Source organism: Amblyomma maculatum, chromosome 1 (assembly GCF_055883805.1).
Source record: "Amblyomma maculatum isolate TAMU_Amacu chromosome 1, ASM5588380v1, whole genome shotgun sequence".
In the NCBI taxonomy this organism is placed as follows: domain Eukaryota; kingdom Metazoa; phylum Arthropoda; class Arachnida; order Ixodida; family Ixodidae; genus Amblyomma; species Amblyomma maculatum.
Genome location: NC_139344.1, coordinates 462571708 through 462643796, shown reverse-complemented (window position 1 = coordinate 462643796; position 72089 = coordinate 462571708). Strand labels below are relative to the sequence as shown.

General features: G+C 47.3%; 2 pseudogenes; one reads left to right on the top strand and one right to left on the bottom strand.

Moving 5' to 3' along the window:
- Window positions 1–32943: 32943 nt before the first annotated feature.
- Window positions 32944–41791, bottom strand: LOC146209803 (uncharacterized; annotated as a pseudogene).
- A 6420-nt stretch (window positions 41792–48211) lies between these two features.
- On the top strand, window positions 48212–55821 carry LOC146209802 (uncharacterized; annotated as a pseudogene).
- Window positions 55822–72089: the final 16268 nt, after the last annotated feature.

The following is a 72089-nucleotide window of genomic DNA, read 5'->3' as shown; positions in this document are numbered from 1 at the left end:
GGGGAAGGGATTGGTGGTCGGGACCTCATAAAATTAACAGCATTCCCCTTCAAAATTTTCCGAAGATATTCCTATTTTTTCCTAATTTAATGTATTCGGTCGCAAGATAATGCAGAGGTAATTAAAATAAATTAGCAACCATGATTTTTTTAATTAAGAAAAAGAGCATATCGTCATTGTTGTCATCCTCACTAGGGTCAGCAGTATTTGTCATTTCAGTATACAGTAAGAAGTGGATTGATATATTCCTAATACGAATCTTATTCACGTAGGTCGGATAGGATAAACTCTTTGTATTGAATTATGGGCCTATGCGTAGTAATGTGGCGCCCATGTAGGCATTAGAATGAAACAGCCCAAAAAAGGGGTAGGCGAAGAGGGGGAGAGGATTGCCACTCTAGTGCAGAGTTGAACATGCATTCTCAGGAGTTTTTCTGCTTTTATCCGGGATATTATTTGTTTTATCAAATTAAGAGTTAAACACAGCCTTCATACGACAAATTTCTTGCTTGCCTAATATCCTAGGATTATCGAGAAATGTACCTTTGCTTTAAGTTGCGGTTTAATGTAATGATTCATTTTTGTACTTAATTCTATTTTTTTTAGGTCGGGCGCCCGACCTCAACCTCACATTTTGAGTTTGAGGTGAGGTTGAGTAAGGTCACCAATGGTAACCATAAAAGTGAGGTGAGGTCGTCTGGGGGACCTCAACCTCAATTGCTGCGGTTGAGGTTGAGTGAGGTCGCCAAATATTTTTGAAGTCTGAGGTGAGGTCGAGGTTTTTGAGGTCAAATGCCCACCTTTGCATATCGTATATCGAAAAACGAGTTGGAAGACAACTGCACTATTTGAGATGAACGATGACATTATCACCGTAGTAAAGCCTTTAGCTTTTAAAATATATTATTGCCAATATTGGAGTATGGTGCAGCAGTGTAGGATCCCTGCACCGAAATGAACAAACTTAAAATATAATGTGTCCAACGCAAAACAGTCTGTTTATCTGGAATTGGCACGGTGGGAAAATATATCCCCGGCACCCTTATTGCCCACCGCCGGACTTAAATACCTGGCCAAGCTTCGTCGGCACGAAAGATCAAATTTATTGCACGGATTTCATCGCAATGAGATAAAAATGGAGGAAGGCATTTTAATTGAGCTCATATATTGCTGCCCTATACATTCCTACCATTCTAAAGAGGTTGGCACGATGTCATGTAAAATTAAAGATTTTAAATATTGGTTTTTCGGCATACAACGCTTAGTAGAGGACTACACCTGCAGATAGTGTCTTTTGGGAAACAGTGAATGCATTTCTGCAAGCGCTGAATGAAGAAATGGGCATATTTGTATTCTTGCTTTAGGGCAAGTTAGTTGCCTTGGTTGGCTGCCAATTTTTTCCCGTTGTAATTCAAGGCCTTCGTAATCAACTTTTTCTATTGTGCTGGGGTTTTAACTGTGTATGCTTGTTACTTCTGTTACAATGTACATACTGCTCGTTTTTTTTCTTACAGGCCGGCTATGCACACTAATTCAATAAATAAAATAAATACTCCGACGTGCAAATACACGGGAATCAATTTTTAGTCAGATCTAACTTGTAATCATACGATAAAAGTCATTCTTGCATCTGCATACCGCACTTTCAGAATAATGAAACGTAGAATAAAGCAAGAGCCTTAATTGCACCTAAAAAACCTCGCTTACACCACATTAAGCAGACCTAATATAGAATACGCATGTGTCCTTTCGGACCGGCGTCTAGACTACGTCATAACTTTGAATCCTTTCTAGAGCCGTTCTGCTCGTTTCATTTTTTTTTCCTTCAGATTATTCTTGGTACTCGGTGCTATAAATTATAGAATATCATATCGAATTTTACCCCCTATCCCTGCGACGAAAATACGTTCCCCGATCCCTCTTTCATAAAGTTTATCATCACGATCCTACGCCATCTTTCAATAATCCTCAGTAATCTTTCGTCTTCCAACCTCCACTTCATATCTTCTTCATGCTGTCTATGTAATTGCATGCAAAACATATATTGTAGCAATCCTGAAGAAGAGGAAAACACATAGATGAAGAAAGGAAAAAGGAAGTTGAGAAAGACGAGGAGACTCGTGCCCGTGCCGTACTCGCAGCCGTTCACCAGCTGAGTTCTCTGCCTCCTATACCTGTGCAGCGCTCCGACGTCAAAGTCCCGTCGTAACAACTTGGTGGAGGTGCTAGGTGAAATGGCCTCAAGACGCAACCTCAACCGCTGGAGCCTCGACGGAACCGTCGCCTCGCTGGTCTTCCTCCTATTCCTCCGAGAATGCAACAGACAACTGAGCAGTCTCGAACATCAACGCGAAGCATTCTGTCCCCGTCTGGTGATGTAACACCCACTGCCTCAAATGCGACGCTACCTCTTCGAAAGCCTCGCTTTTTTGGCGGTCAAGGAGGGAAGGATGTTGATGAGTGGCTCACTCACTTTGAATGTGTGAGCCCCTTCAACCGCTGGGATTCGGTAGCGAAACTAGCGAATGTGGTATTCTTTTTAACGCAGACCGCCTTGATGTGGAACGAGAACCACAAAGACTCTCTGACCATGTGGGAGGGCTTTGTTTAAGCTATCGAAGACTGTTTTGGCGATCTGTCTGCAAGGAGGAGGCAGGCTGAGCAGACACTTTCTCAGAGAGCTCAGACAGCAGGCGAGACTTGCACCACGTACATCGAGGCAGTACTGAATTTATGCAAGACCGTCGACAGTTGGATGAGTGAGGAAGACAAAGTAGGCCATCTGCTCAAGGGCATTGCGGAAGACGTGTACCACTTCCTCATTGCCAAAGAGAACTTGAGTTCAGTCACCGACGTTGTTCACAACTGCCGGACATTCGAGGCCCTCAAGACACGCCGCATTACACCGAAGTTTGGGCGACTGACAAATGTCACTACCATGGCCAGCGTCAAAAAATCTCCATCCCCAAGTCTTCTGAGCGCCATTCGTGAAATCATAGGGTATGAAATTTCACGACGTGAGCTGCTTGCCCGGCTGCCCTCTGGCTTCGCGGATGAAGCATACGCTTTTCCAGCCCATGCACGTACGTGCCCACCAACGTCTAGCTATACACCAGCCAACGATACCGACTTCGCCTTCCGGGAAGACCTGGACACCCCGCGACCAAGGCCCAACCAGATTTACCGGCGATTCTCTCATCTACGCAGAGACACTCGGTCCTACTCAAACCGTGCACCGCGCCTACCGCGGGAAAGCTACGTCGACCCAGAACCTACATTTAAAATTCCGTCGCGTCCTACCTCGCAAGAGTCCACTGAAGCGCAGCTGTTTGATCGGCCCATGCCCGTGTGCTACCGGTGTGGTGTCGTGAGTCACATTTCCCGTTACTGCAATCAACGCGCACAGTTCAGGAATCCTCCGACGGCATCGCACAGACGAGCCGTCCAGCCCTACATTGACAGCTATCGGCCCGAACATCCATCCCGAAGGGGCCGTTTTCAAAACGAAGGACTCCGCAGCCATTCTCCAGCTTCTGACCTCAGTGTGACACCGCCTCCGGCTTCTCGCGTGCGCCGTTCCTCGTCACCACGGCGCCGATCTCCACCACCGACGCTGGAAAGCTAGCCAGCGCGGCCAATGGAGGTGAGGTCGCTGGACAATGTGCGCTGCTACCTTATATTCCTCCGTCTGTGTGCATGTTAAAGAACAAGGTTAATGTGCTTGTTGATGTTTACCTACGATGGCGTTGGTAGACACTGGTCCTACTGTCTCGGTAATGAGTTTAGATTTTAAGAACCTTTTGAAGAACAAAGTTATGTTTGGTTGGGACAAAACTGCTAATTTTTATAGAGTAAGTGGAGAGTTATTGTGTCCAGTTGGGGTATGCAGCGTTAAAGTTTCGTTGGGGGTTACAGTATTTCCCTCGGAATTTGCAGTACTCCCCGATAAACACACGATGTAATCTTGGGAACTGACTTCCTGCGTATGTGCGGCCCTACAGTTGATTTTCGAACGGGAGAGCTAAGTGTTAGTGGTTCTCTTCCTCGTGAACGTTAGGAAGAGACTTCAAAATATGAAGACGTTTTGTATGTCTATGATGAAGTCGTCGTACCGCCCCATTCTGCAGTGTGCGTTCAGGTGTCCTGCTCCCGTCCTATTGATGACTATTTTGAGGTTACTGTTGCGCCTTTTAATTTACAGTGCGTAAAAAAATGTTTTAGTGCCGCATTATTTGGTTGCGTGAAAGAGGGCTGTACCAGACTGTTGACTATAAATTGCTCGCCGGAACTGGTTCTTTTTCCAGCGGGCTCTAAAATAGCTTCATGGAGCTCAGCTCTGCCGAATTATGTGACTCTCCTTACTTCTCCCCTTGATAACCCCGCCACTAACTCACCTGCTGACGAGAAGCTCCTTGCAATGATAAGCACATCGTTGAACACCTCACAACGACAGATGTTGAAGAACCTCTTGTCCCAGCACATGTCCGTCTTTGATTTCGCGCAATCCGACGGCTCTCGACGTTTTCCGCTGTCGCGCGCACGCCACAGGATTAACAAGGGATCTGCCCATCCGATCCGCCGAAAGCCGTACCGCGTGTCGCCATCAGAGCGCAAGGTGATCACCGAGCAAGTTAAAGACATGTTGACAGGGGCGTAATTCAGGAGTCCTCCAGTCCTTGGGCTGCTCCCGTGACATCAGTGAAAAAAAAAAAAAAAAAAGGACGGAACATGGAGGTCCTGCATCGGCTACTGTCGCCTCAACGCCATCACTAAAAAGGATGTGTATCCTCTCCCGCGCATCGATGATGCCTTATAGATTGCCTTTTCTCTGCATATTATTTCTCTTCGGTTGATTAACGATCGGGGTATTGGCAGATTCCGATGGACCCCACTGACAAAGAAAAAACTGCATTTGTTACTCCGGACGGCCTATTTGAATTCAATGTGATGCCCTTCGGCCTTTGTAATGCGCCGGCCACTTTTGAGAGATTTATGGACACAGTACTGCGTGGCCTCAAGTGGGAAATCTGCATGTGCTATTTAGACGACGTTGTTATTTTTGGCCGGACTTTTATTGAACATAACATGCGACTTGCTATTGTTTTAGATTGCCTGCAGAAGGCTGGCCTTGTCCTGAATTCTAAAAAGTGCCTTTTTGGCGAGCGTCAAGAGCTGGTACTCGGACATCTCGTCGACCGCGATGGATTTCGGTCAGATCCACAAAAGACTGCAGCAGTTTCAGCATTTGAAAGACCCCAGAACCAAAAGGAGCTCCGCAGTTTTCTTGGGCTGTGCTACAACTTTCGACGATTAATCCCAAGATTTGCCGACGTCGCTACCCTTTGACGTCCCTTCTACAAAAGGACGTCCCTTTCGACTGCACCTCAGATTGTGACGCGTCTTTCCACCAGCTAAAGTTTCTGCTTACGTCACATCCCATACTACGGCACTTCAACCCCTCCGCTCCGACGGAAGTGCACACTGATGCAAGTGGAATTGGTGTTGGTGCTGTGCTTGTGCAACGTTCGGCAACTGGAGATCATGTAGTTGCGTATGCAAGCCGTTCCCTCAGCAAACCTGAGCGTAACTACACTGTTACGGAGCAAGAGTGCCTTGCTGTAGTTTTCGCTGTTCAGCAGTTTCGAACGCCAGTTCACGGTCGTGACGGACCATCATGTCCTGCGTTGGCTCGTCAACCTTCTATACCTGCGCATCGCTCCGACGTCAAACCCCCGTCGTAACAATATTATGTGAGAAGTAATACTGAAAGTTTCACCAGAGTTTCACGGGCTGTATTGCAATAGAGCCCGTGAAACAGTAAATACTGGAAAAGCGGAGTAGGCGGATTAAACGGATATTCTGACTATGAAATTAGGATGATGAAGGCAATGACAAGACCACAGACAGAGGGACAAGTGCATTGAACGCACGAGCACATGACCTCACGACACAGTTTCCTCGCCTATACTATCATGCGCGCTTAAGTCGGTAGAACATGAAGTCATGAAGATATTTGGTGCTTCCTCTGGTCGAGGACAATGCTCCGGACACTATTGCGCTTTAATTATGATGTCGTTAATTACAATTGCGTTTCTTTCTGTTTTGATAAATGATAGGCCTGTGGGTCATTTTGATACACAAAAATGAACGCCACAAAACCGTTGTCTATGTGCTCTTAAGCATTGCACTATTCCGAACAATTGGCACTGAAACGTCCCATTCCGTAAGAACTGGCCCTTAACCAAACACACAGTGGGCACGGTGGACCCGGCGCTGCAACGATGCTGACCAGGCAACTGTTCTTCGTTGTGCAGGCTTTGCTGAGAACCGCCGCAGTATCAACGGCTTCGAACTTCAACTGCACAGATCACCATATCAGCATCGACAAGAGCGAACTCGTGCGAACCATCGAACACTTTGCAGTATCAGCTCCTCGTGGCCCTGATCTTCTGGCGACACCTTTTGGTCAGCGCCGCTTGACGTCATGGATGGCCATACCTATAAAAACGACCCTCTGTTGCTTCAGCTTCAGTGGGCACGGTGGACCCTGCGCTGCAACGATGCTGACCAGGCAACTGTTCTTCGTTGTGCAGGCTTTGCTGGGAACCGCCGCAGTATCAACGGCTTCGAACTTCAACTGCGCAGATCACCATATCAGCATCGACAAGAGCGAACTCGTGCGAACCATCGAACACTTTGCAGTATCAGCTCCTCGTGGCCCTGATCTTCTGGCGACACCTTTTGGTCAGCGCCGCTTGACGTCATGGATGGCCATACCTATAAAAACGACCCTCTGTTGCTTCAGCTTCAGTGGGCACGGTGGACCCTGCGCTGCAACGATGCTGACCAGGCAACTGTTCTTCGTTGTGCAGGCTTTGCTGGGAACCGCCGCAGTATCAACGGCTTCGAACTTCAACTGCGCAGATCACCATATCAGCATCGACAAGAGCGAACTCGTGCGAACCATTGAACACTTTGCAGTATCAGCTCCTCGTGGCCCTGATCTTCTGGCGACACCTTTTGGTCAGCGCCGCTTGACGTCATGGATGGCCATACCTATAAAAACGACCCTCTGTTGCTTCAGCTTCAGTGGGCACGGTGGACCCGGCGCTGCAACGATGCTGACCAGGCAACTGTTCTTCGTTGTGCAGGCTTTGCTGGGAACCGCCGCAGTATCAACGGCTTCGAACTTCAACTGCGCAGATCACCATATCAGCATCGACAAGAGCGAACTCGTGGGAACCATCGAACACTTTGCAGTATCAGCTCCTCGTGGCCCTGATCTTCTGGCGACACCTTTTGGTCAGCGCCGCTTGACGTCACGGATGGCCATACCTATAAAAACGACCCTCTGTTGCTTCAGCTTCAGTGGGCACGGTGGACCCGGCGCTGCAACGATGCTGACCAGGCAACTGTTCTTCGTTGTGCAGGCTTTGCTGGGAACCGCCGCAGTATCAACGGCTTCGAACTTCAACTGCGCAGATCACCATATCAGCATCGACAAGAGCGAACTCGTGCGAACCATTGAACACTTTGCAGTATCAGCTCCTCGTGGCCCTGATCTTCTGGCGACACCTTTTGGTCAGCGCCGCTTGACGTCATGGATGGCCATACCTATAAAAACGACCCTCTGTTGCTTCAGCTTCAGTGGGCACGGTGGACCCGGCGCTGCAACGATGCTGACCAGGCAACTGTTCTTCGTTGTGCAGGCTTTGCTGGGAACCGCCGCAGTATCAACGGCTTCGAACTTCAACTGCGCAGATCACCATATCAGCATCGACAAGAGCGAACTCGTGCGAACCATCGAACACTTTGCAGTATCAGCTTCTCGTGGCCCTGATCTTCTGGCGACACCTTTTGGTCAGCGCCGCTTGACGTCACGGATGGCCATACCTATAAAAACGACCCTCTGTTGCTTCAGCTTCAGTGGGCACGGTGGACCCGGCGCTGCAACGATGCTGACCAGGCAACTGTTCTTCGTTGTGCAGGCTTTGCTGGGAACCGCCGCAGTATCAACGGCTTCGAACTTCAACTGCGCAGATCACCATATCAGCATCGACAAGAGCGAACTCGTGCGAACCATCGAACACTTTGCAGTATCAGCTCCTCGTGGCCCTGATCTTCTGGCGACACCTTTTGGTCAGCGCCGCTTGACGTCATGGATGGCCATACCTATAAAAACGACCCTCTGTTGCTTCAGCTTCAGTGGGCACGGTGGACCCTGCGCTGCAACGATGCTGACCAGGCAACTGTTCTTCGTTGTGCAGGCTTTGCTGGGAACCGCCGCAGTATCAACGGCTTCGAACTTCAACTGCGCAGATCACCATATCAGCATCGACAAGAGCGAACTCGTGGGAACCATCGAACACTTTGCAGTATCAGCTCCTCGTGGCCCTGATCTTCTGGCCACACCTTTTGGTCAGCGCCGCTTGACGTCATGGATGGCCATACCTATAAAAACGACCCTCTGTTGCTTCAGCTTCAGTGGGCACGGTGGACCCGGCGCTGCAACGATGCTGACCAGGCAACTGTTCTTCGTTGTGCAGGCTTTGCTGGGAACCGCCGCAGTATCAACGGCTTCGAACTTCAACTGCGCAGATCACCATATCAGCATCGACAAGAGCGAACTCGTGCGAACCATCGAACACTTTGCAGTATCAGCTCCTCGTGGCCCTGATCTTCTGGCGACACCTTTTGGTCAGCGCCGCTTGACGTCATGGATGGCCATACCTATAAAAACGACCCTCTGTTGCTTCAGCTTCAGTGGGCACGGTGGACCCGGCGCTGCAACGATGCTGACCAGGCAACTGTTCTTCGTTGTGCAGGCTTTGCTGGGAACCGCCGCAGTATCAACGGCTTCGAACTTCAACTGCGCAGATCACCATATCAGCATCGACAAGAGCGAACTCGTGCGAACCATCGAACACTTTGCAGTATCAGCTCCTCGTGGCCCTGATCTTCTGGCGACACCTTTTGGTCAGCGCCGCTTGACGCCATGGATGGCCATACCTATAAAAACGACCCTCTGTTGCTTCAGCTTCAGTGGGCACGGTGGACCCTGCGCTGCAACGATGCTGACCAGGCAACTGTTCTTCGTTGTGCAGGCTTTGCTGGGAACCGCCGCAGTATCAACGGCTTCGAACTTCAACTGCGCAGATCACCATATCAGCATCGACAAGAGCGAACTCGTTCGAACCATCGAACACTTTGCAGTATCAGCTCCTCGTGGCCCTGATCTTCTGGCGACACCTTTTGGCCAGCGCCGCTTGACGTCATGGATGGCCATACCTATAAAAACGACCCTCTGTTGCTTCAGCTTCAGTGGGCACGGTGGACCCTGCGCTGCAACGATGCTGACCAGGCAACTGTTCTTCGTTGTGCAGGCTTTGCTGGGAACCGCCGCAGTATCAACGGCTTCGAACTTCAACTGCGCAGATCACCATATCAGCATCGACCAGAGCGAACTCGTGCGAACCATCGAACACTTTGCAGTATCAGCTTCTCGTGGCCCTGATCTTCTGGCGACACCTTTTGGTCAGCGCCGCGTGACGCCATGGATGACCATACCTATAAAAACGACCCTCTGTTGCTCCAGCTTCAGTGGGCACGGTGGACCCTGCGCTACAACGATGCTGACCAGGCAACAGTTCTTCGTTGTGCAGGTTGGTCCTTTTGTGACATTTAGCAGCGTTCGTAGTGACAACCGTTGCGTTGTGGTCCTGACGTGCCCACAGCAGTGTGCCAGTCATGCTTACGAGTGTTTTTTGGTGTGGAAATTAGTTCTATGCGGAGATGTAGAAACAAATTCAGGACCAACGCAAAAGGAATTGTACGAACAAATATTTGAGGGCCAAAAAACTATTCTTGATGAAGTAAATGAAATTAAAATACAGCTATGCAGCCTTAACAATGTACTTGCCACCCTGCAAAGTGCAGTAAAAGAAATACACACTAAATTACATCAGTCTCCTACAACCGAGTTCCAAGCTGGTCAAGTAGAAACGACGCTGAAATCTTTAGAACAAGTGATGTCCTTTCGGACAAAGAAGCTAACCAATTTGGAGGACTATAGCAGACGTTCCAATCTGATTATATATGGAATTAAGGAGTCGGATGATGAAACAGAATCTACGATAAAAGAAAAAGTAGTCAATGAGGTATTTCAGGACAAGCTGGGCGTGAAGTGTGAGTTAATTGGCCGAATACAGACTAGGAAAAAACAAGGAAAACCGACCAATAATTATCCACCTTCAAGATTGCAACGAAAAGAAGGTGATTTTTGCAAACTGCAAGAAACTAAGAGGGTCTAATATATATGTTCAGAATGATTATTCTTCATCCACATTAAAAAAACGAAAACTTCTCTGGGAGAGTTGTAAGCGGGAAAGAGATCTTAAAATAAAAGCTTCACTAATCCATGATAAGCTTAAAGTTGGTAAAAACGCATTTTACTGGGATGAAAGTTTAAACAAACGTGTACAAATGTCCCTAACAACCTCTCCCGGAACGGACATGTCTAGCAATTCCTCAAACATACAGGATTGACGGGACACTGAAGGACCTCTTAAGCAGCTCAGGCTTATAAATGTCAATGCCCGCAGTGCAAGAAATAAAACTGATGAATTAGAATTGTTATTGCTGAAGCATGATCCTCATATTACAGTATTAACGGAGACTTGGCGACGATGTATTTCCTTCATGCTATACTGTTTTCCGAAAATATAGAGGCACCAGAGGTGGCGGTGTAGCCATCCTTATCAAAAATAGCATATCTGCTTATCAGCTGGAAGATATCCCTGACCTTGAATGTTTGCGTGTCAAGATAAAGTGTTGGGGACACAACTTTATTGTTTATGCTATCTACAGGCCACCCGATGCCCCTGTTGAATATTTGCAGAAATTGGAAGAAGGAATGGTAAGGCATGCGAACAATAATATTGTATTAATGGGAGACTTTAACTTGCCAAATATTGAATGGGAGCGCCTTAATGCGGGGAATGTGCAGAACAAAAACATAAGCCTTACTTTCAACATTATGCTGCGTTACAACCTAACGCAGGTGGTACATGAACCAACACATGTGCTGGGAACATGCAGCTCAATTCTGGATTTGATTTTTGTTAGCCGGGATTTCCCAGAATATTTCGTTTCTATAGAACAAGGACTGTCTGATCACTGCATGGTGAGCGTTACCCTTCCACTTATGCAAATAGCGGAAAACTATTCTTCAGTGCTTTCTTACAAAGATTATTCTCATGCTGATGAGGTTTCTATCATAAATTACGTGGAAAAATTTTCTTGCCGATTTTAACAGCGCCAGTGTCTGTTCCCTTTGGAATACTTTCAAAAGTATGTGTCTTCACTACGTAGAAAAATTCATACCTACTAAGAGAAAGAAAGTTCACAAGCGTACAGCCTGGATGACACGCGACGTGATTCATGCTAAACGAAAGTTTAAAAGGTTAAAGAAAAAGCATATCAATCCGAATAAAATAAAAGCAGCTCAGGGTGTGCTTGAACAGAAGGTGAACGCAGCTAAACATTATTACTATAATACTTCACTGCCCAACTTCATTAAAAATGATCCTGATAAATTATGGAACCATATGAAGGAGAAAAAGAAATCAATTCCGCAATTAACAGTGGATGACACACTGATAACTGGTGACATAGACATAGCGCAGCACATTAATGAATATTTTCTAAGTGTCTTTTCAGTATCAAGTGTTATTACCGGGTTTTCCAAGAAGCGTGAATTTGATGCCAGTTTTGTTTCTTATGCTGGTATTGTCAATATGCTGGTAAATCTCAAAACCAAAACTACATGTGGCCCTGACGAAATACCGAATATCTTCCTAAAGCGGTATCCTGAACATGTCGCGAAATTTTTTGTTAAAATTTTTTCTGTTTCACTTAGCTAGATAACATAGTTTCAGCTTATCTTTTTTTTGCGAGAACTGTCATAAGTAAAATATGCACTTGCGAATTGTGAATTTTTGCATTCCTACTAGTACTAAACTAAGCCATCTTTCGGAACTTTTCAAAGGCATTTCGCTCTGTGATGGTCTCCAAAATTGCTCACATAAAATCACATTCTATTCATTCCTCACGCTATAAGAAAGCGCTTTCAAATAAGGTTTGCCGAATTTCGGAAGAATAGGCTTACTGGAATGTGTTATGAATGCGGTTACACTAGGGTAAATAATAACCAATGTTATTAATTAGTAAGGACTAATTAGCTATTCTTAAATTATTGTCCTGAGAGAAAAAGTGTAAATAAAAAAGCTGTAGATCTCCACGAAAAACAGCTAATTACCTTGTTTCCATCACGCTACGACTTTCGCCGCCCTGTTTAGAGGCCTTCAATAAAGGCTGTCACGAGACCAGCTGTTATTTTAAATCATTTGCCAAGTGCGTACAACCAGCTTCACATAGATAGCACGGCCCAGAAAATCGGATTTTGCTATCTCAAACCCGTCTCGAGGCTTTAAAGTGACGCTGCAGTCACGAGGAAGCTTTTGTTTTTATTGCGCCAGGCGACATTTTCGGCTGGTAAAAATACCACTTTACGCAAACGCTAGTTTGAAAGAACAACAACAACAATAATAGCGTAGCTAGCCGTTTTTTGAGAAGATCTACAACTTCTGCATAGGCACTTTTTACCTCACGCCAATAATTAAAAACATCTTATTAGTTTTTCTGATTAATTAACTTTACTGAATGAAAAAATACTGCAGATTAGCGTATGCGCCTGTGAGCATCTTTAAACTTGTTTAACCGTCTTTTTGAAACCTTGGTCCAAATTAGCTGGAATACCTGATATGTAATCGCTGCCACACACACACACACACACACGCACACGCACACGCACACGCACACGCACACGCACACACACACACACACACACACACACACACACACACACACACACACACACACACACACACACACACACACACACACACACACACACACACACACACACACACACACACACACACACACACACACACACACACACACACACACACGCAATTAGTAATTAAGAGAATTTTTCTAATTTACTAACTATTGCATTTAGACAATAGATGGATTTGCAGAGTTGAAAAGCACCTTCTAAAACCCCCACTTCATTTATTTCTGGCAAAGAAAGCCTCACGTGTATCGTTTTTCCAAGCTCTAGAACAATTCTGCGAAATAAAAAAAATATATGACTGGCGCATTTGTTTCAGGGAAGACTGAGTCATTTAAAAAATACTAGACTCAAGACAAAACAAAACTATATTGACTTGCTGCAAAACGCCTCTAATGAGTGTAATTAAACAGTTAACTAATTAACTATTTAATTATCGTAGTTGGGCGGTTAGCTTCAATTGGCAGTTTGATACTCTGAACCAGACGGTGTCATATCAGTTTTTGAAACGAAGGAAATCTCATTGAGCTCGATATCCGACGTTTTCTTCCGCAAGGAAACTAATCTGAGCGCACGTGGAGTGCCGGAAGCATTGCGCAAGCGCAACGTCCGCTCGTAACGTGTCGTAATGAGTGCTGCGCCCAATTCGAAATGCGTGTGCTAATTGCCCTGGCTAGGGAGCCTAGGCGCTTGAATTTAGACCGCGTCCGGTATTATCGTCTGCTCCGTCGCTCCGCGTAAGAAAAGAATTGTCATCGTCAGCCGCTAGGGCATCGGTTCTGAGACCCGATAGGCTGAGCCGCAGTTTTATTTTTGTATTCGCCACTTCTGGTATGGCTGCATGGTGAGCTCGATTTAGGCGTCACCATTCATTCATTTACTCAATAGGTTGAACTTACAGTTTCCTATACCCTGCATGTGATGAACGGTATCCAAAAAAGAAAAATTTGTCCGCGTGGCAAGAGGGGCTTGCGCGACAGTGGTTGTATGCTATCAGGCTGTTGCTCTTGCGGTTCTTGTAACCATGTTTTAGCCCCCGTTTGTAAGAAAATTCAGATGTTTGCATTTGAGGTGCTTTTATTTTAGGTGCACATGCGATAAGGCCGTTGCAGTGTCATTGTTTCAAACAACTTCAATGTGTGAAAGTTCCTGCTGAGATTATCGTCACGTGGCATCGTGTTAATCGGGAGAATGGCCACGCCAGCGCAACTTCGATACTCCACAGCCGAGATGGCGGACACTGGACGCGGAGCTGCCATCCAGACAGTATGCTGTCCAATATCCTGATTGTTGTGTGCCGACTCGTACCAAGTTGATATTGTGAGCACTGTGGCGCTTCATCTTCCACACGGCTGAACGTGCTGCTTCATCTTCATCCTGCTCCCTCTTGTAGATACCCATCGTCATCGCGGAGTGTGTTTGGCTGCAGTGTGCGACTAAGGCTTCAGGTCTGCATAAAGCCTGATCTCCCAAGTCCGACCTTCGCGTTACATTACACGTGGTGGAGGTGCGCCTTGATTTTCCCGCTGCTTCGTCACCTGCATCCACCTGGAGCTGGCCGCCGTTTGACCCCGACCACCATCGTCATGACTCAAGAGGGCCACTCCGCTATTCCGGCCTCTACCAACTCGACTACAGCTCCCCTTGCCACTTGGACTGTCAGTAGCCGTCAGCGCGACCCGCCGATGTTCGCCGGTCTCCGCGGCGACGACGCTGATGACTGGCTCGGCAGCTACGACCGGGTCAGTGCTCGACAGCTACGACCTATTCCCCCCAACATCGATCGCCCCTACCATCTGTCAGGTGCCAACTTACGCCCAGGTCACGTCATTGCCGCCTGCAGTTGGAGCGCCTACGCCACCGGCGCCTACCACTGCTCATGTCGCTGCATTGGCACCACCTACCGCGGCGCCGACATACTACCCCAACTGGCGCCCAGCCCGCCCGGTTTGTTATTACTGCGGGTACCGAGGCCATATTTCCCGCTTCAGTCGTCGCAGGGTCCAGAATGAACACCGCGGCTACGACTAATTTGAAGCAGACTACCCTCCTTGCTTTTCCGGCTCTAACCACCGTTCATTCCCTGATAATCCCCGACGTTCATCACCCCCGCCAGAAAGCCCCGCTCCGCTTGCTGGTTACAGGCCTTCAAGACGCCGTTCTCCTTCGCCTTTTCGCCGCTCAACCTCGCCTCTCCGTCAAGCTTCTCTGACGACCCCCCGCTTATCGGAAAACTGACCACTGCAGTTTTAGGAGGGAAAACTGCACTCTTCGGCCATCCCAAAAATCCTCCGGAACGTCCCTGGAATATTATTTTAGTGTGGGTTGAAGGTTTATCTGTTGAGGCTTTGGTTGACACGGGCGCCGCTGTTTCTGTGATACACACTGACTTGTGCTCCCGCTTGCGAAAAGTGAAAACGCCTTATGATGGACCTGAACTCCGTGGAGCTAATGGCGCAATAATTCGGCCTTTTGCTAAGTGTACTGTGCGAGTTTTTATTGATGGTGTCTGCCACCATGTACAATTTGCCGTGATGTCACCGTGCGCTCACCCAATTATTTTAGGCTGGGATTTTCTGTCTGCCGCATCAGCCAGCATTTCGTGTCGCGACAGGGTCATTTACATGAACGAGAGCGATCCGTCTTCTGAACCTCCCGAGCCCCGTCATCTCCTGCTTGCCGCTACTAACTCAGTGTTGCCCCCTGGATGCGAACAACTTGTCGCGCGTACTTCTACTGACATTGATAACGGAGATGTGCTAATCGTGCCTTCTGATCGCCATCTGACCCGTGGAATCGCGCTACCACCAAGTCTTGTTCGGGTTGAGCATGGCACAGCGCTTGTCGCTGCTTCGAACACTTCCCCAGAGCCCATTGTGCTGACTAAAGGGACATGTTTTCGTTGTGCCCTGGACATTCACCCGGTGTCCCTCACCACCCTTACCGCCCCCTCTTCCTCACCAGCAGCTTCTTCCGATGCTTCTCTCTGTGTTCTCTTTGGCACCATCAATCCTGACCTTCCTGCGACTCACCGCCAAGCTTTGCAGGAATTACTTCGAAAACACCAAGCCTCCTTTGATGTCAATTCTCCGACCTTGGGCCGAACGTCTTCTGCACAGCACCGCATTATTACAGAAGGTACTTCTATTGTTAGCCGCCGCCCTTACCGTGTTTCCTTATGAAAACGTAAAATCATAGAAGATAATGTGAATGATATGCTCCGACGAGACATTATTCGGCCCTCAGCTAGCCCCTGATGATCTCCGGTCGTCTTGGTCAAAAAAAAAAAGGATGGGTCCGTGCGTTTTTGCGTTGATTACCGCGCACTTAACAAAGTCACACGCAAAGATGTTTACCCTATGCCACGAATTGACGACTCCCTCGACTGTCTTCAGGGCGCCGAATATTTCTCCACTTTGGATTTGCGTTCCGGTTACTGGCAGATACCGATGCACGAAGCCGACAAAGAACCGCATTCGCTACTCCCTATATGCTTTACGAATTCAATGTCATGCCAGTTGGACTTTGTAATGCCCCCGCTACGTTTGAGCGCATGATTGACACTGTTCTTAGAGGACTTAAGTGGAAAACATGCTTGTGCTACCTGGACGACATAGTTATTTTCTCTGCGACTTTTTCTGATCATTTATGCCGCCTCGATCAAGTATTAACGTGCCTGGCATCCACCGGTCTCCAGCTGAACACAAAAAAGTGTAATTTCGCCAAGAAAGAAATCAAGATCCTGGGCCACCTCGTCAGCCGCAATGGCATTCGACCCGAACCCTGACAAGCTTGCTGCAGTTTTGAACTTTGCACGCCCTCAGCGGACTAAGGAACTACGCAGTTTCCTTGGCCTGTCTTCATACTTTCGCCGTTTCATTCGCAATTTCGCTACCATTGCTGCACCGCTCCACCGCCTCCTTACCGACCGTACTACTTTCAATTGGTCCGAAGAATGCGAAAAAGCTTTCCAAACCCTAAAGAATGCCCTCAATTCGGACCCTGTTCTCGCTCACTTCGACGACGCTGCTGCTACCATTCTCCACACCGATGCCAGCAGCCTCGGTATCGGCGCCGTACTTCTGCAACGTGACACCGCTTCTCGGGAAAAAGTATTTGCGTTTGCCAGTCTAACTCTAACACCAGCGGAACGCAACTACACCATCACTGAGCAAGAGTGCCTCGCCGTCGTTTGGGCAGTTCAGAAATTCCGCCCCTACCTCTACGGCCGCCATTTCATGATCGTTACCGATCACTACGCTCTGTGCTGGTTATCAACCCTCAAAAATTTGACTGGACGCCTGGGCCGTTGGATTCTGCGTTTGCAGGAATACCACTTCGATGTCATATTCAAATCGGGCCGCAAACATCGAGACGCCGATGCTCTTTCCCGCTGCCCGCTCCCAGAATCAACACCTAGTGCTTCTTCGTGCCTTCCTGCGTGCACCATCGACGTCCCAATGTCGTCCAGAGCTCCAAACATCACCTGTGCTACTCCTGCCGCTGCTCCAGATCGCTACGCCATTATTTCACACCAGCGAGCAGATCCCTACTGTCTTTCCCTAATCAACCTTCTCACCGGTGCTACTCACCCTCCTACCGCTAGGATGCGCAGGCAACTCCAAAAGGTCAAACTTGACAACGGCGTGCTCTCCCGTCATATTTATTGCTCTGAAGGCACCCGTTGGGTCCCCGTTATTCCGAGAGCGCTTCGCACCCGTATCCTGGCGGCTTTCCATGATGATGCTACAGCCGGTCACTTAGGCTTTCATAAAACTTACCAGCGCGTGAAAACCCGCTTCTTCTGGCCAGGCCTCGCTTCAAGTGTGGCAAAATACGTCGCCTCTTGTCTGCCATGTCAGCGCCGCAAACGCCCCACTTCTCCTCCTGCTGGCCTACTACAGCCGCTACCTTGCTCTGCTACTCCTTTTGCCGTTGTTGGCATAGTCTTATACGGGCCACTTCCATTGTCCGCACGAGGTAATCGCTGTATCGTCACCGCGGTCGACCACCTAACACGCTACACTGAGACCGCTGCCCTGCCTAATGGCTCAGCACATGAGGTCGCGACCTTCTTTTTGGAATCGCTCGTACTGCGGCATGGGGCCCCTCAAGTGCTTCTCAGCGATCGTGGTCGGACATTTCTGTCGACGATTGTAGCCGAAGTTATTGAGGCCTCAACCACACATCACAAATTGACCTCCAGCTATCACCCGCAGACCAATGGGTTGACTGAGCGGTTCCACCGCACGCTTTTTGACATGTTGTCTATGTACGTCGACCAGGACCACCGAAACTGGGACGTAATACTTCCTTTTGTTACGTTCGCCTACAGTACGGCTGTACAGCGGACCACAGGTTACACCCCGTTTTTCCTCGTCTACGGCCGTTCTCCCGCTACCTTTCTTGACGCCTCTTTCCTTTCTACACATGCCAGTTCCTCATCCTCTCTTCCTGACCAGTTCCTTTCCCGAGTGTCCAAATCTCGCCGGCTTGCTCGCGTCAACACGGAAGCTAGCCAGGAAGACCGCAAGTCCCGCTATGATGCAACCCATTGCCAAGTTTCGTTCCGTCCCGGCGACGAGGTGCTACTTTGGACCCCATTACGCACTCCTGGCCTTTGTGACAAGTTACAGCACCGTTACATTGGTCCTTACACAGTTCTTGCAAAAACCTCCCCGGTCAACTATCGCGTCTCCCCTGTTTACCCTCCTCCGGACAGTGGTTACCGTGGCACTGAAGTTGTCCACGTTTCACGTATGAAACCTTTTATTCGGCGCAATCCTGCGGACTAATTGCGGCCAGGCTGGCAGCTTGAACTGCGCGGGCGAAATAGTGTGAGCACTGTGTGGCGCTTCATCTTCCACACGGCTGAACGTGCTGCTTCATCTTCATCCTGCTCCCTCTTGTAGATACCCATCGTCATCGCGGAGTGTGTTTGGCTGCAGTGTGCGACCAAGGCTTCAGGTCTGCAATAAAGCCTGATCTCCCAAGTCCGACCTTCTCGTTACCTTACAATATTAATAATAATGCGGTTTAAAGATATGCTGGATCAGTACATGTTCAGAAAAGGAAAAGGCCAGAAAGTCGAGCCGGTCATTTTGGCATAGATGTCCTCTCATGCTTTACCAGGGAGGAGCTCAGTGTCAGGCGAATTTCCATGGAAATTCGCCTGACACTGAGCTCCTCCCTGGCTCCGTAACCACTGCAGTGGTTACGGAGCGAGCGCGGCATCAGTTTTGAGGTCACTTTCAAGACACAGCTGCCACTCATATCATGCGTTCTTAACCATGAACTGTGATCGAATGACTTTCAGAAACGGCTCGATTTTTACAAATAGTGCTTAATTAAATGTGATGAACACCCTGAATTTCTGAGCATAATGCTTTGGACAGACGAGGTCCAGTTTTAAAGGAACTCGAATATCATTTTGCACAATTCCCGTTACTGGCGCCACAATATAAGCCACATTGGCTACGTCAGCACAAGGACCAAGCGATATGGTCAGCAAATGTGTGTTGTGGCATTTGCAGCAGCCGTATTGTTGGTCCCTATACTTAATCGACGGAAGCCTTAGTTGGAAAAAGAGCACAGACTGCGTTTATAAAAGGCACTGTCTCTTAATTTTCCTTCGAGCTACGAATGGTCGTTTGAAAAAAAAAAAGTACGATTTGAGCATGACGGAGCCCCTGCCATGTCTGGCAGGCGCCTTTCCTAACCAATGGATATGGCGAGAGGAGAGGGGGGACCCTGGTCTCCAAGGTTGCCCTGTGGGGATATGCTAAAAACGAAGTTTGCAAGACAGCGCGAGGCTCCTTCGAATACCTGAAGCCTCATGTCAATATATCAGCTGCGGCGATTCCCACACAGATGCTCATTTCTGCATTGAACTTTAGACTTCATTCTGTGCATCGAAATGGGCGGCAATGAGTTTAAAAACTTCATGTGAAAATAATTTCCTGTCATACCAAGTAGTATTACTTTCGTCGGGTATGCAAGTGGAGCTACAAAGAACTGAGTCATTAAAGTTAATCAATTTGATTTAATCTTTATTGTCATACAGGCAACATGCATGCTTAACATCGGCCGTTAAGGCCTATCAGTTTGTAAAACACGAGTCGTGTGTTATCCAGCACACAACAACCGTATCGAAGTAGCCTTTGCAAATCAGTGAAGAGCGAAGATGGCAATGTTTTCAACAACCTTTTCAACTTACGAAGACGACATTCTCATTTATTTTAGCTGTCCAGACAATACTGCGTGCAAGAAATAGGCGCCCGAAACAAATAATGGAATACATGTCAATACACAGGCACCTTTGAGCGTTAACCAGCCATATTCACGCTGTTGCAGAGGCGCGGTGTTATTTCTTTCCCAATACTAGACACGAATTCAAAAAGATAAAAAAGTTCCTTTCGAAGTAACAGTGTTTCCAGAGCGACGTTGTTACAGATGACGATGACTATTTTTTAACTTACATCGGGGGACGAAGCAGACGAAAAAGCCGACCGCGGTCTACACTAAGCGCCGTGGCTCCCTAGCTAGGGAAATCGGCACACGCGTTTCGAATTGCGCGCTGCATTCATTGCCGCGCGTCACCAGCGAACGTTGTGCTCCTACCATACTTCCGGCGCTCCTCGTGCGCTCACTTAGAGTGTACTAGACTCTAGCTCAGTTTCGATTGCGTGCTGGAAAAAGCTTCGGATTTCATAAAGCCGCATGGCTCTAGAAAATGAGTTTTTATTAGTTTGAAAAACTGATATGGCCATGTCTGGTTCGTGACATCAAACTTCTTATTGGTACTAACCACCTAACCATGATAATTAAGAATAATTAGCGCCATCTTGCAGCATGTTATATCCGCTATGGCAGACAGTATGTTCCTGCAAATATTTTGAATATTTTGTTTGCTTTGATGCTTCTATTTTTTAATATTACTTAAAGTCTTCCTTGAAACACCCGGTATATATACAGGGTGTTTCAGGGAAGGTAGTCACTAATATTTAAGAAACGTGTTTTTGAGGTAAAAAGAAGTTATTTGCGGTATAGTAGCTGCAGCGCTGGCGGACCTCAAGAAACAGGTGTTAATTACTTGACACGAACGGCGCGGCAGGGAGAGGCGAGGACAGGGCACACACAAGGACGAGCGCCAACTTTATTAAGAGGCTGCCATAATGCCGAATAACAAACACATAACAAAGCAACACGCCCCCTAAAAATGAAGAAACCATTTTGCGGTAGCATGTGGAGGCTAGCTGCGATAAGAAACATCTCGCGCATGAGCACTGGATCTGCTATCAAACAAAGAACGGATCATCGCATCTGGGAACCCTTTTAGTGTAAAAGCAACACCCGAAAGAACATAAAACGCATGGGGCCACAACATGCACGCCAGCAAGGCTAGGAAGGCGATAAAAAATATGGACAAACGAAAAAAAAAAAAACACAGAATGACACTTTTTTTAAACCTAGCTCGAAGATACCTCAGGAAAAAAGGTCGTGTAAACTTGAGCATATAAGCCGGCATGGAAAGGAAGAAGGCACCGCGACGAGCTAAATATAAGAACGTGAAATAAAACGCCAACAATAACGCGGCAAAACGTGAACAATGAATTTAAAAACAGCTGTCTAATTCAGCGTGTAGATAAAACCAAAAGCCAAACAGGCAACAAACACACGGCAGAGATACGCCAGAGCACCCCGACAAGAATGATGCCAGACAGCGAGAAGTGAACCGCCAACAATAACAAGGCGAAAGGTGGACATTGACATTTAAAACCACCGTTGTCAAATAAAACCGAAAACAGGCAATAAAGACAAAGCAGAGACAAAGATTTGAACCTGTGAGCAACGAGCCCTATAGAACTATAGTACGAAAGGCAGCTAACCCCTAATGCGACTGTTACCTCGAGGCCCATCACGTTAAGCCAAGAAACTTAGTTCTTTCTTCGTAATGAATCTCGAAACAACACTGACACATTTTTTTCTCTGCTGTTATTAGTTCCTGTGCTTCTACTATTTTACGGGTTAGCTGGTCACGGTGCCTGTAAAAGATAGAGCATTTGTTGAGTAGCGCTCTGCAAGTGCAAGACCTGCAGTGCTTGAAAACATTGCCATCAATTGCTGATTGCCTCAACTTCCTGTGGTGTTCACTCAGACGCTTCCGGTTTGGTCTATATATCATGCGCCACAATTTAGCGGAATATTGTAGACAACGCCTTCAGAGCAGGCTACAAATCTGTTGACGTGTTTGATGATTTATTACGGCTTGGCTTTCTTGCCGGGGCAGGAGTCCTTGCAGAGCTTCGAAAGCTTGACGGGAGCTAAGCCTAGGCAGCCTGCAGTGAAGTTTGCTGTGTCCATCGCCGCGCCGTACACATACCCTAGCGAGAACAGCAAATACTTTTAAGGCGCTTTCGTAGGGCGTTTTCAGGACACCTGCATGAGCTTACAAAGATCAGATTGCACGCTCTGTCGAAGCTTCGCATGGCGTGTGAGATAACTGGGCTACATGAAGAGCGTCTAGGCAAAGACGTTATCTGTCACATACGTATCTATAACAGTGATGAATATGCTCGGCCATTTATCGCAAACCAAGCGGCTAACAGCAACATTTTTTAGGCGCGCTGCGGAGCAAATGCAGCGCCGCCTAGCCAGTGCAGGTTCCCTATACCACTCTGAAGTTCACGCGTCCTTCGATCTTCTTTAGGTTATGACAGTGCTCTAGCCGAACTGAATGCAGCGGCGCGTGCGCGCCGCTGTATTCAGTCCTGCAGTGTCTCTCCCCAGTGGCTTCGACTGCTCGCCCCCAGGGTAGGCAGGCTCTAGCGTCACGTAACATCGAGGTAGCCTAGCATCACGTTGGAAGACTACTGTCGCGCTCCGAAACCTGAGATTGGGTTCCTTTATCACCTTCACCATGCATCAGCAAAGCATATGCTCGCTCCGGGTGCAGTCGGAGCATCTTATCACTTTTCAACGGCGCAGCGCCAGCAGACGCGGGCATTGTCACGGCGTTACAGCCTGACCGGGACAGTGCAAACCACGTGACAAAGTGACGCGAATTGATTGACGTTGCTTTTTGCTCGGCCGCCGCTGCGCGGTTTTCGAATGGTGCGAGAAATGGCCCTAATTAGTTGAGCCACAGCGGCGACGGTAATTACTTTTTCGAAATTCTAAGACAATTTGCCCGTGACAATATGGTTACTAACGGACGGCTAGAAATCACTAATTGCAAGAAGGCGCCTATCGGCATTGGTTAAAACATGTTAACTGTCATAATTTAATTAAAAACTTTACTAATTCACATGATGCGCCTGTTTCGTTTGACATAGGCCAACACTGATAATAATGTCGCGCAAAAAGCTTCTCTTTACCTCAATCGCCCTATTTAAAAAAAAAAATAGTGATCACCTTCCCTGAAAGACCTGGTATTATTGGTTGTGGTCGGACGGCTCTAATCTATTAAGTGGGAGCGACACGCATGTCTGTCTGAAGCCACCTGCGAATATGTTGGCAGGAGCTGCCATCTTGCACGGCACACATACACGGTAGCTTTATATGTTCCTATCTCAAAGAAATCTGGAGTTGCCAGCGTTGTAAGCGAGAAATCGCCAGCGTGCTTCGGCATATGACATCTGACATGGTAGGGCACTGATATTTCGGCCGGTTGTACGTCATCGCGAGACCCCATGAGTTGGCAGGAGCTGCAACCTATAGACCAACACCGATCTGTGACGTAAGCGCGAAGCGGTGGCTCTTCTATCGCCAGTGTGGTCCGACTGGGGGTGAAAAATAGGCTTAGAGCCCATAGAAATACATGGAAGCGAAATATTCCAAAGCAGTTTTCTAATTTCCAGGGTCATTTGTGATGTTGTTATTCGGTACAGAGCAACCATGGACATCTTAGAACAGATCATGATAGTACCAAATCTCCTTAACGAGGCGAAGTATTTTTAAAACGCCGCGAAACGTATGCGGGTGCGAGTTGGGAGGGCGACCCATAGAAACACATGTAAACACAACTTACCGCAACAATTTACTCGGTACAGCAGCGTTGAACCCCTCTCATTTTTTGGTGAACGTCTTGTATCACGCCCTGACATCATGTTGCATGGCACACTACATTCCCTTGCAAGTACTGCAAGTCTGACGACTTGCGGGACAGTTCACAACACGATAAACTGACCGCGCACAGTTGCAGACGGCAATGCGCCACCGGCGCTGTCGCTAGCAGACGCTCCGGAGCTGGAGGCGGCCGCGGTGGGTATCGCCTGATACGCTGTCGACTGCTGCAATGCGCGAATCTCGTTCGGTTCATATTGTCGTATGGGGTTTGACAACTGCTTTTTAAATGTAATTCTGTCTAGCACGTATCACTGGAGCGACATTTACACTATGCGGCAGCATATCAGACTGTAAGCAAAACTGCGCGATTCGCTACACCCAGCTTGCCTTTCGGCGGTGTCTGGATTCATAACACAGGCTATTCGGGGAGTTTTAAAAGTAGACTGCCTCCGTAATGACGCACCCTACTTTATCACACACTTCTTCAAAGCGCTGGTCAACGTTTAACGACCGGCCACCACTTCTGATGCTCTGTGAAATGAGAAAAATGTTCCGGTACTTTGTGTTTACATGTATTTCTACGGGTCACCCTCCCAACTTGCACCCCCATACGTTTCGCGGTATTTTAAAAATACTTCGCCTCGTTAATGAGATTTCATACTTTGATGATCTGTTTTAGGATGCTCATAGTTGCTTTGTACTGAATAACGACATCACAGGTGCCCTGTGAAATGAGAAAACTCCTTAGAAATATTTCGGTTCCATGTATTCCTACGGGCGCTAAGCCTATTTTTCACCCCCAGGCGGCTGCGACGCCGCGAGCGCCCCCTTTGTTTGTAAACACGGTGTTGGTCTATAGGATGGTCGTTTGCAATCACCACGGCAACCTTAGGTTCTGAGACAGTCACACTAACCCTAGGCCATGCAGGCACGTTCTAGGAGATTGGTTAAAGCAGGGATTTTTATCGGTCCTCAGGCTTCCACACTTTGTGACTACCTTACGACTATATGCTAATTAGTTAGACTGAGATAACAGAGGCACATATTAAGCAATCAATTATAGAAGCGAGCAGTGGTGCGCATGCACGTAAACGGTGCATTGCAATGGCAGCCGCAGCCATTAACGCTGTCGTGTCATACGCTTAAGGGGAAGCAGGAGTGTTGCTCGAACTTGGACATCAAAATTTAGGCGCTCTGATGGCCATCCTGACACGGCTCTATTCAAACGAGGTCCTTCCCGTAATGTTGTCCGAGACGCTAGAGCACTTAATTTGCATAAATTCTCTTACTTGGTAGTCATTGCTTTCCAATCTGAAACTAACAGACTAGCCGAAATGATTCCACATACGTTTTAGTAGTCAATTTTTTGCGTTGTTAAACCAAAGTATACGCCATCCTGAGTGACGTATAGACAGCCAGAATAAACGTCAAATAGCGGATGTAGAGAAAACATAACGACGGAGTACAAATAAGTTTTTGCCAATTATCTGAACCGAATTCTTTGCAGGCAAGCCTAAAATTCTACCGTGCTTTATTTAATCCCATCCAATTTCGTGCGCGGCAGAGCACAGTTCATTTTTTTTTTTCAAAGAAATAGATTTCTTCTAAAACAATTGTAGTCTTTCAGTTGCATTTTCTCTGCTGTCTAAAACACCTTCGTACGCTGGAGCTAAGCATGATTTGTTTATTTTGACAGGGAGATGCGCTACCGGGATTGTCACAGCCAAAGAATGGTAACAGTGACGCTTCTACTATGAAATGGGACATATGGCAGTTGAGTTAAAATGCCTAGCTGGAAACATAGAAAGGTGTCGCATGCTACAGTGAAAACGACAGTTTATGCCCCGAACGTAATCTTTGTTGACAAGCCAGACATTCTTGAGCAGTAAAAGTGTAGACCAGCCAGCCATGCCCATTGCGCCTCAGCTGTTTTCCCAGCTCTGGTGATCATCGCTAGGAAGTCACCGATTGGGAACGCCGAAAGCGGATGCATTCCAAGTAAGCACAACCTGACTATAGGCCGGGCTTGCGCTATTTTATATATTTGGGGTGAAAATCGTCGTAGCGCTTGTTCTGCACATAGGCCTGTATCTAATAAGCCCTCCCATGTATTAAACGAGGCTGAACTCACTCCTTGCCTGCGAGCCTTTGTGCTTTCAACCAAAGGTTTGGCTCAGCGGTTATTATGAGAAACGTAAAGACACTGGTCTCCAGATTACGTCATTACGCGCCGCGCCAGTATTAACAAAGCCATCACTTTGTAGCCATCACTTTCTGGCCATCACTTTGTTTCCATCACTTTGTGGACATCACTTTGTAGCAACACTTCATGCAGTTTAAGGTGTACGAGGGACAGGTTGCAGCCTAGTCAAACATTTGTGTTAGACACGCTCACGGGAAAGCACAATGGGTCTTGTGGTGTTATTTATCGGGGCTGCCTTTTCGACGCGTTAAGGACTTCTACACTGATCTCAACAAATGCAGAAGCCACTTGAAGAGTTTCACCTCTTCACGTACAATATTAACAGGGGACCTAGCGTTCATAGGTCTAGGCGTAACCTCTCCTCTTCATATAGTCGCAACCTACTGGAAAAAGTGAAGGCTTACAGAAAAGCAAGCAAGAAATATTATTTTTATTTCCTTCAGCTGCTGTTACTCAGTTCACAGTATATTTTTATACGCTAATTTATTTTTGTACTGTCATTTTTTCTTTCTCGCTTACCTGTTTGATTTCTTTCCCATTTCTCTCCTCTTTCTCTTTATTTCCGCTACACCAGTTCAGCTACCTAAGGAGTTGAGATAGCAGAAACAGGAGCGGCAAACATATTTCTACTGGTATTATGCTAATAAATAACCACTTACATATTTCTTCAGCCAGAAAAGGAATTAGAAAAACATAAATAGGCATACTGATATAGCAGACGCCATATGAACTGAAGGCAGGAGGATGTACGGTTCAGTGTCATGTAGATTAGTTCTCTCCTTTACTACGGTTTATTCAGGAGCAGATATTTGAGGATAATGTATATTCTGTCTAGCAGCGAGGTTGCTAGGCCCGATGGCTAGCATGTCTATGGTTTATTCGTGATTCGAGCTTGAGAAACTTGAAGGTAAGTTTTTGGAAACTATTCAAAGAAGCACTTAAGCAAGGGTGTCGTTAGTGATAATTAGGTACTTCTACCAGAGGTAGGAGTCATTACATCTTAGGTCGAATCGATGTGAGCACGTTTTGATCCGTTACATGGGTTACTGAGTATTCTATTCATTTTTCTGCCAGATCTAGAGAGATAAAATAGCAAAGTGAAAATATGTTACTGGTCAGAACTTTGAGGCATTGCCGCATGGGAAAAGATAAGGCCTGTTTTTTGTTGAGAAGACAGAAAGATAAGATTTTGTATACAGTTTTTTCTTACTCGTTGCATGGATGAACAATATGGACGAAGAAAACTTAGGTGAGCGGCACACTGCGACGCTCTAAAAAACGGCTAAAATTTGACTTTCATCTTCAGGTAAAAGCGCAAAAAGCATGGACGGGACACAAGAGCAAGAACACACGACGAGCGTTGCTCGTTGTGTGTTCTTGCTCTTGTGTCCCGTCCATGTTTTTTGCGCTGTTACCTGAAGATGAATGATAAACAAGCATAAGCTGCTGTTCTGGCTAAAATTTGAAAGAGCGGGGAAATGAAAAAATTAGAAAACAGTTTCTAAAATAGAAAAAAAAAAAACATGGCCACCTTCTCTATACTAAGCGACAGTGGTGGATAGGCTACCGCAGGTCATGTGTAAGAGACCTGCATAGTTCTGACAAGGGAAGAAAAAATCCCTCAGGAGGCCTTGAATAGGAACCGCTATTCGCAGGTAGCATTGAAGAAGGATATAAACAATAGCGAAGGAGATACAATGCAAATCCTGGAAAGAGGCTATGATCGAAGGAGGCGAGGTGTTGAGCACCCCTGTGGTAAAGATAAGCAACCCCCGAATTCAGGAAAGAGGGAGGGTGGGAGGGTGGGTGCTTTTCTGGTAGCACCAGGACGAGAAGGTGTGCCGGTGCAATAATGGCGAGGATAATCAGAGAAATGCAGGTAAACGTGTACTTATTTGTTAAGAAGGTCAGTAAGGAGATTCTAGACGAGACAAAACTCGGATAGTCGGAACACGTTGCATGTCGTAGACTTGGAGTGGTTTGCCTCAGCCCTAAACAACGTTCGTAGCGGTCAGGTAACCGCCATATTTCAAAGATTACCGTTTGCCGTTGTAGACATGCCGTATAGGACTGGATGTATGTGAACATTACCGAGATGGCGCATGGTCATGGTAAATAGCAATAGGGAGGTCTGAAAATTGGACCGCAATAATGGCTTCCATGTGAAGGAAAATATGCAGAGAAGATGCAGGAGAAGGCTTTCACCAAATTTTGAAGTGATTGAAACTTTCTGGTCGAATGCAGGGAGCTGAGGCCCACCTTTATTCAGCGTCGACTAACGAGCCTTCGAGGCATGTAGGCAGCGCCTCCGTTTTACAGTCCTACCCCTTCCCCTCTCGACCGAAAAAAACAAACACACAAACAAAAACAAACAAATAAACACAAACAAGCAAACAAACAAACGCAAACAAACACAAACAACCGACCGACCGACCGACCGGCCGGCCGGCCAACAAAAAGAAAATGATTTTTTTTTTCATCTCAGGTAATTTCCTTTGAATACAGGCAGCTCGCTACGAAATTGCATGTGGGTCTCCAAAATGTTTTTTGCTGTTAAATTTTTATTTTACTGGCACGGTGTCATAGATTTGTAGCATCGTACCTGCATGCGTTTAAATAGAACCATTTCGCAACAGACTGCACTACTCAGTTCAGTTCAGTCGTTTAGTCGTGTCCGATTCTTCGTGACCCTACTCTTCGTGACGCCACGCTTTACGGTCTGTCACTATCTTCCTAACATCACATAACTTCATCTGCAGCGCCTCGAGGATGCAATCTAACCATCGCGTTAGCTGCCTACCCCTTCTCCGGTAACCCTCAACCTTTCCCAACATCAAAGCATTCTTTAGTGACTCCTGTCTTCTCATCAGTAATGTTGAGATAATTTATGCTGACCTGCAATGCTTTTTAGACCACATTCTATCATCACAAGTCCTTTCTCTCATAGGAGACTGGAATGCTTAGGTGGGCAGTGAAGAAATATCCGGAATTACAGGCAAGTTCGGTCTTGGCGAGTCAATTGAAGCTGGGCAGAGGCTAGTAGAGTTTTGTCAAGAAGACAGCCTGGCCATAGCGAATACTCATTTTCAACAGCACAAGAGGCGCCTCTACACATGGACTTCACCGGACGGTCTGTACAGGAACCAGATTGATTACATGCTTTGCCGGCAGAGATGAAGCGCTATACAAGCAGTAAAAACCAGGCCTGGGGCCGATTGTGGCACCGATCATCAGCTTCTTGTTGCCAAATTTAAGCTTCGATTGAGGAAAACGCAGAAAACTAGAAGGCCTTTCAGGTATGATCTGGATCAAATCCCATTAGAATATGCTGTGGAAGGGAGGAATCGATTTCAAGAATTAGATCTAGAAGAGCGAGAGCCTGAAGAGTTGTGGGTTGATGTTCGTAATAAAATACAATAAGTTGCTACTAAGGTAGTTCAAAAGAAAAATATATACAAGATAGCAAACTGGTTGTCTGAAGAGGCTTTGCAAATAGCTGAGGAAAGGAGGATGGAAAAGTTATGGGTGAAAGAGAAAGATACAAGGTTCTCAATGCGGATTTTCAGAGAATAGCAAGGAGAGATAAGAAGGCCTTCCTGAACACACAGTGCCAAGCAGTTGAGGCCAACAGCCAATTGAGGAACACAAGAGCTCTATATAGGACAATCAAATGTATCAAAGGAAGCTACTGCGCTATGCTAGGCGTGATAAAGGACAAGCCTCATCCGCGCACCAAACTTTCTGTCGCCCCCCGCTACGCTTTCCGAATCCAGTTTGTTACCCTAAGCGACCACCGGTTATCCTCTCTTCGCACTACATGTCCTGCCCATTCCCATTTCGTCTTCTTAATTTCCACTAGAATGCCAGTAACTTGAGTTATTTCTCTGACCCACATTGGAGGCTTCATATCTCAATGTTACCCCTACCATTTTTCGTTCCAGAGCCCTCTGGGTTGTCCTCAACTCACTGCTTGAGAATTTCGTCACCAATCATAGCTGTGCGGATGGTGCTTCTGGGCAAGTGAATTGACAATCGTTGAGTTGTGTTGAAGCTGGCAGCTATAGAAGTGGAAATAGACATGGTTTTCTAATTACTAATGGGCCAGATTTAAATTCAAACAGGATGTCGCACAACATTCCCGATTATCTATTTTATTCCAACAGTTTCGGACCGTCCTTCTTCAAGGTAGAATTGAGAACGGAGAATTATTCCGCACATCACGCCACTTTTAGGAGAGGGAGAAGAAATTCTCGCTTTGTCTTTGGAGAAACGAACATTACTGAACAGATAGAAAGCTCCCGTTGATTAATGGCTGGTAATGCAACAAGGACGGAGAGAGAAAGAGAAAGTGAAAAAATAGAGGGGGGAAAAGGGGGCGAAAAGAGAAAGTGGAGAGCCGACGAATGTTACATACGCGCCGTGCTACCACGAAGACGACACTATAAGCAAGTCTCCTTCGAAGGAAGCCAGTAATTGAGAAAAGGTTCAGAATAACATAAAAAAACAACAACTCAAAACTAGACAACGCGAGCATGGATACCAGGACGGCCCGCTCCCCTGCGGTGCAAGTGCTGAAAAAATCGTTGTGATAAGAGTTATGTGTTCTAGACGGAGTTGTTCCACCCCACGACGCGCCAGCGATCGGAGCCAGGGCAGTGCGCCGCCGCGGCGACGAAAGCGCCGTCGGGCAGACGCGCTCTCCCGAAACCCGATGCCGCAGCCGGCCATTCGCGTCAAGTGGTTCCCGCGAGCGTGTCCTAAGTGAAGGCGTTGGTTACGGGATAGAAAACCGGCTAGAGGGGGGAGGCCAAGGAGCCAAATAACGAACAGTATAGTTTGCGTGAGAAGGAGGAAATTCTTAGGAGTGGGGAGATGAATATCTCGTCTATTAGTTATGTAGGGTTTTGAGAAAGACAAAGTTGCCCAATGTTTCATTAATTCCATGAAATTTGTATGAGATAAAGTATGAAATTTGTGTATGAAGTGCGATTCTTTTTGTTCTCTTTGCCGACTTGTTTGGAAGCCTGATTAAAGGAGAATGACCCGAATGTTTTCGAAAGTATGGTTAGGAAGGCACAGGTGCTTAGAAAAAGGGATATTTGGCAGTGTGTGGACGGTGGCCTTGTGGTTATTGAAACGAAACCTGAATGGTGTTTCGGTCTGGCTGATGTATTCCATGCCGCACACACCGCAGCTTAGCATGTATACCACCTTGGCACTGTTGCAGTTCAAGGATTCTTTAATCTTAAAGGTGAAATCAGAGAAGTTGCCTTTTACAATATTTGTCGCCTGCACATGATTGCATACTTTACAGCGTGGTTTTCCGCACGGTTTACCTCCGGGGTTAGGGTTAGTATTGGCGCTCATGTTAGATTTAACTAACATGTCCTATAAGTTTCTAGGGCGCCGATACACTTCTCTCGGTGGCTGTTTGAGAATGGAAGACAAGGGACTGCTTTGCTGGATTATATTGATATGTTTCGTTAGGATATTGTTAACCCGTGGCATTTTTAAGGAATGTGTAAGAACGAGGTTTGTTGACCTGTCGATCTGCTGTGCTTTTTCAAAGTTGACTATTTCATTTCTGTCTAAGCCTCGAGTTTTCCCAATAGCATCATAAACAATGGAGGGGTGTATTCCTTTTGCAGAAATTTGTTTTTAGTTGCTCCGCATGGCGGTCAAAGTCCGCTAGCTCAGAGCAAATCCGTCGGAATCTATAGGCCTGTGAGTAGGGTATGCTGGTTTTACAGTGGTGTGGGTGGCTGCTTTTAAAATGTAGGTACTGCTGGCGGTCGATAGATTCCCTTTCTCTGTGTTGTAACGTCCAAGAAGTTAATTAAGGATTTAAAAAAGCTGTGGGTGAACGATATGGATGGGTGAAATGAATTGTAAGTTTGTATAAATGTTAACACGCTGGCTTCGTCGTGGGGCCAAATGAAGAAAATATCGTCAAGGAAACGTTTATAGAGGAGGGGTTTCAGAGACTGAGTGTCCAGGAATTGCTACTCGAGGGCCGCCACGAATATATTGGCATAGGCCGGTGCCGGCCTTAGTTCCCTTCGCCGTACCGTTAACTTGAAGGTAGTGCCCTCCCTCAAATTCGAAGTTATTGTGAGCCACAGGCTAAGAATAGTGGAGAGCATTTCCTCATCCAGGTTTACCGAGGGGTCCATCCTTAGGTATGCATCCACTGCCGCGCGTATGCTGTCTGAATAGGGGATATTCGTGTATAATGTTACGTCCATTATGACTAAAGAGCCTTCCGTCGGAATTTCGAGGTTGGATACGACTCTGAGGAAATGATTTGTGTCCTTAATGTAGGCAGGGATGGCAAGAGCCGTAGGCCAGGACAGCCGTCTGGCCGACGGCTCTTTCGTCGCCGTGGCGGCGCGCTGCCCTTGCTCCGATCGCTGGCGCGTCGCGGGGTGGAACAACTTTGTCTAGAACACATAACGCTTATCATAACGATTTTTTGAACACCTGCACTGCTGGGGAGCGGGCCGTCCTGGTATGCATGCTCGCGTTGTCTGTTTTTGAGTCAATTTTTTTTAAATGTGTTTCTGAATCGTTGCTCAATTTCTGCCTTCCTTCGAGGGAGACTTGCCTTGCTTTTAGTGTCGTCTTCGTGGAGGCACGGCACGTATGTAACATTCGGCGCCTCTCCACTTTCTCTTTTAGCCCCCTCCCCCCCCCCCCCTTTTTTTTTTACTTTCTCTAGCACCGTCGTAACAACTTGGCGGCGGTGCTAGCTAGAGTGGCTTCACGACGCATCCTCGAACGCTGGAGCTTCGCCGGAGTCGTCGCCTCGCTGGTCTTCCCGTTCCTGGGAGAATACAACAGACAACTGAGTAGTCCCGAACATCAACGCGAAGTATTCTGTCGCCGCCTGGTGATGTACCTGATTTTCCACCCACTGCCTCAAACGCGACGCTACCGTTTCGAGTGCCTTGTTTTTTTGCCGGTCATGCAGGGGAAGATGTTGGTGAGTGGCTGACTCATTTTGAACGTGTGAGCCGCTTCAGCCACTGAGATTCAGTGGCGAAGCTCGCGAATGTATTCTTGACGCAGACCACCGTGATGTGGTACGAGAACCACTAATACTCTATGTCCAATTGGGAGTGTTTTGTAGAAGCTATCAGAGAATGTTTCGGCGATCTCACTGCAAAGAAGAGGCAGGCAAGGCAGACACTCAGATCGCAGGTGAAACTTGCACCAAATACATCGAGGCAGCACTGAAATTATGCAAGACCGTCAACAGCCGGAAGACCGAGAAAGATAAGGTAGGCCATCTGCTGAAGGGCACTGCGGAAGACGTCTACCACTTCCTTATTGCCAAAGACAACTTGAGCTGGGTTACCAACGATATTCGGCACTGCCGGACATTCGAGGCCCTCAAGACACGCCGCATTACACCGAAGTTCGGGCGGCTGGCAAATGTCACTACCGTGGCCAGCGTCGAAGAATCTACATCGCAAAGTTTCCTGTGCGCCATTCTTGAAATTGTTCGGGATGAGATTTCACGACGTGAGCTCATTGCCCGCCTCTGGCTTCGCGTATGAGGCATATGCATTTCCAGCCCATCCACGTACGTGCACACCAACGTCCAGCTGTACATAAACCAATGACAGCGACTTCGCCTACCAGGATGACCTGGACACCCCGCGACCAAGGCCCAACCAGATTTACCGGCAGTCGTCTTATCATCAGGGCATAGATGATCGGTCCTACACCAATTGTACACCGCGTCTATCGCCGGAACACTACGTCGAGCAGGAGCTAAAATTTTAATATTCTTCATGTCCTATATACCTTGCAAGAGTCCAATGAAGCGCCGCTTTTTGATCGGCCTACTCTCGTGTCCTACCGATGCGGTGTCGCGGGTCACATTTCTCTTTATACTGCAGTCGGCGCATGCCGTTCCGGCACAATACTGCGACGGCATCGACTCGACCTGCCATGCAGTCTTACACAGACACCTATTGGCCAGAACATCCTAGTCGGAGGGGCCGTTTGCAAAACGAAGGGCTCAGCAGCCGTTCTCCAGCGCGTGACTGTAGTGTAAAAGCGCCTTTCTCATTTCGTTTGCGCCGTTTCCTGTCATCACGGCGCCTATCTCCGCCAGCTTTGCTGGAAAACTGGCCAGCGCGGCCATTGGATGTGAGGTCACTGGATAACGTGCGCAGAACCTATTATTCCTCCGGCTATGTATACGTGTTAAATAATGAGGCTAATGTGCTTGTTGACGATTTGTCTACGATGGCATTGGTAGACACTGGTGCTACTGTTTCTGTAGTGAGTTTAGATTTTAAGAACCTCTTGAAGAACAAAGTGATGTTTGGGACAAAAATGCTAATTTTTTTATTTAGTGAGTGGAGAGTTATCGTATCCGGGTGGGGTACGCAGCGTTCAAGTTTCTTCGGTGGTCACAGTATTTCCGACAGAGTATGCAGTACTGTCCCGATCCACACACGACGTAATCTTGGGAATTGACTTCGTGCATATGTGCGGCGCTACAGTTGAATGTCGAAAGGGAGCGCTAAGGGTTATTATTTCTCTTCCCCGTGAACTTTTGGAAGAGACGCCAAATTATGAAGACGATTTTTTTGTGTGTGTGAGGAAGTCGTCGTACCGCCACATTTGGCAGTGTGCGCCCAGGTGTCCAGCTCCCGTGCTATTAAGAACTCCGTCGAGGCTACTGTGGCGCCTTTTAATTTACAGTGCGTAAAGAAAATGCGTTAATGCTGCATTGTTTGGTTTGCATGAGATGGCCTTAGCGACTGTGGACTATAAATTGCTCACCGGAACCGGTTGTTTGTTAAGCGGGCTCGAAACTATCTTCATGTAGCGCAGCTCTCCTGAATTATGTGACTCTCGTTACTCCTTTCCTTGACAACCCCGCTACTAACTCACCTGCTGACCAGAAGCTTCTTCTTATGATCAGTGCATCGTTGAACACCTCCTAACGACAGATATGAAAGAACATCTTGTCCAAGCACGTGTCATTCTTTGATTTTGCGCCATCCGATGACTCGCAACCTTTCCCGCTGTCTCGCGCACGCCACATGATTCACACAGGATCTGGTCATCCGATGCGCCAAAAGCCATACCGTATGTCGCCGTCAGAGCGCAAGGTGATCACAGAACAAGGTAAAGACATGTTGAACAGCGGCGTAATTCAGGAGCCCTGCAGTGGTTGGGCTGCTCACGTCATATTGGTTAAAAAAGAACGGAACATGTAGGTTCTATATCGAATACCGTCGCCTCAAGTACATCACTAAAATGACGTGTAGGCTCTCCTGTTCATCGACGATCCCACGGATTGCCTTTTCGGAGCGTTCTACTTCTCTCCGGTTGATTTGCGATCCTTCTGTTATCATCTCCACACGAGAAACGCAAAGCTACAGCTCCCCTCACAGGACGTCTAGCCGCCTAAACCATAATCATAGCATTGCATGTATCAAATGTCAAACCTTAGCACTAAAGTCTTCATTTTTTCCGGGCGCAGTAGTGCTGTTGAACGCCCCGCCAAACACCATCGTATCATTGATCGCAAATTATTCAGAAAAAACATAAAGATCATCTTTCGTGAAGACATTGCTGATGACGTCGGCAGAATTGTGAGCGCGCGGGGGAGATGGCGCTTACCTTGTCTTGACGTTTTTTGCATGTGTTTGTGGTTGTGCTGACGTTGCCAGCGATGACGTACCAACCAGCGGAAGTTTAACCAGTTCGATGAAAGCGTTTTTTTCATGCATATCACATAGATTTGTATAAACTTCTCGGCGTCATTTACTTATGGTATATTGTTATTTTTGTTGTTCATATTATTTCGTTTAATCCATGCATTCGTTCTCTTATTTCTGTTTTCTTTTCTTGTTGTTTCAATGTTTTCCTGTTCTTGTTCGCATTGTATATCGAGTTTGCTCCCCCCTTATGTAATGCCCCCCGGCCTATAAGGGAAAATATAAATGAAATAAAATTAATATTGGCAGATTCCGATGGGCCATACGGACAAGGAAAAACTGCATTTGTTACGCCGGACGGCCTATTTTAATTTAATGTGATGCCCTTCGGCCTCTGTAATGCGCCGGCTACATTTGAAAGATTTATGGACACGATACTTCGCGGGAAATCTGCATGTGTTATTCAAACGATGTTGTCATTTTTGGCCAGTCATTTACTGAACATAACACGCGACTCACTATTGGTTTAGACTGTCTGCAGAATGCTCGCCTTGACTTGAATTCTAAAAAAGTGCCGTTTTGGCGAACGTCAAGAGCTGCTGCTTGGACATCTCGTCGGCCGCGACGGCGTTCTGCCCGATCCACAAAAGACTACAGCAGTTGCTGCATTTCAATGGCCACAGACTGAAAAGGAGCTCCGCGGTTTTTTGGCCCTGCGCTCTTACTTTAGACGGTTCATCCCGCGATTTACCGACCTAGTCTGCCCTCTGCCGTCTTTTCTCAAAAAGGACGTCCCTTTCAAATGGGCTTCAGACTGTGACGCGGCTTTCCACTAGCTGAAGTTTCTGCTTACGTCACCTCCAATATTACGGTACTTCAACCCTTTCGCTTCGACTGAAGTCCACAATGACTGAGGCGGGATTGGAGTTGGCGTGGTCCGTGTACAACGTTCGGACACAGGTGAGCATGTAATTGCGCATGCAAACTAGAGCGTCACTACATACATATACGGAACAGGAGTGTGTCGCTGTAGTTTTCGCTATTAAGCGATTTCGCTGCTACCTACGTGGACGCCATTTCACGGTTGTGACGGTCCATCATGCCCTGTGTTGGTTCGTAAACATTCGTGGTCCATCTGGTCATCTGCCACGCTGGGCCCTTCGTCTGCAGGAGTACGACTTCATTGTTTCGTACAAGAGTGGCCGTAAGCACGCCTATGTAGACTGCCTTTCACGTCTTCCCCTTCGTACGACCGAATGTGACTCTGCCGACTTCGATCACTATATCGCCTGTCATGCCTGGTTTTTCCGACGCCTCGGCTCTGTAGACTGCGCAAGAGTGAGATATAAGCCTCGAGCCACTCCTTGCGGCGGCGCGGTATTCCACAGTTACCAGCTCTTTTTGTCTTTGTGATGGCCGTCCGTACAAAGCGGCTTACTCCAGCACCGGCACGAATTTTCTACTCGTGGTTCCTGAGAGCCATCGCTCATGCTTCCTGCTTGCGACGCACTTCAGGTCACCTGGGCCCTTCACGAACGCTCCATCGTGCCCGCGACCGGTTTTATTGGCCAAAGATGCGCCAGACGACTAAGCGATATGATATGTGGCGAGCTGCACTGAGTGCCAATGACACAAACGTCCTAGGTCCACGCCACTGGGCCTGCTGCATCCTGTGATTCCACCACGTGGCGCATTTGAGAAAAGCAGAATCGCCCTTATGGGTCCCTTCCCGAAGTCATCCGACGGAAATCGTTGGATCATGGTTTGTGCCGACTATCTCACCCGCTACTGCGAAACGGCCGCTCTTCCTTCAGCCACTGCTCACCACGTATACCTGTTCTTGCTCCGTTCTGTGATCCTCCGCCATGGACCTCTGCGAGTGATCACCAGTGATCGAGGTCGCCAGTTTATGGCAGATGTTGTGGAAGAGCTTCTCCGTTTCTGTGCGTCGCATTTTCGGCATACACCATATTACCCACAAACCAACGGATTGACGGAGCGCACAAACCGCACACTCACAAACATGCTATCTATGTACATCGTATCTGACCACAAGAAGTGGGATACCATACTATCGTTTATCACGTTTGCCTTCAAGACTGCAACACATGAGACGACCGGCTACAGCCTGTTTTTTCTTCTCTATGCCCGTGATCGTCGGTATTCTCTCGACACCATTCTTCCCGATTCCATCCATGACAAACCTTGCATCGCCGAAACTCATTGGCGGGCCGAAAAAGCTTGCCGTCTTGCCCGTTTGCGGATTCTGGCTTCACAAGAGCGTTCCAAAGCTCGGTACGACAGACAGCATCGCCATGTTTCTCACGCACCTGGAGACTTATGTGTGGCTTTGACGACCTCTGTGGAAACGTGGTTTAGCCCAGAAAATATTGGCGCATTACGCTGGCTCTTACGTTGTCATCCACCGCGTCAGTGACTAAACTACAAAGTCGCGCGCATGACCGCAAGTGGTCGTCGCTCAGCCACAACGGAAGTCCCTCATGCTGCCTGGATGAAGCCATGTCCCTCTCGTGCGAACCACTCACTCCCTCGCCCAGGGGGGCGACGGCCGTCTCGGGGGAAAATGCAGCAATCCTTAAGAAGGGCAACACATAGAAGAAAACAGGAGAAAATACGTTGAGAAAGATGCTGGGACGCTCGTGCCCGTGCCGAACTCGCAGCCGTTGACCAGCTGATCTTCCTTTGTCCTCGACCTGTGCAGCGCTCCGACGAAGAAGACAGAGCAAAAGATGTTGAGAAAGATAGTATGGACAAACAGGGAAGAGGCTCTGCTAACCCTGCTGCGCCCCTTCGAGGGGCAGTAAGTTTCAAACAAACCCTAGGGCCTGTAAAGGGTGAGCGTTCGAGAAAAGCAAGGAAGCCTGAAAAAAACAGGGCCACATAAGGGCTGCTGCCATGCGAGGCGGACTTACAGTTGTCCGATGGCAGAACGAATCATGGTCCCATCGGCGCAACTATTTGGGCCATGACCCCTTTCCCAAGCAGTTAACCCTATAAAAACCTAGCCCCAGGGCTGGGAATAGCTTGTACCCATTGAAAAACCGATGGGTACCCGGCGGCACTAGCGATCGAACCTGATACATCGCAAATAAGACGCGGATGCCCTACCACAAAGTCACGCTTCTGTAAAATATCGGTATATGCCACGTACCATAGCACATCGACGGAAGAAGACGATGAACCGTCGACGTGCTATGCTGTATGACAATATATATATATATATATATATATATATATATATATATATATATATATATATATATATATATATATATACATATATATATATATATACATAGATACATTTTATATACGTAAATGGCAAAGATGCTTAACACTTAATTTATTCTTCGTCGACGTTTCGGCCGGGGTCCGGCATTTAAGCCAGGAGTCTGGAGAAAGACCGGACCCCGGTCGAAACGTCGACGAAGAATAAATGACGTGTTAAGCGTCTTCGCTATTTATTTCCTCTGCAGCCACCCTTACGGAAATGCCATATATGAACTTATAAAAAATCCAGTCCAGGTATATCAGGAATTGGGCAGATATTGTATATTAGGACAGATCTGGACCAGATAAGGCATATCAGCCCAATTCCTGATTTGGAGTACCAGATGAGGCATATCTGGTTCTATATACCTGATCTGCCCAATTCCTGCTTTCGAGTACCATATAAGGCACATCTGGTCAGATATCCCTTATCTACCCAATTCCTGACAGAAAGATCTAGCCCGCATGGCATATAGGTTTTCAACTATAGATCTATATATCTGCATACCCGATATATAGTGATTTCCGCCCTGCAGTGATTTCCACTGCAGGGCGAAGGCCTCTCCCATATTTCTCCACTTAACCCGGTTCTGTGCTAGCTGCATCCACTTGACCCCAGCGAACTTCTTAACCTCATCAGCCCATCTAACTTTCTGCCGCCCCCTGCTAGACTTTCATTCCCTTGGAATCCAGTTTGTTACCCTAAGCGACCATCGGTTATCCTCTCTTCGCACTACATGTCCTGCCCATGCCCATTTCTTAATTTCCACTAGATTGTAGGTAACTTGAGTTATTTCTCTGAACCATTCTGCACGCTTCCTATCTCCTAATATTACCCCTACCATTTTTCGTTCCATAGCTCTCTGGGTTGTCCTCAACTTAAGTAGAACTCTCTTGGTTAGCCTCCACGTTTCAGCCCCATAGGTGAGTATAGGTAAGATGCAACTGTTATATACTTTCCTCTTTAGCGATACCGATAAGCTGCTAGTCACAATCTGCGAGTGCTTGCCAAATGCGCTCCATCCCAATCATTTTCTTCTTGTTATTTCCTTTTCATGGTCCGGATCTGCTGTTACTGCCTGTACTTCGCCATATTCGCCTACTACTTCCAGTACTTCGCTACCTAATGTAAACTGCTGTTCCTTCCTGAGGCTGTTGAACATTACCTTAGTCTTCTGCATATTGATTTTCAAGCCTACCCTTCTACTTTTACTGTCTAGGTCACCAATAATTATTTGCAGTTCATTCTCCGAGTTGCTTAGCAAGGCAATATCAGCAGCACATCGCAGATTACTAAGCAAGCTGTGAATAGTCCTGGGGAGATTGTGTCTCCTTGCCTAACGCCTTTCTTTATGGGAATTTTGTTACTTTCTTTGTGCAGAGCTATGGTTGCTGTGCAGCCACTGTATATATCTTCCAGCACCTTCACGTACGGCTCGTCTACCCTCTGATTTCGCAAGCCTGCATCACCGACGAGGTTACAACTGAGTCAAATGCTTTTTCGTAATCAATGAATGCTATGTATAAGGGCTGGTTATATTCCAAGCATTTTTCTATCACCTGATTGATGGTATGGATATGATCGATAGTAGAGTACCATTTCCGAAAACCTGCTTGATCCTTTGCTTGATTGCAGTTCAAGGTTGTCCTGATTCTATTAGCGATTACCTTAGTAAATACCTTATACGTAACAGACAGTAAGCTGATTCGTCTGTAATTTTTAAGGTCATTAGAGTCACCTTTCTTATCAATGAGGATAGTGTTTGCATTTTTCTATGGTTCAGGTACCGTCGCTGACACCAGACACTGCGTATACAGGGTTGCCAGTTTTTCTAACACGATATCCCCCCCCCCCGTCCTTCAGCAAATCTGTTGTTATCTGATCCTCTACAGCCGATTCCCCCCCCCCCCCTTTTTGTTTTCTAATGCTTTCTTGACCTCGTCCTTCGTCACTGGTGGAACGTCTGACTGTTTTTCCCTACCGCCAATCTCCTGACTACTTTGGCAACTGTAGAGATCTGTATAGAACTCCTCGGCTATTTTGACTATCTTGTCCATATTAGTGATGACGTTGCCTGCTTTGTCCCTTATCGCATACATCTGGTTTTTGGCTATGCCCAATTTCTTCTTTACCGCTTTAAGGCTTCCACCGTTCTTTACAGCATGCTCAATTTTCTCCATGCTATACTTCCTTATATCAGCCACCTTGCGCTTATTGATTAGCTTTGATATCTCGGCCAATTCGATCTGGCCTGTTGGATTGGAAGCTTTCATACTCTTGCGTTTCTTAATCAAATCTTTCGTCTCCTTAGACAGCTTACCGGTATCCTCTCTAACTATCCTACCGCCTACTTCTACAGCGCACTCAGTAATGATATCTCTGAAATTATTGTTCCTTGCCTCTAGGGTAATGTCGCCATCCTCAGTTATAGCTGAATAGCTTTTCTGTAGCGAGATCCTGAACACTTCTGCCCTCCCTCTCACCGCTAATTCGTTGATGGGTTTCTTTCTTACTAATCTGTTGCGTTCCTTCTTCAGATTTAGGCTAATTTGGGACCTCACCATTATGTGGTCACTGCATCGCACTTTCCCGATTGCCTCTACATCCTGCACAATGGCGGGGGTTGGACACATTATGAAGTCGATTTCATTTTTAGTCTCTCCGTTAGGACTTTTCCATGTCCATTTCCGGTTCTTCCGTTTGCTGAAGAAGGTATTCATGATTCGTAAGTTATTGCGCTCTGCAAACTCAACTAGTAACTCCCCCCTGCTATTCCTGTAGCCAATGCCATAGTCACCTACTGCCTGGTCTCCTGCCTGCTTTTTTCCTACCTTGGCATTGAAGTTGCCCATTAATACAGTATACTGTGGCTTTATTTTTCGCATTGCCGTTTCTACATCTTTGTAGAAGCTTTCAACTGCCTGGTCATCATAACTACATGTGGGTGCATAGGCCTGTACAACCTTCAGTTTATATCGCTTATTAAGCCTAATTACGATGTCTACCACCCTCTCATTATTACTATAGAATTAATCTTTATTACCCGCTTCCTAGTTGTGGCCTCTCTGGTAAACCTCGATAACACAGTACATGGCCATCCTTCAGTACAGTATATGCCTCATTCGGCCTCCTAACCTCACTAAGCCCTATGATATCCCATTTCATACCCTCTAGTTCCTTTAACAGCACTGCTAAACTAACTTGATTAGCTAGGGTTCTAGCGTTAAACTTTGCCAGGGCCAGTTTCCAATGGCGGCCTGTCCAGCGGAGCCAGCTATGCTTAGCATCCCCTGCTGCGTCACAGGTCTGACCGTCGGCGTGGTCAGTTGTTCCGCAGCCGCTGGTGACTGAGGGCCGGAGTTTTATAGAGCTTATCATAGGAGGTTGTGGCCAATTACTGCACCAGGGTGGCCAACTCCTGTTCTGGTGAGGGAGTGCGTTGGTGGAGGTGTTCACCGGCATCAGGTCGCACCCCAAACCTGTTTATGCAATTCCATCGACACGCGGATTTTTTTTTAATCCGGTGGAGAATTTCTCTTGTATGCGAGGCGGATGTTCTACCGCTACGCCACCGCTGCCTTTTTTTCTGTATATATATACTGAGGGTCAAAGACGTGCTCATGCGTTAGTAAACATTGAGATCCTACTCATTTATGCACGATAATATAACATACTAATGAGGTATCTGAACAGAATAATGGGCTTATACCTGTCTACACGAGAAGCTAAAGTGAAAGACAATAACATATTAAATTAAATATTGCATTTTTAATCTACTCTGTTACACACATAGCTTTAACCAGAAAATTCTTTTAGTTTGAGCTGGTTTACTTACGAAGCTAAAGAAAATAAATAGAGAACGGCTATTGAAATCGAACTAGACTATTGAAATCGGATTTAAAGGTTTGTCGATACCCGGAAAAGGTACCGCTAAACCGTAGGGCGATAAACCACACACTGCTGGGACTGCTGCTAATACCGAAACCTTAGCTAAGTACATATAGGCTGTCAGGAAGTACCGGTGTTATCTTAAGCAGAGACTGCAGTGCAAAATGAGCGAGCGCACCTAACTCGCGTTTGCTTTTGAAATTAAGAGAGAAAGCAAAGAAAAAAAACGTCCGATGGCATTTGTCATGATAGCGACAGCTCTGCCCCTAAACAAAATCAAGCATGAGGCCACTTAGGTATGGTGAAAATAATAATAACGAAGGACCCTATTCACCCACTGAAATTTGTCAAAATTGCTGGAGCGAAATACAAATTAGCAACGAAATGTACGGAAAAATATCACACAGTGGCAATTACCATCCAATTTACTGATTGGAAAATTAATTTTCTATCAAAATTATAAAGTGAACAATATCCTGAGGCTGGCAAGTGCTAGTTCCCGACAAGAAGTCTCATGTTCACGGCTTTGGTGATCTGGCGGGAAGATGAGGCGACCCGATGAGGGTGCGATCCGCTGGCAGTTTCTACACAAAGGTGAAGATTTGGCCGCGGCCAACCAGGGCAGAAGGCCCGAAAAGCTCAATTAACCATCAGGTTCGCTACCAAGGCTGGGGAGGCAGCTTCCACCCGCAGTGGGAGACAGTAAAACGGCCGCTCGATGGAAGCGCACTAGGTGCGGCCTGCTACATCGCCCGAAACCGGCGGGAGGCGCCTACGTCCAGTCGCCACCGCCGCGGCGCCATCGTTCAGGGACAGCCGCGCGCGGAGAGCTGCGCCTGGCTGCGCTTTGAGGGAGGCGTAGGCGTGGTAGAAGCGCTTTATTTTAAGGATATAAGAGCTCCGCTTCACACAATTTGGCAACAAGAATTAGTATATGCTGTCTAGTCTAGTGTGACCATGTCAGCACTTAGCGCTTGCTCAGCAAGGATGTACACTGGAGTGTACCCGGAAAAACTTGGTCACGGTGGTTGAAGACCACTCGAAAGGAGAGCTCGCATTACCGTGATGTTGCATCGGATCCAGTTGTTCGTCACATTAAAATGTGACCCGGCTGTGAACAATTCGAAGCTGTTCAGCTGCCATGGTAGCCTAATGCATAACCACTTAACTGTCTCGCGGATTCCGTGTGTCATTTTCATGCCATTTACTCATTCCTGCATACAGCTTTTATACACAAATTGATGTCATCCTGTTCTAAGCCGCCAGCGCTATCCAATAAAAAAAAAAAAGTCCTACTATGAGCAACCTCTGTGAAAATGCGACATGTAACCAACCTTTCTATCTCATTGTGACAAATTTTACGGTGCCAATATGAAGATGTTTATTAGGTTAAATCTAGATGATAACTGGATTCCAAGGGAAGGAAAGCGTAGCAGGGGGCGGCAGAAAGTTAGGTGGGCGGATGAGATTAAGAAGTTCGCAGGGGTCAAGTTGATGCAGCTAGCTCAGAACCGGGTTAAGTGGAGAAATATGGGAGAGGCCTTCGCCCTGCAGTGGGTATAATCAGGCTGATGATGATGATGATGATGATGATAACCTGGGATCTTCGACTCAGTTGGAGACCTTAAACTTTGTACGCCAGAACGCTATCCATCATGGCTTCCCGCATTTTGCATGACCGGACAAAGTAATCGCGCTTGATAGAGCCGGTCTGCCTCAAGGTGCTACATATATGCGCCGAAAGCTTTTATTAATATTTTTATTGGCTGCTCGCAAACCCATACAATTTTTCTGGTTCGTAATTTTCAATGGAAGAACGCGCATCGAATGTTGCTGTTGTGAAATTATTAGCTGTGATCACAAGAATGTTCACGCGTCAGAGCGCAACTGCAGCCGAGATTCCGCAAGCAGCCAAGTACGCTTATTTATTGGTCACGCAAAAAAATTATCAATCGCAGACGGAAAACCTTTCTTGAGAGAGGTTTATGCCATAGCCATACGCATCGCTCCACTGTTGAGTTGACATTTCCAGCCCAGCTCGCTATCAGTGGGGGCATCAACTTAAAGATATCTTGCATAGCACCTTAGCATGGGTACGATCATTGTTTTTATAGATTAGCTGCAGGTACTGTACACAGTGAGAAAACAATGATGAAACCAAAAGTTTACACAGCTTGCTACTTCGCCGGACCTCTTCAGACTTCATCATCCTGTTAATGAAGGTGTGCGTAAGCTGACAAAGCTTGATTACTTCCTTTGCGGGGTATATCAAGCCTCCATTGTCCTTGGTTTTCATTAACCTGTATCTGGTCCAGTTGACTATATTTCCTGCAACAGGCTCTTGCTCGACTGACATGTCGCCTTAATATCATTACCAAATATCGCATAAATTAAGCAACAACCTGGTAGTGATAAACAAATCTTAGGGTTCCTAAGTCTCCTTGAGGAGCCTCGTTAGAGTGCCCGCACTTTGCTACCTGCTTATTCGCCGTATCCCGTAATTGCTGCCTCTGTCTCATATCATTAGAATGCAGCCTTAAGCCACCGCATTATGTGAAATAGCACCCTACACATAGCTATATAACGCCCCTCTTTACCGAAGCCGTACGAACGTGCCCTATAGGAGTATAGTGTGCCTGACTTGGGATCTAAGGGTCCTCCCGCTTTCATTAATTCCCATTTCACCCTTACATCTTATTGACTCTCTCTGCTTTGGCAGGTCCTGCCACATTGAACATGTCATATGTTCTCATTGCGCCAAAGGTACCTGGCCATATCACCAACTAAAGTGCCTCTTACCACAGAGGTTTTTTTTCCGACTGCCCGCCGACAGAGCGGGCGCCGGATTTTCTGTGGAACGTGGCTTTTCGTTTTATCGCATCGGCTTAAACAGTCTCAATAGTATAAACAAATGTTGTATGCACAGGCTCCCTTACTTGCAAGGCCACTCAGACTAGCGCGGCAAAATTTAGAACAAATTGCATGCTTATATATAAAAAAATACCTTCGGAGCTTTTTCTGATATGTCCTCGCAACATAACCCGCGAGAAAAGCTTCTGGTGCTATCTCATCGTGTTCATCTGCTTCCCAACACATCGTTAAAAATCATAGTTCACTGGCCAGCTCCCTGGTAACTAAATAGGTTAAACAACGTGACGGGAACACAGGAAAAGAGGACGACACAACTAGCGTGGTTATGCCGTCTTCTTCTCCTGTGTTCCCGTCGCGTTGTTTGCACGGTTAACCTATAATTAATCACCAACAAGTCCAATCTGCTGTCCCTCGTAGCAAATTCAATGGCAGCTGATAGGGCATTATGCTTCAGCATCTGGACTTTTTAACCGCAACTCCGCTTTCATTTCAGAGGAAGCGAGTGCATTTCCACTCCTCGCCGCTGTCTGCCTGAAGGGAGCTCAGCAGATAAAATTAGAGGGTCTCTTAGAAGTTTCTTAAGCGCAGGACGGCGAAGGCCTACCCTTCTCCTATCATTTGCCTCTCATCGTTTGCCACAGTTCGTCATTTCAAGTCGTCGTTTGATATATTGGTCGTTTCTCAGTCATGATGAGTTTGCCTGCGTAGTCATTGTAGCCCTTATCACTCATAACTAAGCAGGTTACTCATTTAGAATCAACAGTGGTCATTACATGTCGTTTCACATATTGATCATTTCGTTGTCATTAATCGTAATGATGAGTCATACCTAGCTATTATAGTCATTACCACTCATTGCTAAGTACTTTTACTCATTTCTAATCAATTTCGGTCATTACATGGCTTAGTTTGATATACTGGTCATTACAAATCATTTTAGTGACTATTTACCATTATTAGTTATTAGCATTAGTCATTATCTCTATCAATGTCTATAACTTTTATTGATTACCTATCACCATCAATCATTTTCATTCTTAATCTCCCTCCTTGCACGTCCGCTTTTGCGACTGGCACACCAGTGCACAGATGCGACGCACAGATAACAGGCAGAGCTTCTGCGCATAGATTTTCTTTCCATGGGCATAGAACGGCTTTCGCCTTAGAAAACAAACGCATCCAGTCTCAACGTTAATGTGCTTGCACACGCGCGCACAAAAAAAAAGTTTGCGTTTACCGCAGACGCGAGGCGAACGCGCTCAGAAAGGAAGCAAACCGCGCGCTCAGAGCCGGCGACCCCGGCGGTGACGTGTCCCCGAACAGTGGCGCCCTCAGCAAAAATAGCGGGCGCAACTGTAAACTCCCCAAGGACGCGCTGGCCCAATGACGACGGCGCGACGCAGCAGGCCGCACCCAGTGCGCTTCCATCGAGCGGCGGTGACAGTAATTTCCTCTGTGCGGGCGGTCAGAGTGAAGCTCGTGAAGGTTTGCTGTCGCATTTTTGTTACATACACACAGCTAATAGCGAACAGGCGCTGGCACATACACACACACACACCAGCATACACAACATGCAGCACGCCCGCCAGCCACACCGAACTCCGTCCGATGTCTGCCACCGAAAAGGAATGATCGAGACGCCAAAAAGTGCTGCCGTGCACGGAGTTGAAAGGGGGAGGGGAAAGAAGCAAACACACACAAAACGGAGAGTTCGCGGCCTCCATGGTCGAGCGTGGCAGCTGCGAGGATAGATGAAATGCAAGCCCGCGACAGCAACCGCCGCTGTCTGAGGCAAGAGGGGAACGCTGGAGAGGGTGAGTCACTGTCTAGTTAGCAAGACCCGCGACGCAACAACTGCCAGCTGTCTCTGAGGGTGAGTCACCCTCTAGATAGCTCGGAGGGGATCGTATACTTAACTGCCATCATTTTCTTGATATTTTCAATCGCTCAACTTAACCGACCATGCTTTGTGCACCGGACTGCCGCTGCATTTTAAATGAAAAGGCGAGTTAGTGGGCGGAAAGAGGAGCATGTAGCCATAACCCAGCACACTCCTGGATTAAGGAAGACATGGCATAATGTATTATAGTGCAGCGAAATCTCAGAATAATTGAAATATTAAGAGTCGTAGCTATTTTCTAAATTGGACACAATTATGTCAAAACTAAGCATGCAGGCCATGCTGATTGTAGAAAAATTGAAGCTCGGCCAATATTGAAGATTTGCAAAAGGTAGACGAAGGTCATATATTGCTAATATACAGTCACTATAGCGCCTACATAATTAAGGCCCCGATGAGGCTGTACACGGCTGGGCACGGAGGCACGATGAAGGAAAGCATCAAAGATTTACGCACCCGTTTCTTCGTTCTGCAGTTCATCGCTGTTATTGCGGCTGGGATGACGGCAGATGGCCACCGGCAGGAGGATGCTTCAGCTGTGGCTGAATTCCGCGAGGCTGCGTCTGCCCAGGAACCGCCATTCCTGTCGACTGGCTTCGTGGCCATACGCCCTCTGGAGATCTACCTCTGGGCAGCCGCAACATCAATGTCATCACACCTGGAATGGATAAAGCCAGACATCAAGCGTTCACTTGTCAGTGGGCACGGAGGCACGATGAAGGAAAGCATGAAAGACTTACGCACCCGTTTCATCGTTCTGCAGGTGCTGCTGCTTTTGTTCTTGGGCCAGCTGTCATCTGTCACGCCGGCACCACTACGACTGGTCACGCCACAACCATTTTGGTGTCCTGATGTCTCAAGGAATTGTGCGACCGAACCGTCTGTCAAGTGTGCCGCATCATCGCCTCCTTTACTGCCGCCGGCAGTTCTGGACGCTACGGCGTTTGAAGTCCGGCAACGTGGAACGGCGTTAGCTGACAAAACAGCTGAAAAATGCGCACATTTCTCGGATGCACAGGGCCACGGCACCGCAGTTACGATGTCACGCTCGCCGCTGATGTTCTTCCAGGTTAGTCAGTAGAAAACATACTGTTACCGTAGCAATGATGTTTGTCTTTTCGAGGTGTCGTGGCCACCCAATTGTTTCAAAAGTGCTCGAGCTGCATTGATGTACCTTTGGTGCCTTCTACTTATAGGTGGAGACGGACCCAACCCTGGGTCCATGAATAAAGCACAAGAGGAAAAGTTGGACAACGTCGCTCTTGCGGTTCAACGTATGGAAACTAGCCATACTACCATCTTGGAATCTTTGAATAAGGTCCTTAACACTCACATCAGCCTGAAGAATGACTTGGATGCACTAACAAAGCGTGTGGTTGAATTGGAATCCAAAATCAAATTGGCGCCGTCTGCACAGTCCTTGTTAGCCCCTAACCTAGAAATATCAGTAATGCAAGACAAAACTGATGACTTGGAAAACCGATCTAGGCGGTCAAATGTTCTTTTTTACGGCATCAAAGATACAGACGATGAAACGTGGGCTACTTCGGAGCAAATTATAGATGAATTTTGTTCGATTAAGCTTGATGTGGTGCCAGCTTCGATCGTGAGAGCACATTGTTTGGGTCGTTTTTCGACACAAAAGACGCGACCTATCACAGCTAACTTCTTTAATGATAAAGACGTAGAATTGGTGCTGAGTAACGGTTCCAAGCTGAAGGACACAGATTACAACATCTCTCGCAAAACTGGCATCGATCGATCCGGAAAAGCAAGCGCAACAACTGGATACAAAAGTCGTCCAGGTAGGCAGATTTTGCTCAAATCTACGGCCATTTTTCAACCGCCCACGTTGGCGCCGTCGTTAAGCCTAACGGCGTCGCCGACGCCTGGCCTGGCGGAATCGGCCCTCCGAGGACAAAAATGGCGACTTCCGTGGATCAAATACGTGGCTACGACCCTGAGGCAATGTTGTGAACCTCGATACCCACCACCGCAGACACAAATTCGACGGTTATGATTAAAATTCGGAGTCAAGCTTTACTTCAAGCAGCTGCACGCCGCTCCCAAGACAAAGCCCAGATCGCGGCGTTCGGCGCCGCTCCGGCTCCCATTACGCCGGTCGGAAACATGAACGCTCCCGCGGCTCGCGCCACGAGAAACAAGGACAAGGCGTTCTCGAAGTGGAAGCCGCGTCCAATGCCCAAGCCGACTCCTCGAAACTACGTTATAGTCATAAAGCCCATAGAAAGTGTTTCTCTTCACGAGGCGTTCACGGAAACCGACTACGCCACCGCCATTTCGGCGTACCTCGGGCTGAAACGGGCCCGCGCCGTCTCCGTTCTACCCTCACGAGAACAAAACATCATCATTGTGCATACCCCGGAAATCGAGGTGGCCAACCAGCTCATCGGAGACTTCGCAGTAAACACCGAGATGGGGTTGATACCGCTTCAGGGTTACCTGAGACAAGACGGCGGCAACATATGCCACGGCGGGATCGTGGTCCGTAACTCGGATAGCACAGAAACTCTCCAAGACAGAGTGTGCTGGCGCGCCGGCATCATCCTGGAAATCCGAAAATTCGGAACATCCAACAAGACACGCATCACTTTCGCGGGTAAAGAGAAGCCCCGTTACGTGCACTATGACAACATGGTCGTCTCTGTGCAAACTATGACAAAACTATCCCTGCGTGCGGCCAGTGTGGGGCCGTTGGGCATCGCGCGGATGCATGTCCAAAGCTGCAGTCGAACACCTGTGGACTCTGCGGATTCCAAGCTCCGCTAGTGGAGGGGGTGTGGGCTCCTCACAACTGTGTTCCGCGGTGTTCTGTGTGCAGTGGCTCCCATGTCACCAACTCTCGCGACTGTGCGGCAAAATTCCGCACAGCCAAGATAAAAAACAAAAAAAATGGCGCCCAAGAAAAAACGCCGCCATGTTGGGCCTCCCGGCGGTCAGCCTCGCCAGGAAATCTCCAACATCGAGAACCCACCTACAGGAGGTGTTGAAAAACGACCATCGAAGGTGTCGCCACCACTCAGGCGCGGTGATACCAGGGCCTGAGTCAACGCAGTCAAAAACGGACATCAGGTGAGCGGTTCGGGTGGGCCTGCTTCTCTCTCTCCCCCTTTCCACTCCCTTCTCAAGGGCGCGTAGCGCCGAGCAAGATCAAATAGCAGCACTCAGGGCCCAAAACGAGATGCTGCTTAAGAAAATTAACGAATTGGAATCCAAAATTACCCAGTCTTCTCCGCCCTCGCCTCCCGCGGCTGAGGTAAAGGAGAGTGAGCTCGTGGTGCCGAAGGCGGTAACAAGCTTGGAGGCAGCATTCGAGGCCCGCTTCGGGGCCACAGAGGCACGATTTATTGCCATAGAAAGTTACATTTAAATGATGGTCAACGCCATCTCCAAATAGCAGGAGACAATCCCCGCGGTGATTGCCAAACAAATTGCGTATTCCTTGCACTCCTCGCGCAGGCTCGGCGGTCCCTTACCCGGCCGTCCTAACAAAACGTCTAGATGCACCCCTGAGGTAGACGATGACAACTGCTCACTCTCCTGTATGGAGGATACCCCCCTTCCCGCGAGTGTTGGCTCCGGAGCAGCGTCACTACAACTTCTCCTCAGCCTAAATTACCATGGCGAGCAGCCCTAAGATCAGGCGCTCCCCAAGAACCAATTCGGTCACCCCCGTCCAAATTGTCCGATGGAACTGTCGGGGCTTCCGTTCCCGCGCAAAGAGGGCGGATCTCCGACTTTACCTTTCAACTTTCGACTCTCTTCCCGCGGTGGTTGCCCTCCAGGAGCCAGGGAGTGGCGTCACCCTCACAAATTACATCACCTTTCAGCAGGACCCCTCTTCCTGCGTCTGCGTGCATAAAAATGATACGCCTACTCTAGTTGACTTAGAACTTCACACGGAATATTACTACGTGATGGTGACACTTCTTCCGCTCAAGAAACAAGATGCACCACTCCACGTACTTAACATGTACTGTTCCCCCAGATGGAGCGCATTTGGCAAGCACTCGCAGATTATGACTAGCAGCTTACCGGTATCGCTCAAGAGGAAAGTATACAACAGTTGCATCTTGCCTGTACTCACCTATGGGGCTGAAACGTGGAGGCTAACCAAGAGAGTTCTACTTAAGTTGAGGACAACCCAGAGGGCTATGGAACGAAAAATGGTAGGGGTAACATTAAGAGATAGAAAGCGTGCAGAGTGGGTCAGAGAAATAACTCAAGTTACTGACATTCTAGTGGAAATTAAGAAGAAGAAATGGACATGGGCAGGACATGTAGTGCGAAGAGAGGATAACCGATGGTCGCTGAGGGTAACAAACTGGATTCCAAGGGAAGGAAAGCGTAGCAGGGGGCGGCAGAAAGTTAGGTGGGCGGATGAGATTAAGAAGTTCGCAGGGGTCAAGTGGATGCAGCTAGCACAGAACCGGGATAAGGGGAGAAATATGGGAGAGGCCTTCGCCCTGCAGTGGGTATAATCAGGCTGGTGATGATGATGATGATAATGTTCCCCCAGACTGAAAAATGTAACGTTCGCAGCACTCTTTAGCCACGCTCTAAAGGCTGCGGGCAGGGACTCCCTGGTGATTGTGGGTGATTTCAACGCCAACAGTACACTATGGGGTACGTGCGCGCCCAGTCGGAAAAAACAACAGAAAATTTTCTGATGTTACGACAGAATTTCTGTGCGGTTTTTGACAGGAAACCTGTTGTGACAACAGAACATTCTGTAGTAACATCAGAAATTTCTGTAGTTACAACAGAAAAGTGCTACAGAACTACAGACAACATAAATATACTACAGAAAAACTGCACAACTAAAGAAAAATCTGATGGTTACGACAGAACTACAGGATATATTCTCGTATTTTTGGTACATGTTCTGTAGTTTTTTCGACTGGGCGTGAAGAGAAGCAGGGACGCAAGCTAGCGGAACTCGCGTCCACGCTGGGCCTGACTCTTCACACTGACTCTGCATATCCAACGCGGATGGGTAATTCAGTGACCCGGGATACAAGCCCGGATCTCACCTTTACCAAAAACATTGTACACGCAGAATGGATCAACACCTAGGAAACCCTTGGTAGTGACCACTGCCTTATCAATACCACCGTAAGAACTAAACCATTGGCAAGACTCCACGCGCAACCTCGGCTCCCCGACTGGAATAAGTTCCGGCAAAGCTACATCAATTCGGCCTCTATCCACGAACAAGGATACCACGCGTGGGCACAAGGATTGGTTACATATCTTCGTTCGGTGGAGACACAAATTCAGCTCTCGGATGCCACTCCAGAGGTAGACAACCACCTTCTGCCCCTTTGGGAAGATCGGCACAGCCTCGTCCGCAGATGGCGCCGCCAAAAACATAACAGAAAGCTCAAAATTCGTATCGCCGAGCTCACTTAGCGAGCGGCAGAGTATGCGGCCCAACTCGCTGACTCGAACTGGGTAGACGGCTGCAACACGGCGGCCAGACAAATGTCGAGCCGGAGCACGTGGCGCCTTTTCCGTGCCCTAATTGACCCGACTCAAACCCGCGCCGACACACAAAAACATCTCCAACGAGCTATTCATAGCTTCGATGGAAATACATCAAAATTAGCATGCAAACTGCGCGACCAGTATCTTTGCCCTAAGAAGGACCCCGGAGGAACCGAGCACTCGTATGCAGGTTCAGAGAACGCGGATCTGAATCAACCATTCCAGTTGCACGACCTGAAAGCGGCCCTGGCTAAAATGAAACGAGGAACGGCACCGGGCCGGGACAAGATAACTGCGAAACTGCTCGCCAATCTTTCCGACCCCGCCTACGAAACCCTCCTCGCTTTCATCAACTCGATCTGGCTTGGTGAGGCACTTCTACCAATTGAATGAAAGACCGCCCTGGTAACTTTCATTCCGAAAGCCGGCAAAGCCATAAACACAGACAACCTCCGCCCCATCTCCCTCATGTCTTGTGCGGGAAAGCTGATGGAGACCATGGTGCGGGACACGCTGTCTGGGTTTCTGGAAAATGAACATACATTCGCAGACACCATGTTCGGTTTCCGCCCGCAAAGGTCCACTCAGGATGTTCTGCTTCAACTCGACCGAGAAATTCTCAACCCTGTCGAATGTCCCTTCAACGATAAGGCAGTACTCGCCCTTGACTTGAAGGGGGCTTTCTTCAATGTCACACACGAAATCATACTGCAACATCTCTCCCAGACGAACTGTGGACATAACGCATTTCAGTACAAGAAATTTCTCTCATATCGGCAATCTTTCATCCGAATACAAGACGAAGACCACGTACGGCCCATATAAACTGGGAACGAGAGGAACCCCACAGGGCGCGGTCCTCTCGCCACTACTTTTCAATCTGGCCATGATGAAACTCCCGGCTGAGTTGGCGATGGTCGAAGGCATCCAGCACGCGCTGTACGCCGACGACATAACCACATGGGCCAAACACGGATCGGTTGGAGACATTGAGGCCAACTTGCAGCAAGCGGCGCGGATCGTAGACGCTTACACCCGCCGCTGCGGCCTTCAATGCTCACCGTCCAAATCCGAATTTGTGCACATTCGCCCGTCGCCAAGTGCACCACAAAAATGGAACTATCCGTGGCCAGTGGTCCGATACCCGAACACGATGAGATTAGAGTACTTGGTCTTCTTATCCACAAACATCGACGGGCTGATACAACACTAGCAACACTGCGCAAGGTGGGAGACCAGGTGGGCCGGATGGTGCGCCGGGTTTCCAACAAACGCGGGGGGTTACGGTGCACAGACGCTTTGCGGCTGGCGCATGCAATCGTGACCAGTCGAGTACTCTACTCGACTCCTTGCCTCCACCTGCGCAGGTTTGATATGAACGCCCTCGAAGTGATTCTCAGAAAGATGTACAAGCGTGCCCTCGATCTCCCGATCAACACATCCAACCAGCTTCTTATGGGCCAGGGGATGATAAACACATTTGCGGAGCTCCGAGAGGCGCACTTGACCAATCAATACACAAGACTTTCAGAAAAGCCGTCGGGACGCCGCCTATTAGCCTGACTACACATGCAGCACCCAACATTTACGTAAGAGCGCGTACGTATTCCTGAAATCTGGAGATACGCCCTGCACGTACGCCCTCTTCCGACCAACATGACACGTGACGACCGCAGTGGCAGGCGCCTTGCGCGGGCGGAGGCACTGGCCCGTCACTATGGAAACAAACACGGAATATTCTACGTGGACGTCTCCGACCCTCACCATGGGGGGTGGTACACAGCCGCAGTCGTCCATCAAAAAATCACGGTGAATGGCCTAACGTTCCGAGCTAAAGACATAACACATGCGGAAGAAGTTGCCATCGCGTTAGCCGCCGCAGACAACGACTCACTAGTCATCATCACCGACTCGAGAGGGGCCTGCAGAAATATTAAACAGGGGTATATTCCTCTTTTTGCGCACCGCATGCTTCAAAACAGTGACTACCTCGGGGCCCCCGCGTCTCGAACGATTGTATGGGCTCCAGCTCACATGGGCCTAGAAGGCAATAAAACGGCAGACGCCGCCGCCCGCGCGCTCACTCTCCGGGCAACGCCTTCAGACCCTTATTATACGGATCTCGAACCCAATCTGGCTCTCACTTTTCGAGAAATTACTGAATTATTTCATTTCGGCCATGTCATTTATCCTAAGCCTTGTAAGGGCCTTACAAAAGTGGAGGAATGCGCACTCCTACGCCTTTACACCAAAACGCTGCTGTGCCCGGCAGGTACTGGTCCTGCTTGTACAGGAAAGTGCCCGCACTGTGCGGAGAAGTCTTCGGAGATCTTCCACATGGTGTGGGCATGCCAGTCAACCCCGAACCTCGCCCCCAAACCCAACCCCACCCGGGAGGACTGGAAGGCAGCCCTGCTCGGCTGCTCCGATCTGGCAAGCCAGAAGGCCCTGGTCCACCGAGCCCGAGCCGCAACGGTCGCCAATGGACTTCTGTAATGAGGAGCCCACCTATTGTTTGCGTGAGGTTGCCCCAGCTACCTCAAGCTTCCTCCGAACAAAATTTCACACACACACACACACACACACACACACACACACACACACACACACACACACACACACACACACACACACACACACACACACACACACACACACACACACACACACACACACACACACACACACACACACACACACACACACACACACACACACACACACACACACACACACACACACACACACACACACACACACACACACACACACACACACACACACACACACACACACACACACACACACACACACACTCGTGACTACTCTGAGGCCGTCCGACAAAAGCGGCGTAATCGCTTGCAGTACGCGAAATCTGTAAAAAAGGAAGGTGACCGCGTCGTCTTGCTTTTAATAAGCTGCACATCAATAATGACGTCTATATGTGGGACACTCAGGCTGCCCGCGTAGTCTGCGTTTTTCGCCAATCCACGGAAAAGTGACATTTTTCTTTTACCCCCGATAAAGCACCAGCTTCCCACTCTTCACACAGATCATCATGTAACACCAATAAAGCCATAGCTTTTCTTTACACTAACATCACAAGTGTTGTATCAAGGGTTTTTGAAATATCTTCGCTGATCGACTCATGCTCCGCATCAGTAATAGCACTAACTGAAACATGGCTCACTGACTTAGTTCCCGATAACTCCATTTTTGTCACCGAAACACTTTTAGTATCTTTCAAAATGACAGAGAAAATTGTAGAGGTGGTGGTGTACTCGTGGCGGTAAAAGACGATTTATTGGCTGTACCTTTGATGGTTAGTTCGTTTCTTGAATGTGTATAGGTTTCTTTAAAGGGCTTTTCAATTGATGTAATCATTGGTGCTATCTACCGTCCTCCTAATGTGACTGCTTTTCTGTTGAATTTAATCGAATCCTGTGTGAAATGTGTACGCGTTTCCCTAACTCTACACTGCTCATATTTGGAGACTTCAACTTCCCTAGCATAAGCTGGTTTACACAATCCGTCACAGCGAATGAAACCGAAGCTCATATGTTCCTTCAATCCATGTCTTGATTTTTCACTGGCGCAACTTATTACCAATCCCGCACGTCGCACATCGAGCATCGCTAACATTCTTGATTTATTACTAACAAATAATCCTGATACTTGTTCAGACATAATTCATTTAGACGGCATTTCAGATCACGTCGTAATAACAGGACGCATTACCGGTTCCTTTCACGAAAAGGAAACTACTGTTAAACAAATAAGGTGTTACAACAGAGCTAATTATGAAAGAATTACCACTCAATTAGATTATTTCGCTGTCCAGTTCAAAAATAAATATTTATTGCGCACTGTTGAGCAAAATTGGGATTTATTCAAAACTACCCTTACTAACCTTATCGACAACTTTGTGCCCCATACGTCCATTAGATGCAGCAGCAATACACCATGGTTTAATCACAAGCTGCGGCGTATGAATAACAAAAAAAAAGCGACTTTACCGGCAGGCCAAAAAAAATGGTAGTTTAGGCACGGGACAAAACTATAAGAATGCGACAGAGATTTCCAGTTATTATTAAAATCCACTCGACGTCAGTTTTTCAATCATTACTTGTCTTTTCTGTTAACCAACAACCCTCGTAAATTTTGGCGCACCAGAAATCCTAGCTTTCATCCTGACATTTTACTTTCCGACCATAACGGCGTCATAATCAATCAATCCGATTGTGCTCAGGTTCTTAACATTACCTTCTCATTAGGGTTTACCGACGAAGACAAGCTCATCTTCTATCTTAAATACATTTTATGTCATTGCATGCCTAACATAGTTATTAACGAAGCAGGTGTTTAAGCTTTATTAAACAATCTCAAAATTACAAGTACCTCGGATCACCTTGGCTTTAACAATAAGATACTAAAAATACATCCAGAAGCATCTCCGCTATCTTGTCCTGTTTATTCTCGCAGTCGTTTCGAACGGACGGATTCCTAATGACTGGCATGTAGCAAAGGTAATACCTATAATCAAATCAGGTGAACGTTCCTCCCCAACTAGCTATCGACCCACCTCGTTAACCAGCAACTTTTGCAAACTTTTTATAGCATATCATTCATAGCCAAGTCATTACCTACCTCGAAGATCATAACATTATTTTCAAATATCAGCATGGTTTTCGCAAGAGGTTTTCATGTGACACTCAACTAGCTGGCTTTGTTGATGACTTACAATCATCACTTAACGCAGGCGTTCATGTCGACGCAGTTTTTCTGGATTTTTCAAAGGCATTCGATCGGGTCCCTTATCACAGACGTTTACTAAATGTACCACAGCCTAATATCCACCCTAACGTGCTCGCCTGGATTAAGGACTTTCTTTATTCTAGATCTGAGTATACCAGAGTTAGTAATTCTAACTCTTCTTCGACTTATGTGACGTCTGGTGTACCCCAAGGAAGCGTGCTTGGTCCTTTGCTTTTTTCTAATATATGTTAATGATTTAGCTGCCTGTGTAATATCTAGAGTTCGTCTTTTCGCAGATGACTGCGTAATTTACCATAACATTATTAATGACAGTGACCGCGAATTCCTACAATCTGACCGAAATGCAGTAAGTTCATGGTGTTCATCCTGGTTAATGACTTTAAACGTTTCTAAAATTAAACAGATATATTTCACTCGTACAGCTAGCATTTCTACCGCTTACATGTTCAATGACAATGCTGTTGAACTAACAAACACTTACAAATACCTTGGCGTGGACCTTCAGTTTGATCTAACATGGCATCACCACATCGACCTTACCCTAGCTTCTGCTAACCGTTCATTTGGTCTTCTCAAACGTGCTCTCAAACACGCTCCTATCCATGTTAAAAAACTTGCCTATATCACTCTAATACGCCCTAAAATTGAATATGCCGCGGCTATTTGGGACCCTGATCAAGCCTATGTTATCAGCAACATCGAATCCTTGCAGAACCGTGCTGTGCGTTTTATTTTTTTCAGACTACTCACCTTTCACTACCGTCACAGCATTAAAAACAACCGGCTGAACTGGAAGACTTATGTCGCCATAAACACGCTCGGTTAACACTTTTCCATAAGCTTTATCACCAACCACTATTGCGCAGTGATTTGTTTCAGTCACCTGATGTCATTTTTCCACGACTTGACCATGCATTGTTAAACGCGCAGTGTTATTTATCATCTTATGCCAATTCATTCATACCTCGCACTATCATTGAATGGAATAATTTGCCATCGCACATCGCTGCAGAAACTAACATAAAAAATTTCCAACAGCTACTTGGCTGTGACGGAAATGTATAGAATATTTTGGTGTTATTTTTCTTTCCTCTTTTGATGTTATATTTAATAGTTCTTATTGTAATTGTTGCTAATTGCATCTTGTTTTTTACAGTTGTAAAAAACACGATGTAAAAAAAAACCTTATGTAATACCCTCCTTTGGAGGGCCTTTAGGGGCAACCTGGATAAATAAGTAATTAAAAGTCCTGTTGACGCCAGGCATATATGGCCCTGTCTATATAAGCTCATGACGACACCATATATGATCCATATAAGGGCAACATTTTGCACATATATGAACTTATTTGGCCTGATTTTCGATTTGCTTGGCCCAGATAAGGCCTTATGTGCTGCCTTATATATTTGTATCTGGCAGCATATGTTCCATATCTGAAGCAGATATGGATTTTTCGTAAGAGCAAGAACGTCTTTTTCGCAAGTATATATATATATATATATATATATATATATATATATATATATATATATATAAGTAGAGTGTTCCGACAGACTCGAGACTGTTCGTTTTCACAGTTAATTTTGCTGACAGTTTCGGGAATAGTATTGCCTTCATCAGGACAACTTTACAATATCCCAATCTTCTGATCATCGGCTTGGAGAAAACACGAGGAGGTGTGGCTTCGTCCCTGCAGCTCACCCGAGAGTGAGGGCGAGACCGCATAGTATGCCGCATTAAAAAAAATGGAAATAAAGCAAAACATCAACAGTGGACCTTGCAATGGTGCAAGAACGAGACGGAGACTGGGTAACAAAGAAATAAAGAGAGAGAGAAAAAAAGCAGAAGGGGGAGGGTGGGGAAAAAAAGGGGGGTGGAGAGAAACGTTGAGCGAAGCTCTCGATGCGGCCGGAGGCAGCCAACACCACGAAGCCAGGCATCAGTGAGCGGCTCGTATCAGGTGTCCTCGACATCATCGGACAGGGGCAGCTAGGACTATAGTCCTACAAATACAATTAAAAAAAATACGAGGGATATTTGGCATAATGGTCAATGAGTAAAGAACGAGGGAGGGCGACCTTGAACGCGGCAAATTATTGCCGTAAGAAGGATCAATTCCCTGGAATATTTAACCATTTATGCACTCACAAACCCCGATGCAAATGGCCGGTATACATAAGGCAACCAATGAGTGCTAAAAATTCCCGCTTTTTTGTTTTTTCCTTTATCTCGATATCGACCTTAAATCCACTTCGCTTACCTATCCAAATTTCAAATTTCCTTGAAGCGTGAAATATTTAATGTCATTCCCACCGAATGGCATTTTTTCAATTTAATATAATTTTTTCTATGCGCTGCTACACGACCAAAACTAATTCCTTTTGCAAGTGATGACAATTGTGATGGAAAGTTCTAAAACGTTTATAGGCCTTCGATATGTTATGAAAATGATGGCGCTCTGAGCAAAAGCAGCTTTCAAATCCACAACGACGTCTTACATGCCATACGTAACCAGCCTGCTGATCTCGACTACCATTACGAAGCTCAGCGTCGGTGACGGCCGTTGTTTACGGAAGGGTACGGAAGGTGCGCCGAGCTCGGGTGCAAAATTTTAGTGCACGGGGTGGCCATGCAGTTTCAACTACGTGCACGTCGCACACTAAAGCAACTTACAGGAGCAACAAGTGATGTAGCATTGTCTGTAGTACGTGTGCCGTCCAACGAATACTACCTTCGACAGTAAGTGCCCGAAGTGCAGTATGTAGCCCCGTTCCGCCCTCGTAGGATCGTTTTGTTGGCGTAATGAATGCTAAGCGGTATATCAAAATATGAGTGACCCCAGCCGCATCAAGAAAGTAAACGACAAATTCGCAACACTTGCCGCACTGATTGCAGCGAGCGAGCTTGCCGCAACAGTGCTGCCCGGGAGAGCGGCGGACAACGGCGCTGTGGCTGTGCGCTGCGCCCTATAGTCGTCGGCTTAAACCGTTTCACACCGAAGCCGCAGCGGACGGCGCTTTGGAATTGATCAGCGCTATAGTCAATATAAGTTCGTGAAACAGCCTTACTGCCAACCAAACTGTCTAAGAGTAAAAGAAAGATGTAATCTCGGCGACGCCTTACCGGCGGAGCTAAAGTACGATATCGGATGAGCTTAGCCACATACAGTCAGCTGGGAGCTGCGAGCAGAAATTCACTTGTACGCAGTTATCCCCAAAATCTCTTTGCAGATCAGCGATTCTCGGTAAGAGCTTTTTTACATTAATTTATCAATCGCAGAATAATTGGGAGATCAAAAAATTTTAGCATGCTTCTTTTCTTCTTTTTTTTTTCTAACGGCGGCTCGCAAACGATCAACTGTGTTGGCACCGGCGGGTTGCGGCAGGCAGTTTAGCTTATGGCGTGTGCAGAAATATCGTCCACACATCATCCGATTTGAACCATCGCCTAGCACTCGCGAGGCCAAACTCTTCTATCAGAACCATCCTGTGTTGGCAGCAGGCTCGCATGAAAGACTCTGTAGGAACACAATAGGAAGATTACCTCCTGTGCGGATGGCATTGTACGGGGTCGTGTGCATATTCCAGTATGCGAGGTGTCTTGTAACTGGTCTCGGACTCCAATATTCTTGGAAGTCTATTTTGTGGACGACGTCTGCAGGATGCGCGGCTATGCCACTATGTGCCTTGGCAGTATGTGCCAGTTTACGCCTTGCACAATAACGGGGTTTATTCAGTCCCTTGTCGTGTGGTGGATCATGCATCGGCCAAACTGGCCATTGTCTAAATGAAAGACTTAAGGGGCATGGAAACAACGTTAAGAACGCTGCACGCAAGCTGGGTATTCAATATCGGGATTGTGCACGCTTCCCAACGTTCAAAAACAACCAAATTGTAAACGAATAAGAAGATAAACTTACGAGAGAGATAATCGAGGCTTCCGAAATCACGAAGCTGTGCGCGAAATGCGAAGATCACCACTATCTGCTATTACATAATCGAGGTACGCACGATACTGCTATATGCTCATAGTGTCCGGGCTTGAACCACTTGAAACTTTCCCGCTCCTCTCTGTTCTTTTTTTATTTTTCTTTCAGGTGCTAGAGTATATATGCAGATAGCATCCAGTATAAAACATTTGTTGTCAGTTCAGCGCTGTGTTTTCCCTTTGTTCCCTTTTGGCTTCGTTCCGTTGCTCTGCTTCAATAGGTAATATGTGATGGACCCAACGGTCTGCAGCGTGTAATAAATGAATAAATAAATAAATAAATAAATAAATAAATAAATAAATAAATAAATAAATAAATAAATAAATAAATAAATAAATAAATAAATAAATAAATAAATAAATAAATAAATAAATAAATAAATAAATATGACTTGGGCTCTTTCATAGGTGGCCGGTCTTTGGGAATAGGCAGCACGCTCTCCAAAATGTTCGATGGCTTGCGGGCTACTCGGATGCCTTCATTTTTCAGTACACGGGCGCTGTTTCGCTGGCGCCTCGGACGTACGGAAGGGTGATTTATTTTTGAACTGGAGCTGCTTAAGTTTAGTTCTTTTATTTTTTCCCGAGACCTGTGTTTGCGTCTTTACAGGCGTGTGAATCTTCGGATGACATGTTTAGGGTATCCGTTCAGAGCCAGAATCTTGAATATTATGTTTTTTGTGTTTCAAGTTCTGGGCTGCAGTGTGCCTCGCCTCTTCCTGTTAATGTCCTCACATCTGAAGTCTCTTGGCTTGTGGTGTGGTGTGAAGGGATGTGCAAAAAATCGGCCTCTATGGGTGGATTTGCATTAAAAGGGAGATTGTAGACGGTTCCCTTTTAGGGTGACCAGAACATCCAACACCGGCAGGGCGTCTCTCTTCACTTTTAAATGGTGAACTCAATTTTCCGTCTCTAAGGAATTCAGACGCCAGAGGAAACGTGGGACTTCGGATTTATTTATGGCTGTGAAACAGTCGCCGACGTATCTCAGAAAAGCTTTGGTGGTTTATGGAAAAAACTGACAGTTCGTTCTTTTGATGTCTTGCATAACTATATTCGCCATGGCGACAGAGATGGCGGCTCGCATTTGTGTTTCTTTAACTTGTGTACACAATTCTACTTCGCTATCCTCTTTCTTTGTAAAAGCCCTTGCGCCACCGCCATCATCAAAATTCTCCTTTGGACGATGGGTTTGACACCCTTCTCCCTTCGTCACACACCCTCTCTCACCCCTTTCTTGCTCTTCTGAATTCGCACTCCTCGGTCCTACGCTGCTCCCCCTGTTCTCGCCTCTCATTTCCTTTATGAGCGGCCGCGCCATACCTAAAGAAGGAGTCGAACCGCCTCAGAAACGCCGTGATTCTCTAAAAAAGGTGATGGTTGGAGAATCTTCAAGCCTCATTTACAGATTATGCCTGCTCGCTACTTACTTGATGCTACGCAACATTTTACAGATGTGCGGTTCTGCAGGCAATTGTTCAGCTTCGCGGCTTCCTTATATGAACAGTTTGGTTAAAGGGGTCATCAAATGTTGTTTAATAAAACTAAAAACACGCTCACAAACAATCGGTATTCTATGAGTTTTGTCCAGAACGGAGCAATATTTAAGCTAGCTTTAGTATATCAAAAGTTATTGGAGATCAAAAATGATACTTCTCTTTTGCTCACTGAACTCGCTGCTTATATTGAGTTGTGGTGACTGCCTGGCTACACATATCAAAAGCAGAAGCTGTGGCCTGGGAACTTTTGGTCAACCCTCTACGTTTTTACTGCATAAGCAGTAACTGGCTATGAGGGCGTGTGTATCTGCGTGACCGCTTACTCAAGCATCCTGCGCTTGCATGCGAATTACGAGAGTTGAGAAGAAATGGCCGAGAGCAGGGCGCAACGCTGCCTCAAATCGAGCAGCGAATGATGAGGAAGAAAAAGCTGCGCAGTAAGCGAATGCGCATCGCCAGCTGATCCTACGTAGAGCATCGCATAAGGTGAACTGTACATGCAGCATAAAATATGAAATAAAAAATCAGTAGTCAGCCATTAAGCCAGCCGATGTCATACCCCTGTCACATGGCCATTTTAGAAAGCCATTGAGTTTATAGATAATTTAAAGTAAATTTAATTAGAAGATAATTTAAAGACAACCGCTTTAACCAACCCTATGAACGTGCAAGCGTTGCCCAGAGCCAGGCGTAGCATTCAAGCGCACTGGACGGTTCAACCTTATTCCACTCTCCCTCCCCTAATGAGCAAACCGAGCTTTCGGCTCCTCGGAAACATAACACCCGCCCCAATAACGTTAGGAACACGAGTTACACCGCAAGGCTCGGTCCTCTCGCCATTGGATCCGCCTCCCGGGTATACTAGCCGAAATTCCAAATTTGCAACACGCCTTCTATGCTGCTGATATCACCCTCTAGAAAAATATAGGTAACAAGGGCGAAATCGAGGAAACTGCAAATGGCAGTTGACCAGGTAGAAAATTAAGCCGCACAAACAGGACTGACTTGCTCTTAGCCTAAATTTGAACTCCTCGTCATTCGAGGTAAGGGCAGAGGTAGGCGGGCACGTCAACTCCATTCCCATTACTGTTAAGGTTAACGGACAACCCATAACAAAAATCCAGACACTGAGGGTGTTGGGCCTCTTCATACAGAGTAATGGCGAGAATGCGCAGACGAATAATTTGCTTTCTGCCACTACCCATCATACAATCCGTGTGATTAAACGATTTGCCAACAGGAGAAGGGGCATCAGAGAGAAAGACCTGTGCGGATTAGTGCAGGCATTTGTTCTTAGCTGCTTCACCTACTCAGTACCCTACCAACAGATCTATGCCGCAGAGAAGACCAAGCCAGAGTGCCTCATCAGACAAGCATTCAAAGCGGAACTAGATCTACCTCACTACACATCTACAGAAACATTTGTTCAACACGGCATTCACAACACACTCAAGGAACTTTGCGCGGCCCACATCTCTACACAGATGGCGCAGCTGACAAAAACTAAAACAGGCAGAAGCATCCTCGGCGCACTGGACGCAAATTCAGAAAGAGAAATAGAGTAACCGAGAGATCTACCCATACCAATCAGGAAGCGGCTCACCATTAAGCCTCTTTCCAAAAAGAAGCATCCTAAACACCACGAGGGTAGGAGCAGGGCCCTGGTGGTTCATAAGACTCATATGTACTAACCGGGTATTATCTAATGATGCGGCTGAGTATGCAGTTCCAAAAAGAGCATTTGCAGTGGCAAGGGTTACGGGAACACATGCTACAGCCCTCTCGGCCTCCATCCGTGTACGCACATCATCAATGGCTGTGGAGGCAGCCATCGCTTTAGTCATTACAAATTCAGAGGCAGATATTATCATCAGCGACTCCAAGACTACCATACACAATTTCACCCGAGGTACAATTGCACAATCTACCCTAAATATTCTTAATAAGATTCCCTTCGCAGATAGGGACATTGAATGATTTGGGTACTGGCCCACTCTAGCAACCCAGAAAGCGAGGCGGCTCACCAGGCAGCCCGAGGTTTAGTCGGCTGGGTGGTGACCACCTCCGCTCTGGGGACAGCAAATGATAACCTGATATCATTTCACGACATCACCCACCACTTCCGTCTTAAACGAAGGAAGTTTCCGCCCCCGCACAAGCGCCTTAGTAAAGAATACGAAATTACCTGGAGGAGACAACAAACTCCTTCCAAACTTTCTAAAACCGGTAGTTCTTTTACATATTTTTCCTATCCAATTTTCTCCTGACTGCACACTGTGCGATGAGAGAGCTACGCTCAATCATATACTGTGGGGATGAGAGGAGTACCCACCACCTCCAGAATTAGGAGAAATCCTGCATTCAGATCACTAGAAGACCCTGCTGTGCAGTTCGGACCGGGCATACAAGACCGGATCGTCAAGCGTGCCTATGAGGTCGCTAACAGGCTTGACCAGCTAGCCGTCTAGTAGGGCATTGTAATTCGGCCCTATATAACTATCTGGCTAAGTAAACGTTTCTTGTCTCTCTCTTGTCTCAGTTTTCTGGTGTGGCTCGGTCTCGCAGGTCGCACAGTTTATGAGTCAGTACCCGGCCATGTGTCTGCCATCTACCCTCCGCCAGTGCCATGACCGTGACTGCTCGCTCCCAATGCGACGCAGGATATTCAGAGGCTTTAACGCTGTCGCGGTAAGCATCGTCCTAATAGCGCGCTCTACTTCCACATTTGGTCACATTAGGCCGTCAATGTTTTTACTATTTCGCTGAACGCCATAGTGGAAACCATACGTTCATTGTTCTTTCATGGCCGTGTTTTGCTGAAAGATACCTCTTTGTTATTTAGGGTGATTGCATCTTGGTTCGAATGTATTGACAATTATACATTGGATTCGTTAGTAAAAATGGGATACCTGCCAAGCCTCCCTCGGCTCTCGAGTCATAATTCCGTTGCACTGGCTTGTTTCAACTGAGCGGTGCAGAGTGGGGGTGAGGGGCATCCTTTTCAGTGCGCGATCGCACAAGTTGGTCGCTTCGTGGCCCCGTTTGTAGTGTCACCTTTGAACCGCGCAAACTGTGGTGATTATTTGGAATCTTCGCACGTTGAGGTTCCATATTTGAATCTGGTAACGGACACCTTTCAGGTTATGTAGCGATAAATTCAGACTCAGGCAGTGCACGAGAACGCCTGGTTGCCTATAATGAAATTACTCTCCACTACAGGGAGCAACGACTCCAGTATCCGCCCCCACACCAATCACTATCGAAACTCGAGCAGGTAACCTGGCGCCAGCTCCAGGCCCGTACATTCCTCTCTCCAGCACACCTTGCCCATATCCACCCCGACCTTTTCTCCCCTGTATGCCCCCTCTGCGGGGCACCCAAAGCAGACTTTCATCACATCCTCTACATGTGCTCTGAGCTCCAGCCACCCCGCAATTTGCAACAGACATAGAGCGATGGGAGATCGCAGTGTTCAGCTCGGACCCAGCTGCACAGAAGGAGCTGATGGGCTGGGCTCTAAGAGTCGCTGAGAGCCACAAGCGCCCGGCCACCCTACGCGATAATGAGCCGACCCATGAAAACAGTCAATAAGGCTCAAGATTCAATAAACGTTTTCACCACCACCACCATAAAGTCAGACCTCGAAGTGGTCTATATTGTAACGCAAAACTACCTCTAAGACGATTACTTATAGGTACACGGGAGTATATTCTACATTTACGTTGCTCCAGAACACTAACATTGATGCGACAAAATTATATTGACGCTTTAGAGTTGTTGGAAAATACACATTCTCTCTTCCTATCAGTTCCACAACTCATATGTTTCTGCTCCAAGAGCTTTTCCAAGGCCCATCTAAGCCGTCGTCCTTCTTCATAAATATTTGACTGTAGCCTTCAACCAACCCAACTGTTGCAGTGGGCCGCACATTCAAGTGGGTAAAGTCGACACGTTTAACCTAAAAGACGTTTTCGAGTGTGCCAATAGACGATAAAGGAAATTAATAATTTCAAACCAGTTTATTAGGAAATGAAATGTGCATTACAAATTTTAGTTTCCTTGAACCTTTTGGATCTCTCCGAACAGAAATGGAGTTTCACACTGGACCCCAAGTCGAAAACATTACTGTTCGCCTCCCTTCGCAGAACACGCCCGCATGCAGATGCCAGATCCGTAATGCATGTATATCATAGAAAAAATGCGATTTAAACTTTGCCAGCACACCCTCTACGGCAATGAATGGTCACTGGCTGCGGCGAGGATATGATTCAAGGCGTCATTCGAAGGCGTATATATATATGAAAAGAACTTTTTCTGGTTACGTCTTAGCGCCGGTACTTGTAGTCTTCACTCGGCACTACTTGGGAAACAGAAACGGGCAACTTAACTACAGTAAAACTACTAATGGCACGCTTGTAGTGCACCCAGCAATTCATGGCATAGATAGGAATATCAGAGCAAGCTTTTCTCAGATTACGAGGAGAGATTGCTGTTACTATGAATGCGAAAACAGTTTGCGTATGAGAATTGCATAACAGATTGTAGCATTCCTGAGATATACTAGAGTCGGCGTATACCGGATGCCGTGTTGCGCGAAGTCAGTGGCAGGAGAGAGCATGGCCACTGCGCATGCCAGAAGGCGTCCCGTAAACCGGTATACGCCTACTGTAGTACAGCTCAAGCATGCTAAATCTCGCTAATGTGAGCGAGTCGTTGTTGTCGGGGCAACAAAAATCGCAAATGGCCTCCTCAGATATCTATTAGTAATATATAAAAAGGTTCGCGCCACCTGCAGACTCGATAACTGGCGACATTCGCTGTCAGAGTGGTCTTTTACGCGTACTATTTCATCCAACGCGGTCAGATGCGGTGTCGTTTAGCACAAGCGTTGCCAAGCGAGCCTTAAAGGGCTCCACATCTTTTTCTGGGCACAGATGCAGATGGAACACGTTGTGGAGTACGGAGACTAGTTCGTCGGCGACCCTGATGTCCCGCTTTTCGACGGCTTCGTAGCCAGCTCGACGCAGGCGGCGATTATATCGGCTGTTGTGCAAACTGAGCCACGCATCGCCGTCCATGCGTCCAACCAAAAGCATTTGACGCACTATGCTTTGGGGATGTGTGGATGCGTACCAGTTGAGCGGCATGCAATCACGCCAGCGCTGGTCGCGTGGTTCGATGCGGTACATCGGGATCCATTCTTTGCGACCGCGGATGCACAACTCCAGTGTTCCCGGTTCGCAGTCACTCTCGGAGCCAAGCGGCCGCAGCGTGTAGGGGTGATTAGCAGAACTGGATCCCTGTTCTACAAGGGGCAGCGGGAGGTACGGGTTGGCCGGTCCGAACCCTACATCGACGAGGTATTCACCTTCCGTCTGCTGGACGATGAGCACAAGGTGTTGTTTGAGCGTAAGCGGAGCGTCTAAAGGAACTCCCCAGCGGATGCGTGCCATGCGCAGTCGCAGACGGTAGCCCACGGCCTGAAGTAGGCGAGCGAAGAGCGAGTTCAGTTCGAAGCAGTAGCCGCCACGGCCACGCCCAATAATCTTGTCGAAAAGCGAATCGGCGTCGATCTCAATCGTCCGGTGCAGCAGGACGTCGATGTTCTCGAAGGTAACGCGCTGCAGGTGCGCCTCGATGAGCGAGCACAGAGTGGCGAGGTCAGCACACGGCTTCTCGCGTACGCCAAGGCGGGTCAGGTACGCCGACGTCTGCTCAGGAGACAGTGGATCCATCCCGAAGCCAGCAGAGGTATTCACAACAGCACGAAGTTATTTTGCGGTCAATATCAGAGCGAGGCAGTGCTTTCAAAATGCGCGGCAGCTGCCGCCGAGCAAAGAGCATCTGCAGCGAAACCGGCCAAAGGGTCAACTTCCTGATTTGTACAGTAGCTGCGATAAGGAACTGCTGGCGCAGTTGAGATTTAAAACCTTCTCTTCTCTTCTCTCCTCATCCGGAGCCGTCGCTCCTCCTCTCGCGTTTCGACCGTGGCTCCACCTACGCGGTGTTCGGCTAGCAGACTCTCTCCGGAGCAGGCGCCGGTAAAGGCGCTGACTCTCACCAGAGCGTTTCAGCTTATGTTCTGTCGCAATTTAGTCACGTTAAAATATTACTGGCGGCTGAAACAACAATACAGAATGCCGACCGAGATTTTCCGCCAAAATAGTTTCAGCTGTCTGTCTCACAACGCGGACGCGATTTGGGCGTCGGTTCAACTCGGGCGTCGGCCACCCGTTGGCGTCGGCCACCCGTTGGCCACACTGCGCGGCATGCTTTAATAAAAAGCTGCAACTAGGCGAAAGACGAGAGCAATTAAGCAAAAGTCAGTGTATGGTTTCTTCGCAACTTTGACAGGCTTGCGAGTTGCCGGTAAACTTGAGAAGCGTGGGAGCAGTTGTGTTCCATGTGTTTTCAGCTTCAGTTGCAGGCCTATCCACGCTTGCATGCGTGGCGTGCGAAATCAAGGACTAGCACACCAAACGAAAGAAAAGCCCGAAATATGTGGCTTTATCCAGTCACCTAAGGGCTGTCACTGTTGCGTTAAATGCGGTGAAACACTGAAAATATGCAGTTAGCTCACAATCACGAGAAAGACAACGCCTCAGAAACCCTGGCTGAGTAGCTAAAGACCAGATTTTATACTATGCTTAATAGATGTCTAAAGCGAAAAGTAAAAAAAAAAAATATGACGCGCGTGCATGTGGCATTTGGTAAGGCGAAGAAATGAACAAATCCGCACAAGGTGTGTGGCGGCATATCAGTTTAGAGATGAGCAATTGCTGACTTAACTCACAGAGCCGCGACCATAGCGTCGAGTTGAAGTCCGCCCTGCCGATTTGGCGCCGCGAAACCTTCATCCGCGCCGCATCTCGATTTGTTGACAGTACTATTATAAACAACCGTTTGTTATCATGCCCACGTGTGCTGCCCCAGAAAGCGCAGCAACATGGCATTTCGAACACAGGAACATAAAAAAAATTAGCTGGGGTTTATCTTTAGTTAAACCCGGTAGGTTGTGTAAGCAAAGCCGACGTAGCTTCTCTTTCTGTTCTTTCTTCTTCTCTTTTTCTTCTTCTGCTTCTGTGGCGCGGCGTGGCTACCGGCCGGGTTTACGCGACGGGCTGAAACCTGGCGTAGTATTGCTTACACAATAAAACAACGCACGAAAACACGCGACTGCACTCGGTCAATGGGAGGGTCTAACGCTAAAAGACAGCGCCGGAGAGGAGGCAGGCGGCAATCTTCACATGTTGGCGCCACTTTAGGGGTCACTCTCGTTTTCCCCCTCCGAGAAGAGCCATGCGAAACGTGAACACACTTGGCGCCATCGCTCGGCAGTGGACGCAGGGTACTGCCGCAGAGGAATACAACCCACCACTACTTTGAAATTCAACCGTCTCGCGCTATACTCGCTGTTAACCGCATGTTGGTTGTCTACTAGGCATAGTGAACTATTCTGGGCACGGAAGGCGTTGTTGCATCATCCGGAGCAGGTACTAGCTGACTTTTCTTTAAAGCATTCGCTGTAGGGCACTGCTACGGGTGCCTCTAATCACAGGCATATGAAAAGTGCTGGTTTATACTAAAAAATAGGAATAGTAGCGCATAAAGACACAGACACCCGTTAAAACTGACCGCTTATTTAATAATGAGGAGTATATATGTCACGTAGTGGTTACAAGACCGTAAACACCAAAGAGGACACAGGCGTGATAGCACTGAAATTAACTCTTTAAAAGAACTAAGCAACTCAACGCGGCGGTAGCAACAAACGTGCTCTCTGGTCGTGGAACTCAGAATACCCGTCGCGCGCGTCAGCGCTAGACGTAAAGACTGCGAAGATCGAGATAAAACCAAAACCGATGACTGGCGTACCCTGGAATATTGTAGAGACATACACGCATAGCTGTAATCTTCGAGGTGCACCTCGGCGCATCTTGAGGGTCATGTAGAAAATGATAAGGCTACGTCTGGCGACAAAAGAAATGAACAAAGAATACATAATCAACACGTGCGTTGGAAACGCAGTGATAAGGCCGCATGCCAGTGGCTGTAGAAAAAGAAGATATGAAGTTTTGAATGGATGGAGGTATTACTCCCCCTTAAAAAAACATCGCCTCGATGTTTCAAATCAAACACACATGAGTCAACATAAACATTGGGAAGTAAACATCAATAGCCTTTAGCGTGCGTAATATGGCTTGATGCGTACAATATGTACAATTTCTGGGTGCGCTCGGCGCCATTGAGATGTTGTCGCACCGTCGGGAACGACCTCGTAGTTCAATTGTAATCGGTGAAACACTTTGTACGGGTCGAAGTATCTGTGTAAAAGCTTTTTCACTCAGTCCGCGCCGACGAATCGGTGTCCAAACCCAGACTTGATCTCCCGGCTTGTACTCAGCATCGCGTCGTCGTAGGTTGTAACGTCGGGCGTCGGTGCGTTGCTGATCCTTGATGGGCCGTCAAGGTTTTCTTCGTCTGTGACGTGCGGTAGCATTG